General features: G+C 43.2%; 2 protein-coding genes across 2 annotated transcripts; both read right to left on the reverse strand.

The window, feature by feature from the left end:
* Nucleotides 1-14132: 14132 nt before the first annotated feature.
* LOC120065432 (serine/threonine-protein kinase 35-like) lies at nucleotides 14133-23391 on the reverse strand. Its single transcript, XM_039016436.1, has 3 exons — nucleotides 22730-23391; nucleotides 19901-20655; nucleotides 14133-16851 (listed from the first exon to the last, which is right to left on the reverse strand). The coding sequence occupies exons 1-2, from the start codon at nucleotides 23220-23222 to the stop codon at nucleotides 19940-19942; spliced, it is 1209 nt and encodes a 402-aa protein (XP_038872364.1). The 5' UTR covers nucleotides 23223-23391; the 3' UTR covers nucleotides 14133-16851; nucleotides 19901-19939.
* Nucleotides 23392-37870: 14479 nt separating this feature from the next.
* helz2a (helicase with zinc finger 2a) lies at nucleotides 37871-52670 on the reverse strand. The gene is made up of 13 exons (XM_039016438.1): nucleotides 52599-52670; nucleotides 48952-52495; nucleotides 48768-48850; nucleotides 45218-45358; nucleotides 44966-45127; nucleotides 44443-44587; nucleotides 44114-44230; nucleotides 43776-43965; nucleotides 43548-43682; nucleotides 43148-43360; nucleotides 42900-43056; nucleotides 42621-42788; nucleotides 37871-38447 (listed from the first exon to the last, which is right to left on the reverse strand). The coding sequence occupies exons 2-13, from the start codon at nucleotides 52380-52382 to the stop codon at nucleotides 38281-38283; spliced, it is 5109 nt and encodes a 1702-aa protein (XP_038872366.1). The 5' UTR covers nucleotides 52383-52495; nucleotides 52599-52670; the 3' UTR covers nucleotides 37871-38280.
* Between the last annotated feature and the right edge of the window lie 16614 nt (nucleotides 52671-69284).

Below are 69284 nucleotides of genomic sequence, written 5' to 3' on the forward strand. Positions count from 1 at the left end.
CGTGAGAAGTGCTCTTGTTTGTTAGGTCTAAAAGACAATTTAAGATAAAATATGTATGTTTAAATATGTATGTTTAGTTTCAAACACTTTTGAGTTTTTTAATTATTATTGCTGTCTTACAAATATCACGAGATTTGACAAATCAATTCCTATCAGTTCCATTCACACCTTTCCCTTGGGTGGGGAGAAGGCCACCTGGTTCAATGATCCAATTTTAACCATGACTCTCTGCTCAAGCAACGGAACTGCACTCTGCCGAGTGATAATCCTCATGAGGTCAAACTAACATTGCAGCAGTAGAGATTAACTTAAATTCAGATAATGACTTTACATGGCCTTACCTGGTTATACAATACGGGTGTAGGGTGAGGTTGCCCCTAGATGCTGATCTGGGATCAGTTTTGCATTTTCAGTTTTGCATGGCCTGACACATTGACGTAAACATTTAGCTTTAGACCCCTCAATTGGTTTGATATCAGTCACCACTTTGAATTTGCACAAACTGTGAATCATCACTATCATAACTAGTGTGATGTCTCAACACGTTCCATAACCTATGGTCTAAGGAACATACACCTCCATGCCTATTGGATCTGCTAAAGTATATCTGTCAGTATAGGACTTAATTTATTTAGTGGACTTGTGGTTAGAGTTTGGAAGGTTGGGAGTTTGATCCCTGGCTAAGTCATACAAAACGCTGTAAAATGGGGCCAGATGCATCTCTGTTTGGCACTTAGTATTAACTAAATAGATTAGGGGTAAGGCTCTGCGATAGACTAGCGTCCTGTCCAGGGGGTGTACATGTACATCAATATTTATGCCATTTAGAAGACATTTTTATCCAAAGCTGCCATTAAGATGCCTCACGCCATAGAAACAGGATATAGGCTTACACAAGCCAAGGCTACTTATAGGCCCAACATATGAAGATATTAATCACTGCTCCAGTCAGTGTCCCTATTCATCCAATGATCCTTACCCACCAATTTCACTACGAACTTGAATCCTAGCCCTGCCATGTTATAATAGGACCAATGAGATTAGGATTAACCTGGTTTGAGTGGCCAGAAGAAAATAAACTCTATTGTGCCTCTCTCTATGGCTCCAGGGTAAAGTTTCCCCTAGGTACAGATCTAGGATCAGCTTCCTCTCCCCCAATCCTAACCTTAACCATTAGTGTGGGAAATGCAAAACTGACCCAAGATCACCGTCTAGGAGCAACTTCACCCTGTCTGTGCGCTGAAACAGGAAACTCAACAGTGCCACAGACACTAGGAGAGGAAGTAAGGCCTAGTGTTCATATCCTGGTGTTACAACATCTGAGGGACACAGACATGCAGTACCAGTCAAAAGTTTGGACACACCTACTCATTCAAGGGGTTTTCTTTATTTTTACTATTTTCTACATTGTAGAATAATAGTGAAGACATCAAAACTATGAAATAACACATTTGGAATCATATAGTAACGAAAAAGTGTTAAACAAATCAAAATATATTTTATATTTGAGATTCTTCAAAGTAGCCACCCTTTGCCTTGATGACAGCTTTGCACACTCTTGCCATTCTCTCAACCAGCTTCATGAGGTAGTCACCTGGAATGCATTTTAATTAACAGGTGTGCCTTGTTAAAAGTTCATTTGTGGAATGTATTTTCTTAATGCGTTTGAGCCAATCAGTTGTGACAAGGTAGGGTGGTATACAGAAGATAGCCCTATTTGGTAAAATACCAAGTCCATATTATGTCAAGAACAGCTCAAATAAGCAAAGCAAAATGACAGTCCATCATTACTTTAAGACATGAAGTTCAGTCAATCCGGAAAATTTCAAGAACTTTGAAAGTTTCTTCAAGTGCAGTCGCAAAAACCTGGCACTCATGAGGACCGCCACAGGAAAGGAAGACCCAGAGTTACCTCTGCTGCAGAGGATAAGTTCATTAGCAGCAAAAATAAATGCTTCACAGAGTTCAAGTAACATACACAAATCAACATCAACTGTTCAGAGGAGACAGGCCTTCGTGAATCAGGCCTTCGTGATCGAATTGCTGCAAAGAAACCACTACTAAAGGACACCAACAAAAAGAAGAGACTTGCTTGGGCCAAGAAACATGAGCAATGGACATTAGACCGGGGGAAATCTGTCCTTTGGTCTGATGAGTCCAAATTTGCGATTTTTGGTTTCAACCGCTGTGTCTTTGTGAGACGCAGAGTAGGTGAATGGATGATCTCCGCATGAGTGGTTCCCACAGTGAAGCATGGAGGAGGAGGTGTGAGGGTGCTTTGCCGGTGACACTGTCTGTGATTTATTTAGAATTCAAGGCACAGTTAACCAGCATGGCTACCACAGCATTCTACAGTGATACGCCATCCCATCTGGTTTACGCTTAGTGGGACTATCATTTGTTTTTCAACAGGACAATGACCCAAAACACACCTTAAGGGTGTGTAAGGGCTATTTGACCAAGAAGGAGAGTGATTGAGTGCTGCATCAGATAACCTGGCCTCCACAATCACCCAACCTCAATCCAATTGAGATGGTTTGGGATGAGTTGGACCGCAGAGTGAAGGAAAAGCAGCCAACAAGTGGTCATCATATGTGGGAACTCCTTCAAGACTGTTGGAAAAGTATTCCTCATGAAGCTGGTTAAGAGAATGCCAAGAGTGTGCAAAGCTGTCATCAAGGCAAAGGGTGGCTATTTTGAAGAATCTAAAATCTAAAATATATTTGGATTTTTATCCACTTTTTTGGGTCCTACATGATTCCATCTGTTATTTCATAGTGTTGATGTCTTCACTATTATTCTACAATGTAGAAAATAGTAAAAACCCTTGAATGAGTAAGTGTGTCCAAACTTTTGACTGGTACTGTACTTTCAGTCAAGTGACACAACTATAAAGAGATTCCTCAAAATCAAAAGGGAAGTAAATGGTTGATAGTCGGAAAATCTGAGCATTTCAACAATGGAACCAGTGTTCTGATATCTATTCACGTGTTGGTAGATCGCACCTGCAGGTGGGTTGTGCCAGAAAATATATTAGCCATGATTGTAATTGTAATGACAGTGAATACTGTGGGTGACAGATTGTGTGAGCAATTACAAGGTTAAATCGTTTCCATAATTGAACTCACAAAATCCCACTGTCACATTCCAAGATTCCATCTTTCCGTCCTGTATAGATAGACTCCCAGGAAAATAAATCAAGTATTTTTTTATGTAATTACACAGAACGTCTCTCCTTTCCAATCACCGTCAGATATTCACCCCAGCAGTAAATGGTCCTGTCACGAACAGTCAAGGCAACCATCTTCTCACCTTAGCTTTGCTCTACACACCATGGCATAGACTGACCAGGTGAATCCAGGTGAAAGTTATGATGCCTTATTGATGTCACCTGTTAATTCCAATTCAATCAGTGTAGATGAAGGTGAGGAGAGGTTAAAGAAGGATTTTTAAGCCTTGAGTCAATTGAAACATGGATTGTGTTTATGTGCCATACAGAGGGTGAACGGGCAAGACAAAATATTGAAGTGCCTTTGAACGGGGTATGGTAGTAGGTGCCAGGCGCACCGGTTTGAGTGTGTCAAGAACAGCAACGCTACTGTGTTTTTCACTCTCAACAGTTTCCCATGTGTATCAAAAATGGTCCACCACCCAACGGACATCCAGCCAACTTGACACAACTGTGGGAAGCATTGGAGTCAACATGGGCCAGCATCCCTTTTGGAATGCTTTCAACACCTTGTAGAGTCCATGCCCTGACAAATTGAGGCTGTTCTAAGGGCAAAAGGGAGTGCAACTCAATATTAGGACAGTGTTCCTAATGTTTTGTACACTCAGTGTATACATGTGCATGTAATAAAGATGCACAAACTATGAATGGGTTTTAATGAAATAGTCTGTTAACTTTACTTCCCCCCCAACAAAATACAAATTATGTAATTTGCAAGGGCAAACATTAGTATAGACCTCTGCAGTATGTCACTTAAAGCCTCATGCCGTACTCTCAAACTGAATCAGTTACAGGACAGGACATATGAGGCTCCTCCTCACTTCCACTGACCAGGTTTCCATTGCATGTTGACTTCCTGAAATAGAAGAGAACTGTGCCTTCCAACCACCTGCTGCTGTTACAGCTGTAAGACTGCAGTGAGAGGAAATGGAAAAGCTAAACTAACCATGTATGAGATTATGAGGAAGGCCCCAGTCACGTGGTTTGGATTGACACCGTGGTGTTATGGCTCTAGGATTTACACTGAGGAAAGGAAGCCTGTTGTGGATTATACTAGAGGTCACAGGGTTCAAATTGAGCGTCTAGAGGGAAGTGAATGTAAAAGTGGTTTGTTTTGAGTGCCTGAGTTGTTTGGCACTGTCCAAAGACAACCCTTAGCCCCTGACTAGCCCTAACGTACTTTGCAGATCAGAAAGGGTTGAATTGGTATGAAGCAATATGGCAATATTTCCACATAGGGCAAGGTGGAGTTACCACCATTTCCCTTTTACCTATCCAAGTCTTTCAGATCTACATGAAAGGCCTAGGCCCTTGGGGGTAGGGGGTAGGGGACAAAGTGCACTTGTCTGAGTATGTCTATATGGTAGCACAGGAATCGAATGCATGATTCACACATTGGCCTGCCCCAAATCGTACCGTGCTGGCTCTGATATTTTTATTTTCATATTGTCCCTTCCAGTGCGGTTCCATCAGTAGGGATGGATGCATAGCCAGCCCAGGACAGCTCTGCCTTGTTTGGCTCAGTAGTGATGAATGTGTAGCTAGCCCAGGACAGCTCTGGTTGGCTTGGCTCAGTTGTGATGGATGCGTAGCCAGCCCTGGACAACTTGGCTTGGTTCAGTAGTGATGGATGCTTAGCCAGCTCAGGAATGCCACAGTAGGGATGGATGCGTAGCCAGCCCAGGACAGCTCGGCTAGGATTGGCTCAGCAGTGATGGATATGTAGCCAGCTCAAGATAGCTCGACTTGGCACAGTAGTGATGGATGCATAGTCAGCCCAGGAATGTCTCAGTAGCGATGGATGCATAGCCAGCCCAGAAATGGCTCACTAGCGATGGATGCGTAGCCAGCCCAGAAATGGCTGACTAGCGATGGATGCGTAGCCAGCCCAGAAATGGCTCACTAGCAATGGATGCATAGCCAGCCCAGGAATGTCTCAGTAGCGATGGATGCATAGCCAACCCAGAAATGGCTCACTAGTGATGGATGCGTAGCCAGCCCAGAAATGGCTCACTAGTGATGGATGCGTAGCCAGCCCAGAAATGGCTCACTAGCGATGGATGCATAGCCAGCCCAGGAATGTCTCAGTAGCGATGGATGCATAGCCAACCCAGAAATGGCTCACTAGTGATGGATGCGTAGCCAGCCCAGAAATGGCTCAGTAGCGATGGATGCAAAGCCAGCCCAGGAATGTCTCAGTAGCGATGGATGCATAGCCAGCCCAGAAATGTCTCAGTAGCGATGGATGCATAGCCAGCCCAGAAATGTCTCACTAGCGATGGATGCGTAGCCAGCCCAGAAATGGCTCACTAGCAATGGATGCATAGCCAGCCCAGGAATGTCTCAGTAGCGATGGATGCATAGACAACCCAGAAATGGCTCACTAGTGATGGATGCGTAGCCAGCCCAGAAATGGCTCAGTAGCGATGGATGCATAGCCAACCCAGAAATGGCTCACTAGTGATAGATGCGTAGCCAGCCCAGAAATGGCTCAGTAGCGATGGATGCATAGCCAGCCCAGAAATGGCTCACTAGCGATGGATGCGTAGCCAGCCCAGAAATGGCTCAGTAGCGATGGATGCATAGCCAGCCCAGAAATGGCTCACTAGCGATGGATGCGTAGCCAGCCCAGGAATAGCTCAGTAGTGATGGATGCGTAGCTAGCCCAGGAATAGCTCAGTAGTGATGGATGCGTAGCCAGCCCAGGAATAGTACAGTAGTGATGGATGCATAGCCAGCCCAGGAATAGCTCAGTAGTGATGGATGCATAGCCAGCCCAGGAATGTCTCAGTAGTGATGGATGCATAGCCAGCCCAGGAATGGCTCACTAGTGATGGATGCGTAGCCAGCCCAGAAATGGCTCACTAGCGATGGATGCGTAGCCAGCCCAGAAATGGCTCACTAGCGATGGATGCATAGCCAGCCCAGGAATGTCTCAGTAGCGATGGATGCATAGCCAACCCAGAAATGGCTCACTAGTGATAGATGCGTAGCCAGCCCAGAAATGGCTCAGTAGCGATGGATGCATAGCCAGCCCAGGAATGGCTCACTAGTGATGGATGCGTAGCCAGCCCAGAAATGGCTCACTAGCGATGGATGCGTAGCCAGCCCAGAAATGGCTCACTAGCGATGGATGCATAGCCAGCCCAGGAATGTCTCAGTAGCGATGGATGCATAGCCAACCCAGAAATGGCTCACTAGTGATAGATGCGTAGCCAGCCCAGAAATGGCTCAGTAGCGATGGATGCATAGCCAGCCCAGAAATGGCTCACTAGCGATGGATGCGTAGCCAGCCCAGGAATAGCTCAGTAGTGATGGATGCGTAGCTAGCCCAGGAATAGCTCAGTAGTGATGGATGCGTAGCCAGCCCAGGAATAGTACAGTAGTGATGGATGCATAGCCAGCCCAGGAATAGCTCAGTAGTGATGGATGCATAGCCAGCCCAGGAATGTCTCAGTAGTGATGGATGCATAGCCAGCCCAGGAATGGTTCACTAGCGATGGATGCGTAGCCAGCCCAGGAATAGCTCAGTAGTGATGGATGCGTAGCCAGCCCAGGAATAGCTCAGTAGTGATGGATGCATAGCCAGCCCAGGAATGGTTCACTAGCGATGGATGCGTAGCCAGCCCAGGAATAGCTCAGTAGTGATGGATGCGTAGCCAGCCCAGGAATAGCTCAGTAGTGATGGATGCGTAGCCAGCCCAGGAATAGCTCAGTAGTGATGGATGCATAGCCAGCCCAGGAATAGCTCAGTAGTGATGGATGCATAGCCAGCCCAGAAATAGCTCAGCAGTGATGGATGCGTAGCCAGCCCAGGAATAGCTCAGTAGTGATGGATGCATAGCCAGCCCAGGAATGTCTCAGTAGTGATGGATGCGTAACCAGCCCAGAAATGGTTCACTAGCGATGGATGCGTAGCCAGCCCAGGAATAGCTCAGTAGTGATGGATGCATAGCCAGCCCAGGAATAGCTCAGTAGTGATGGATGCATAGCCAGCCCAGGAATAGCTCAGTAGTGATGGATGCGTAGCCAGCCCAGGAATAGCTCAGTAGCGATGGATGCATAGCCAGCCCAAAAATCGTTCACTAGCGATGGATGCATAGCCAGCCCAGGAATAGCTCAGTAGTGATGGATGCGTAGCCAGCCCAGGAATAGCTCAGTAGCGATGGATGCGTAGCCAGCCCAGGAATAGCTCAGTAGTGATGGATGCGTAGCCAGCCCAGGAATAGCTCAGTAGTGATGGATGCATAGCCAGCCCAGGAATAGCTCAGTAGTGATGGATGCATAGCCAGCCCAGGAATAGCTCAGTAGTGATGGATGCGTAGCCAGCCCAGGAATAGCTCAGTAGTGATGGATGCGTAGCCAGCCCAGGAATAGCTCAGTAGTGATGGATGCGTAGCCAGCCCAGGAATAGCTCAGTAGTGATGGATGCGTAGCCAGCCCAGAAATAGCTCAGTAGTGATGGATGCGTAGCCAGCCCAGGAATAGCTCAGTAGTGATGGATGCGTAGCCAGCCCAGGAATAGCTCAGTAGTGATGGATGCGTAGCCAGCCCAGGAATAGCTCAGTAGTGATGGATGCGTAGCCAGCCCAGGAATAGCTCAGTAGTGATGGATGCGTAGCCAGCCCAGGAATAGCTCAGTAGTGATGGATGCGTAGCCAGCCCAGGAATAGCTCAGTAGTGATGGATGCGTAGCCAGCCCAGGAATAGCTCAGTAGTGATGGATGCGTAGCCAGCCCAGGAATAGCTCAGTAGTGATGGATGCGTAGCCAGCCCAGGAATAGCTCAGTAGTGATGGATGCGTAGCCAGCCCAGGAATAGCTCAGTAGTGATGGATGCGTAGCCAGCCCAGGAATAGCTCAGTAGTGATGGATGCGTAGCCAGCCCAGGAATAGCTCAGTAGTGATGGATGCGTAGCCAGCCCAGGAATAGCTCAGTAGTGATGGATGCGTAGCCAGCCCAGGAATAGCTCAGTAGTGTGAGAAAAAGTATAAGGTTAGAGGTTTGGGGTTGCGTGCTCCTGCTAAATGGGATTATACTGGTGCGCTCTGTCAGGCTGTTTTGTTTTGATCAATAGCCACAGAAATCTGTCATACTATATCAGCCTAAATCACCTGTTAAACACATCTGACAGCTTCAAAGGCCCAATCGGCTGTGCTCATGGATTAGTGGAAGTTTTGTTGTTTTTTCTATGAGCGTCGAGGCATGTAATGTGAGAGAAGTAGATATTTGATGGCCGCGTGCCTAGTGAGTTTACCTGACAGGTTATTGGCAGAGAAAAGATATTTGAATACCTGTACTTGGAAACGGTCTCTGGCTTTGTAATATGATAAAGCTTACATCAGTATGTGTTTGCGTATTACCACGCAACTGTACTGCGTGTTGGCCATTGTGGCGATTAAGACACATCCATACAATAGAATAATCTGTCAAACAAACAAACATGTCGTACGTTAGAAGATTAGCTACAGTGTTTGGTTTAATTCCCCATTACAGTAGTACGATTGCCCCTCTATTTTGCCTCTAGACCTATTAGTCTAGGTGTGGCGTAAACAATACAACACATTTACATTGAAAGTACTACTCAGTCACAATAAGCACTACTAAGCTCTAACACACTGGGCTATCAGTTACTGTCTTTCAGACTTGCCTTCCACACACCAGTGTTTATCAGTCAGCTGACATAACATCATCAGCAACTGACTCAGTTCACACACAAGGCTGCAAACCCACCCTGGTGATCCTGGCCATTCTCTAGGTGCCTCCCTCTGCCCGGTCATTGAGTGCAGACACACAGATGTATGTGCACGCACACACACACCCAGACATAGAAACGCACACGCGCGCGCACACGCTATTCCTCTTCCCCCTAGCAGCCTTTCTCCACTCACCCTCTCATTTTCATAGATGCTACCCCTCCCCCATGTTCAGTGAGCAAATACCTAACCTTGCCCACACTCTCCCCCTGTTAGCGAAACCCCCTTCCACCATACACTTGCTGTAGCTTCCTGTTTTTGTCTTTGTCTCCCATGTTTAGCTGTACTGTATGGTTGTTGGCTGGCTGTTGTGTAGGCCTTACTTACTACCACATGTCAGTCTGGTCCTCTTCAAGGAAAATTCCACTCAAAAACTATATTTTGGTATTTTTTTCATTAGTCCACTGTTGACACAGTCCCAAAATGTTTTGCATGTTAGCGGTCAAGTTTTCAAGATAGTGGACTTTCAAGAAGCGAAGTGTCACTTGCCACATCATCATGATGATGCATTTTGAATCATATGACGCGTTTTGCATCATATGATGACGCGTTTTACATCATATCATATTTACATCATAATGATGTGGCAAGTGACACTTCGCTTCTTGAAAGGCCAATATCGTGTCCAATATCGTGACATGCAAAACATTTTGGGACTGTATTGGGACTGTATTAAAGGTGCAATATGCAGAAGGCGCTCCGGCATTTCCTGGTTGCAAGTACAAATAGTTTGCCTAATTTCAGATTACGTGACAAAACAAGCCATGGATTGTGTAGAGCACCTTTACCCTACAAGGTCCGGTGCCTGCTGGTATTCTGTTCTACCTGATAATTAATTAAACACACCTGGTGTCCCAGTTCTAAGTCAGTCCCTGATTAGAGGGGAACAATGAAAAAATGCAGTGAAACTGAGTTTGAAAGGTGTAGAGAAACATTGTACCATTTAAACCGCTGTGAAATATATTTTCATTAAACCAAAATCTTGTAATTTCAGCTGTTTGAAACTGGTGTACAAAACTGAAAGTAAAAGATGCAAAAACTTAAGAATGGGAAGCATAGAAATAGAGCACATAGAACAGATGTACCACTTCTTACACTTGTGTTCAATGAGAATGGCAGATCTATAACTCACATTTCTATGTGAATTTGGTCAGGTCACCCAAAAAGTTACATATTGCAGCTTTAATAGTGGACTAATGAAGAAAAACATGAAAAACGTTTTTGAGTGGATTTTCCTTTAAGCTAGTAGATATGCATATGACACCAAAAAAACAACAAAAAACAACATGTATTGGTCACATACATGTGTTTAGCAGATGTTATTACGGGTGTAGCAAAATGCTTGTAAATGCACCACCAACTGAACACCTGGTTTGATTGCTCCTCACAAACAAGGGCCTCTATATCAGTAACCCCTGAGAAAAGTGGGTCTGTGGAATAGAACTTGTGTGAATTGTTATGTAATATTATGTACCTATTTATTAATTAATTAACAGCCATCTGGATGTGAAAACAACAATAAAATGGGGAAAATGTGTTAATTGAAGTATTTTTCGGTCCTTTGTTTTCAGTTGGAATGTTACCCTTCCTTATGCCAGTTTTCTAGACCAGGAAATTCTTCAGGGATTCCGCAAATGGGAAAGAAACATGCCCTCTCCTTTATCACCGTTGATCTTAAAACAACATCAATGTCAATAGCGCTTTGTCATAGAGCACATAACGTGTCTTATTACTCATCTTGAAGTCAACAGACCATTCCATCATGTATCTAATGAGATTTTTGTTGATAAAGTGAAAAATATATCCCCCCAGTAGTGACCACACATGACTATTGTGAACCCAGGCATGTTTGCAGTGTATAGGTTTTTACGAGAGGCCAGCAGCTCTTGGTGGGCTGTTGTGGGTTTTTTGACCCTGGCTTGTATGGCCATGTTAGTACACTGTTAGGGGACATGTTGTTGGAGCTCTTACTGAAGGGAGGGGGGTGGTTCTTAGACAACCCTCCCCACGGTGCCTTGCCTGTACTGGGAGGAGTGACACAATTAGAGGGGGACCGAATGTGGTGCTCTGGTGCCTGTGTGAGCAGTGAACACAACCCTCCATTTTCTCACACTGTCTTTGTTATCTAGGACAGAACTGTGTAGAGGCATGCATGGTTAGGACATTATGCTTATGTCATCTACACAGGTGACCATGTGTTGCACTACTAATGTTCCTCAATGACAATGGGCTGGGAAATGACTTGTAAGGACGTTTCACAAAGAACAACGGAAGAAATCCTTTGTTTTTGTCATTTTGCCACTGGTGTCACACCCCAGGGCACCCTGGGGGACTGGTGCTCTGCCAGACTCATATATGTAGTCAGTAAGGCAGAAACCTTTGTAGCCTTTCCTATAATTCATATCCTATCTCTAGAAATCAACAGAAATGGCCACTTGCAGAAACTATTACCAACTCGTAAACTAAGCTACGGTGGACAAAGTACCGATATAAAGTTGTCATTGTGTTTACCATGCGTCACAAGGCAAAATTGTGGTGTAGATATTGGGGGGCGAACAATAGACGGGGCGGGGCGTCTGGCAGGTCCTACCCGGAATGTTTTTTACATTTTAAAACACAGATCCTGCAATTATACACTGTTAGAGATGACGAATTATTCTTCTCTTGAGGGGTATATGGAGGAGTATCTGGGGGGTATATGGAGGGGGTATGGAGGGGTATCTGGGGGGTATATGGAGGGGGTATGGAGGGGTATCTGGAGGGGGGTATATGGAGGGGTATATGGAGGGGGTATGGAGGGGTATCTGGAGGGGGGTATCTGGAGGGGTATCTGGAGGGGGTATGGAGGGGTATCTGGAGGGGGGTATATGGAGGGGGTATGGAGGGGTATCTGGAGGGGTATTTTAAAAATGCAGTATAAGTGGAACTCACGCATATTGTAATTAACTATAGGACATATTTCTTCAATATCTGGAAACGCTGGACAGTTACTTTAAGCAAATTCCCTGCAATTCTTCACATTTTGACATGTTCATATGCTATCTATGGCCCTCCGCCCTCCAAGACCGTTGTTGGAGAGCTGTTTCCTCTTCCTGACACAAAACGTCAGTTATGTTATTCTGTCATGTTTTTCCTCCTTTTCATATGAAAACAGCATCACCCCTGAGGGGAATTCACCTGGTGTGACTTGACTTGGGATGTGTTCTGACATGTTACCCGTGTTCTTTACGAGATGATTTTCATGAGGTGATTCTAATTAAGCGTAATATGAGTGGGCTTGTTGACATCATTACTGGCAGTCTGGCACCTTCTAACATCTCTTTGAAATCCGCAGATCCATTGCGCCCTGCTTGCAATGATTAGATTCTATCATATCTTTTTAAAGTTACATTTTTTAGGATGTGAGATTCTGAGAAGACTCTCTGGGTTCGCTGCGTTTCAATTTGAATTGTGCAGTCAGCGGTGCCAATAGCACGTTTGAATAGCTACATACTGTACTTTTGTTGTGTGAATGCAGTGTTAGTGGAAGTCACACAAGACTCCCTCTGTTGAACTTGCTTAGAGGGAGACGGCCATTTGACATCGCCGCTATAAAAGGCCCATCTGTTGTGATGGGGGTTATTCTAGAATGCACAAAACCAGTATTTCATGAGATTCAACAGTTATGCTGATGACTCAACACTATACACACCAGCTATCACAGCAGGTGAAACCACTACAACACTTAAGAGCTGCATTCAGAATGGGTAAGTTAGGACTAACTTTACCCCTACTTACATGTACAAATTACCTTGACTAACCTGTACCCCTGCACATTGACTTGGTACCGGTACGCCCATGTATAGCCTAGTTATTATTTTATTGTGTTACTTTTCATTGTATTTTTTTCTGTTGTTTATTTAGTAAATATTTTCTTAACTGTCTTGTTGGTTAAGGACTTGTAAGTAAGCGTTTCACGGTAAGGTCTAAACCTGTTGTTTTCAGCGCATGTGACAATTAACATTTGATTTGAATATTTCCAAAACTAAAAGTATTGTATTTGGGACAAATCATTCACTCAACTAAATCTTGTAATGAATAATGTGGTAATTGAGCAAGTTGATGAGACTCAACAGCTTGGAGTAACCCTGGATTGTAAACTGTCATGGCCAAAACATATTGATACAACAGTAGCTAAGATGGGGAGATGTATGTCCATAATAAAGCACTGTCTAAACAGCACTAACAAGGCAGGTCCTACAGGCCCTAGTTTTGTCCCACCTGGACTACTGTTCAGTCGTGTGGTTAGGTGCCACAGAGGGACTTAGGAAAATTACAATTTGCCCAGAACAGGGCAGAATGGCTGGCCCTTAAATGTATACGAAGAGCTAACAATAATATGTATGTCAATCTCTCCTGGCTCAAAGTAGAGGAGAGATTGACTTCATCACTACTTGTATTTGTGAGAGGTACTGACATGTTGAATGCACTAAGCTGTTTGTTTAAACTAATAGCACACAGCTCGGACACCAATGCATACCCCACAAGACATGCAACCAGAGGTCTCTTCACAATCCCCAAGTCCAGAACAAACTATGGGAGATGCACAGTACTACATGGATCTCTATTCCACATCAAGTAACTCATGCAAGCAGTAAAAATAAAAACACTTTATGGAACAGCGAGGACTGTGGAGACACAGGCACAGACACATGCGTACACGATAACATACACACACGGATGTTTGTGGTAGAGTAGTGGCCTGAGGGGGCACAATGTGTTGTGAAATGTTTTTAAAATTGTATAACTGTCTTAATTTCACTGGATCCCAGGAAGATTAGCTGCCGCCTTGGCAGGAACCAATGGGGATCCATAATACAAATACAAAAAAGACAAGCCTCAAAGGAGACAGCTTCTCTTTGTAAAAGACTTGCCCCTTCCCAGCTAATTTTATATTTAATCTTTACTTAACTAGGTGATAATGATCATGTGAAAATATCCTTTGGGTATTGGGCTTAAGGCATGTTTAAACAAGCACAGGCATCATCTAACCGTTGTAAAAACCAATGCCAAAGTGCTTTGGTAGGAACTGTTTTACTGCAGTCTCACCAGGCAGACTACACACTTCCTAGAACTCTTACAGAAAGGACAAAAAAACAATGTTCTTTTTGTATATAGACTTTATTGAAAGAGAAACCAAAAAGATGTACAACAATACCAAAGAAGTCATCACTGAAGCTAACATCTCTAGTAAGCTCTAAGACCAGACCAAGGACAGTGAATTCCATTGAAACGATAGGAAGCATAATTCACATCACGACAATATGGAGATCCCTCCTCTAAACCCTCAGAGAACGATGACAAGCAAGTAAAATAGCAAAAATTTAAAACAGGTCAAACCTGCTTCGTTGCACAGTGTTTTAAGTGAGGGACGGTTGCATAGAAGCTTGTTGTGTGAATCACCAAATGGAACTATAAAATACTCAATCTCTGCATGATTGAGAAAGTAAAGAACATGAGACGAAAGTGTGTCTCTAAATCAGCAGCAAACCACACGTTACTAAACATTGACAGGTAGATCTGTAATTTACCAAACCCAGCAGCAAAAGAAGAGTTCGTTTTACTGTACATCTGAGACTATTGGGATATTTGGTGTCACCTCTTGTACAGCAAACCTGCCATGGACATTTCCATGGCACACTACAGGAATATTTTCAGTTGAGTAAAAAGATTGCATGAAGAGCTTGAAATAAACTGAATTAAAGTAGTATAAATAAGATTCTTAAAAATAAAAAAAAATACAGTCTCTTATACTTGTCTCCATGGTCCCTGTCATTAAATTAGGCATCTCAACAACAAAAAAAATCTGACCTTGAGCTTGCTTACAGGTCATACAATTGACCAACCCCAGGTAGAAAACAAGTAGTGGAACATGAGGTATATTTCTCAAGGGAAGGGTGATCAAAACATGGCAGAAACCATAAGAGAAAGATGACAATTGTATTAGAAAGACAATTGCCTGCCTTAAAAGTAAGCTTCAGCTAAATGCAAACCAAACTCAAAATGGGTACAGGATCATACAGAAAAAAAACCTAACTGACCAGTTCAACTTCTGTAAAATGACAGAAGTTGTGGAATTTGGATAACCCTTTAGATATTAAGGTTAAACAAGAAATTACCCATTTTAGACCCATCTTTGCTCAAATGAAAACTAAGCAACAAATATGAAAAATACTGTTGAATAGAACAGACAACTTACATAAACTTAGTTCTGATAGCGATGGGATTCACAACCCTGCACTTCCCAAAGAATCAGAAAAAATATACACACATACATGATGGCTCAGTTGAGGAAAGTCTCTGCAAACGTGCAGGCAAATGAGGTAGCATAATACACAAAGGAGGATTGGAAACAAGTCTATATGGCTGCTTAGTGACTAAACCACAAAAGAGGAAAACACTTAGATGCAGAACTAAAAGTGATCTCAATTAATGGCAACGCTTTACAAAGCAACAAAAATCTGAGATTGTAGTTTTGTTAGGTAGTTAAAATTAACTTTGTACCAAAACAATTGTGAATTTCAGTCGATATTTCCTGCGATCAAAAGGTTAGATTTTTCTAAATGTGATCAAGATCCTCAGTAATAGTCAACAATCACTGCCCTGAAAAAATAAAAAATAAAAATAACAAAAAGTCCCCCCCCATGTTTGTCACACATTTGCGATATGTAAGATCCTACCAGGTGCTTGGGAAGCTCAAAGATAATACCCTTCAACAATATGGCTCAAAAAGCAAAGAACATTTTTAAAATTTAGAAACAAACAATCTTAAAAACAGAATCAAATAGATCAATATGCTGCTCTTATGTAAAGTGTGAGATGGCAAAAACACTTCACAAAAACACATGACCAGTTAATATACTGAGTTGTGAGAGGAGAGGTGATATAGGGTGGCAGCCAGTCTCTTAGTTAAATCCAATATTTAAAAAACACGGTACACCTTAAAACAGATTTTTTACCTACTACTGGGCTGAGTCTAAATCAAAGAATATCCCTATGGGTGATATCACCATATCCACAGCATCGATCTCATCACATCTCAAATGGCACCCATGGGCTTTAAATGCACACTTTCCAAACCCCCCAAAAAAGGTCAAAATTCAAAGTGTCAAATTAAAGTAAACAATTAAAATGGTCATTTCAATCCCACTTTCAGATGATTATCAAGGCACGGTGGGGCATAATAAAAAAAGGGGTTACATTTTAGGCTACTTGGATTTAAATCATTTAAGCAAAGGTGCACAGACCATCTGTAAAAAATATATATTTTCAGTCCACTGGGTTTCAAATCAACAATTTGCTCACCATTTTATGTCATGCCTTCAAGTGATGGACAAGTTCAACTGAAACTGGATGAAAACATGTCTGTAGGATAATGTAGTTTGTCAATGGAAGATGGGGCAAGATGGTGGGGTGTCAGTGAAGCATGCACACAAAGTGGCCGAGGTGTTGAACATATATCAAACGTGTCTTGATACACAGTGCCACCGGTTCACAGGGTGAACCCAAAACAGACACATTCAGGACAAACAAACAACCAAACATGGCCATCCTACTACAAAGCAGCAGATATAACAGGTATATCAATACAAATGGAGTACATGTGTAATCATTAATCTACAATTAATGTCAGGCCAAGTAAAACATTCCCTGTAACAATATAGGTTGAGAACTGTACTGATAAAATACTAATTCCATTTGCGGTATCAATTAGCAGTTGGCTCGAATGCTTCCTTTTTCTTTTCTCACGATAGATATTTCACAGTCTTCCAAAGTAAAGTGTACTGTTCACTGATTCATTGGGTCCAGGAAGTTTGAAAGTGGTACCTGAGGAGACAAGGGGGAAAAAAAGGAAATAAATGCATAATTTAAGTCAGAGCTAACATGCAAAGAATGTTCAGTTAAAACAAAAAAGTGGATATATTCGATCCAAAAATTCTATTAAGCATGATTGTAAAAAAAAAGAAAAAGGTCACAGGGAAAAGAGATGTAGCTAGGCCTTCCAACCTCTCCATCACGAGGTTGTGTGGGTGGCAGGAGGAGGGGTTCAGGGCCAAGACAAAAGAACACAATCTAAAACCACAATTGAGAGCATTCACACCTAACCATAAACAATTGAATCTCATTAAAAAACCTACTGTTATGTCAAGACAGCTGACTTTTTCAGTTGCATAACCTAAATGTGTTGCATGACCTAAATGTGTGGCTTAAGCACAAATGGGTCAGCGGCAGCTAGCGTGAGACAGTAAAACACTAGAGGCTCTTAACACTGAAATCCTTCTCTGAATGCGTGCCAGGGTAAACAAACACCCGGGTCTTTCACACTGGCCATACGGAGGACATCTGAACTGGTCAAACCACCAGCTAGTCTGAGGGGCTATACACTCACCAGTGTGTTTACATAGTCTGAAAGACAGGCATGGAGTGTGTAAAAACAGATTGATTAACAGCCATATTCACTACGATAAATACATTCATCTTACTATAGCCTACAAAACCAGGATTGTGTGGCCTAGGTCAGAGTGTTTAGTATTGCTGAGTCAATGCAGCAGTGGTCCGTCCTGCTGCAGACCATTACGAGGCTACTACCTACATGTCCCACTCATCTGCAGCAGCCACTGCAGTGGGACCAATGTCTGGGTCTGAGCCACAAACCCCAGCTGACTGAAACTTGGCCCTAACATGACACGAAGACACAATCATCATATCATTACTCAGCAAAAACACAACCCGGTAATAGGGTCATATTTGGGTCGTATGTGACATCACCTTAAGTATGAAGAAGCTAGTTTGTGACCGTGTGATTTTGTTAGTTAGGCACTCTGCACTGGAATTTTTATTAACTTGATTACAGATGATACCATTTTCAAGACACGACAACCTTGCTTCTTCTAAAGCCTGGCTTCGTGATAGGATAAGGAAACGGTTAAAGGAGAATTTGCCTTTTTTTGAAGTAAATCTCTATTTTTGATGTAAATGGCTTGTTATAGAAGGGTCCAGAATTTTTTTTGTGTGATTTAGCTTGTTTTTTTTGGAAACTTTGCCCAGCTGCGATTCACTTCCTCAATGCTTGTTGTGCAGTATCAGGACACACAAAAGACATGAACAAAAAACACCCAAATACGTCCTTTTCGAAACGGACACACTCTCAGTATAGCGACGTAAGTCTTTAGATGTTGTAAACATGAAATTGTGTCATTACGAACTTTATCCGCAACGTTATAATCAATTTTGGTCGAGTCGCGCCGTTTCCCCCACGCAGTTGTGGAGGCCGAGTGTGTCTCTATTGTACAGACACAGCCCACGCAGCACAGCTGGTAGAGGAAACGGCTTGTCATGCACAAAATGGAATATAGTGTTGCGGATAAAGTTTGGAATGACAATTTCATGTATAATACATCTAAAGACCATCACTATACTGAGAGTGTCCGTTTCTAAAAAGGACATATTTGGGTGTTTTTTGTTCATGTCTTTTACGTGCCTTGATACTACACGAGTAAGTTAATAGTTTTTGAAAAACAAGCCCCCCCCCCCCACAAAAAAAATGTAAAAGTCTGAACCCTTCTATAAAACATGACATTTACATCAAAAAGAAATAGGAAAATCTACTTGAACTTTAGTGACAGTAGCTCCACCGGGTCACATTAGGCGGATGTACTGGGGGGGTTTATATACTGGGCGAATTCTACAGTTGGAGTACAGTCGCTTGTATGTGAATTATTAAGACTCATGAGAGATTTAAATCCACAGTAACATGGTCCTTTGCCTAAAAAGCACGTGGTTCTATAATATTTTATTAGGATCCTCATGAATTAATCCACAGAGTAATTTTAGTATTTCATATATTCTGCAGTTATTTGAAATCCATTGTGGTTACCACTGAGGACTGTATGCAGACTGTCATTGTTTGGCTTGTCTACTGATGCTGTCCTATTTCTCACCAACCTGTTATGTAACTGGTTTAAAGGGGGATTTAAAGCCTCAGCTCTCTGTCCATGGAGATTATTTTATTATTATAATTATATTATTTTTAATTTAACAAGGCAAGTCAGTTAAGAACAAAATCATATTTACAATGGTGGCCTACTGGGGAACTGCCTTGTTCAGGGGCAGAACGACAGATTTTTACCTTGTCAGCTCGGCATTCGATCCAGCAACCTTTCGGTTACTGGCCCAACACTCTAACCACTAGGCTACCTGCCGCCCCTACGCTCCATGCTCCTATGAACTTCACATGTTGGTGGTCATGGAAATGACACAAACACAGTCTATATCTACTGAGAACAGCGCTCTTCTCTACACATGGATACACCTATGGAGGACTTACAGTACACGCTGTTCAGTCAAGCCCTGACATAATGCTAGCCGTTTCCCATAGGGAGTATTGACTTAACAGCAGTTTATGTTTCCTGTTCTGATAACAGTTTTTCCTAAGTGGTGTTATGAACAAAACAAATCAAGGATGCTTCTGGCAGTTATATGCAAGACGTGCCTTGATATTAAAAAACGTATTACATTTTCCATTAATTAATCTCTTTGCTGGCTTGCATTTATGCAGCCCTTCAGCTGGGATGAGGAAGAAAGCCCTGTACTCCTCAACCAGTTTAAACTGCTGGGGCTAAAGGAATTCAGTTAAACATCTGGGGAGCAGGCAGCACAAACATTTGGAACTTATGAGCCGATGCCCTGACCAGAACCTTCTGTGACTAAGCATACCTCTCTACTGGGCCACGGAGACATCTTTCAAAGCCAATCTGTCAAACGAACAGTGCTTGTGAATAATAAAGTACATCTAGACAAAACAACCAGCGTGAAACAACCATTGCTTGTAGACAATGCAAAAACAAGACAAAAGATTAAATGTATGGATAAGTACCTTGGGAAGAGTTCTAGTTCCGATTCTCGGGGGGGGGGGTCACGCAGAACATGTGAGCTGGTCCATCCTGTTGTGTAGCTCAAGCGCATCGGGCCGGTCCTGAGGGTTGACCGCCAGCATGTCCTGCAAAAGTTTCTTCACCCCGTCTGACATGGAGGACTTGCGCTTCTGCGGGATGTTCAGTACCATCTTTGGGTTCTCTAGCAGTGCCTCGCCAACTGGCACGATGTCGGCTCCCTGCCTCACGTAAGTTCCCAGCAGCTCGCGCTTGGACTCAGCGTCGATAAAGGTGATCCGCTCCAGCATTGCCCAGATGATGATGCCAAGGGCGAAGATGTCCGCCTTGGCCGTGTAGTGGCCCTCCCACACCTCGGGTGCCATGTAGAAGTCTGAGCCACATGCCGACGACAACCAGAACTTGTTGACGTTGACAGCGTTTTTGTTCTTGTCCTCGTCGTCCTTCCCAGCGCCCCCTAGGCCGGCACACACCTTGCTGAGGCCGAAATCGGCGACTTTGAGAACTGGTGTCCCTGACTTTTCAGAGATGAGGATGTTGTCAGGCTTGAGGTCTCGGTGAACAATGTTGTTTTCATGCAGGAAGGCCACGGCTCTGGTGAGCTGGAGCATGAAACTGTTGTTGGTCAGTGGGTCAGGTCGTCGCGACAGGATGAACTGGTTCAGGTCTCCACCTTCACAGAACTCCATGACGAACCAAAGGTAGCAGGGCTCCTCTGGGTGGCTCAGCACTCGCTCACCTGCAATGGATGGACATGAATTTTAAAAAGTGCAGCAGTACTAAACAGTCAAATGAACCCCCACCTTACAGAACCATGGATACCAAATGAGCCAATACTGTGAAAAATAAAGGAAATTATAAACGGATGAATGATTAGCTTGACAAAAAGACAATCATGACGAGGTAATGAAGAGGTTTCCTTTTCTGATCACAGTTTAATACCCAAACTAGAAAATATTACAAAATTGACACATAAGATGCTTTAATTACAAAATCCATCGCTTTCAGCTGTAGTGTCGCCAAGGAAGCCATATAGGACATTTCAGTCTATAACCTCAGTTAATCCTACTCCCATTATCTAGTGTGTGTGTGTGTTCCAGGAAAAAAGGTTGTGACAAGCTGCAACTATAGGAATTACAAGTGGGCTAGGCTGTTAAAAAACAGGTTTGGAGTAGCTTGAATGTTCTCTTGTTTGTATACTGTCAAGACAATACCGTCTAACAGGAACAGATATGACTATGGTGCTACAGAAACTTCTTATAAGCCTAATATTACCTAGGCCTACATTAATACATATTAACCTAGGCTATATTATAAACAGTGATATCTGCAATTGCTTTGTTCACGATGCCTCTGTTACTTGAACAACAGTCTAACCTTGAGCAACTTTATCCAAAGCTTTGTGACAAAGCATGACCTCAAGAAATCAGTAGGAATGTTTATCAAATGGATACCCATTTAAAAAGACAAACTGGCTGGGTGAAAGGATTAAACACAACATTACTGAGGCAATCAAATCAGGCAAACTGTGATCCTATCATAGGTACTAATTTGAATAGAAACAAGAGAAACTACTTCAAATGACAAGGCAGTTGAACTTGTGGCTGGAAAGAGTGGTAGAGAACGCACTCATAGCAAACTGTCAAGACCTTGACCCACTATAAAATACAACAATTATGCCTACCAGAAACTAGGGCTGTGACAATAGCCTTTTTGCGATATTCTTTCCATGGCAAAAATGAAAACACGAAGCAGGCCTTATTCTTTGGTCCTTTAAATCCTGATACATGTTAAATATTGTGTGCCCTACCTGGGGACAATAAATAAATGTGACTGGATGACACCATAATTAATGTTTGTTTACAACATTAGGGCAGTTAAAACCTTTTCATGTTTTATTTCCTTGCCACAATACTAATGAGTATCGCGATTACTGGTATCGTCCCGGTCCTACCTGAAAACAGGATAAAAGTATCTACGTGCGAAGAATGAGAACCTCAATCATTAACAGTCCTCTGTGGATAAATTATCCCACTTGAATAAGTGTTTTGAATACTGATTCCATCACCAAATCAAGTGGTATAAAACTGTACGCAAGTAAACTTAAGGCTTCAAAATAAAAAGCAAATCGACATTCTATACTATATTGAAAACAAAAATTTCAGGGTGAACCCTATGGCTTACAGAGTATGGTATGACCTGGCTAGCAGCAGTTGCATAACAGAGGGCAACACAGCCATTAAAGAGGCTTCCAAGATGACGACACTCACAGAGACCCCCAATGAGAGCTGGTACGTGACACCAACTCACGTATCTCAAATGGCTTTGCTCAAAAGCATTCAGATTGAAGTATTCATGTAAACAAAAAACAGCTCCCAAGACCGGACAATAACTAATACAATGAAGCAGCAATTGCAACATCGTTTCCAAGCATTTCACTTCAACCTGACCTAGGCTATACCGTCTCGACTGATCTTGAAAATGACCGGTGAGCGTCAAAATGTAAGGTGTTCATACTACTAGAATATTAAAAAGGCCCAATCTAGTGGATATGATAATCAATGGCTTGACAAAGAGGCCACTATAATACATCTAAATTAGGTTACGTCATCACTGGAAAAAAAAAAATCGCTTCCACGCATTGGTTTCATTTGACACTTTCGTTGAACTGAATAGACAATGGAACGGACACAAAATGCCCACCATATACCATAGGACAGCTGCCGGCATAGAGAAATGACGTAACGTGAATTGATATATATATATAACTATATGGAAGTGTGATTTCCACACAATCATCATAGGTTGGATACCTTTTAATGAAGTCTCCACCAACCGCAAGTACTGCTTGGATCTCTTGTTCCCATGACTCATTTTCTGAGCCATACCGTTTCTTTGTAGCACACATTCTTCCAATTGCACCACATTCTCGTGTCGTTTCTCAAGGCTAGCCAGGGCCCAGAATTCTGCCAAGGCAAGCTCGACATTTTCTGGTGCATCGCATCGAAGTTTCTTTACTGCAACGCTTGCACCCGACCTCCGTGCAATCGCTTCATAGACCACGCCATAGCTGCCCCTTCCGACCTCACGGAGTAAACTGTACCGCGGAGCCATGACCTTTCGCTCCAAACTCCAATTTTTGATAAATCCAGCGTCATCCTCCATGGCATCATTGTCGTCTGTATTCCCAACACTCAAAGATCTTAGGACGTTTGCATTTTCCCTTTTCGCAGACGCATCTTGCGTACCAGTTCTTTTGGCTCTCACACTCCTCGCCCGTCTACGTCTGTTGTCACCTGTATCCATGGATGTCTTCACGTTAAAAGCGAATACACGAGGAAATTAGGTATACACTGCTTTCCTTTCATACCTTTCGACTAAAACGCAAACGAGCGCTTGTTATTTATACACCTTCCAATGTTTGTGAGGATGATTTGATCACACTGCTCAATGGCGTTATCTCACACAATCAACATTTGAGCCTAGCGGAGCAAAAATTCAAGGAGGGGAGGGCAAATCTAAAGACTATACCATTCTCTTAAAGTAGGGGTGTAGGAATGATGTAATGTGAAATTAACACAACAATGCTTTCTCTACTGTTGCTGGTTTAAACATTTGCAGTGAATGCATTTCCAGTATAAAACCTCCAATAAACTAGGCCTACATATCAAATTGCGCAACAGCAAACGTTATTTCTAATTGATAAGAATGATGATGGCATTGCTAACAGGAGGACCTTTCTTCAGTTCGGCTTCTTGAAATAGGTCCAATGTCTTTAAAACAGCCTACTTTTATCAACAATTAAATTACGCAATAGAACTCATACTTTGGATGAAAATTGCGTGCACATCCGGGACAATCATCTTACATTTTTTCCAAGTGTCCTGGACACATGTATGTACTTTTCTCTCCCCCTCTTATTTTCCCCATATGGTTTCTTCCTTCCAGCATGGTCTTCAACGTGGGTGCATCTCCTCGCACGAGAACACGTGAGGGAGCACACGCAGCCCTGCCCCAGGGTAGCTGGACAGGAAATCAAATCAAATTTGAGTCGTGACGTACAGTGCAGTTGATCAATATCAATAATAAGTAAAAGAGTAAAATACAAAATAACAAGTAGGCCTAATATAAGTAAATAGAAGAGGTAGTATACATATAATCATGTGATGTATTTACAAATATAAAGTGGGTTGTTTTTTAACCTTTATTTAACTAAGCAAGTCAGTTAAAAACAAATTCTTATTTACAATGACGGCCAAACCCTAACGACACTGGGCCAATTGTGCTCCACCCTATGGGACTCCCAATCACGGCTGGTTGTGATACAGCCTGGAATCGAACCAGGGTCTGTAGTGACACCTCTAGCGCTGAGAGGCAGTGCCTTAGGCCGCTGCATCACTCTGGAGCCTGGTAGTGACAAATGTTATTTGTTACATGCTTCTGTAACCGATGTGAAATGGCTAGCTAGTTAGCGGTGGAGCGCGCTAATAGCGTTTCAATCGGTGACTTCACTCGCTTTGAGACCTTGAAGTAGTGGTTCCCCTTGCTCTGCAAGGGCCGCGGCTTTTGTGGAGCGATGGGTAACGATGCTTCGTGGGTGACTGTTGTTGATGTGTGCAGAGGGTCCCTGGTTCGCGAGGGGACGGACTAAAGTTATACTGTTACATTGATGCTGTTGACCCGATCACTGGTTGCTGCGGAAAAGGAGGAGGTCGAAAGGGGGGTGAGTGTAACCGATGTGAAATGGCTTGCTAGTTAGCGGTGGTGCGCGCTAATAGCGTTTCAATCGGTGACGTCACTCGCTTTGAGACCTTGAAGTAGTGGTTCCCCTTGCTCTGCAAGGGCCGCGGCTTTTGTGGAGCGATGGGTAACGATGCTTCGTGGGTGACTGTTGCTGATGTGTGCAGAGGGTCCCTGGTTCGCGCCCGGGTCGGGGCGATGGGACGGACTAAAGTTATACTGTTACACTTCTTAGATTGTAGACTAACAGTGAAACGCTTACTTATGGGTCCCTTTTCAACAATGCAGAGTTAAAGATAAGATAAAAAGTTGCCCCCCAAAATTATCCAATAAAAAAAAAGAATAATCATTGAAATAGTGATACAAGGAATATATACTTAGTGAATAACGAATACAAATAATTAGCAAAAATAACATGGCTATATACTGTATAGGGAGTAGAAAACAACATGGCTATATACTGTATAGGGAGTAGAAAACAACATGGCTATATACTGTATAGGGAGTAGAAAACAACATGGTACAAGGCCTTCAGATAACTTTTTCCAAATGTTGTGGTGTTACAGACTGAATTTATAATGGATTAAATTTAGATTTTTCTTGTCACTGACCTACACACAATACCCCATAATGTTAAAACTGAAATGTCTTGAGTTAATAAGTATTTAACCGGCACTTTCACTGAAACGTTGATTAATGTGAACTGTCCCTGTAAAAATAAACTTTTGTTATGGCAAGCCTAAATAAGTTCAGGAGTAGAAATGTGCTTAACAAGTCACATGATAAGTTGCATGGACTCACTCTGTGTGCAATAATAGTGTTTAATATGATTTTTGAATGACTACCTCATCTCTGTACCCCTCACATACAATTATCTGTAAGCTCCCTCAGTCAAGCAGTACATTTCAAACACAGATTCAACCACAAAGACCTGGGAGGTTTTCCAATTCCTCACAAAGAAGGCCACCTATTGGTAGATGGGTAAAAAAACAGATATTTAATATCCCTTTGAGCATGGGAAAGTTATGAATTACACTTTGGATGGTGTATCAATACACACAGTCACTACAAAGATACAGACATCCTTCCTTACTCAGTTCCCGAAGAAGAAGGAAACTGCTCGTATCGTGGCGCCGAAGAAGATGGCTGAAGTTTTACGTGCTCCTAACCGAATGCGTTTTTTGTTTTGTTTTTTTGCATTGTTTGTAACTTATTTTTTTACTTATTCTGTACATAATGTTGCTGCTACCGTCTCTTATGACCGGAAATAACTTCTGGACATCAGAACAGCGATTACTTAACACGAACTGGCAGAAGCTTTTTTTTCCTTTAACGAGTTTGACGTGAAGGACATACTGCTTTCCCAGGAACAGGCCCAAATCCCTGTCATTTGCGTGAAGAGACGATGGAGAAAAAGATGACGGAGGTCTGGCTGGCTTCTGAGAATTCGTAGGCGATCAAATAAACCCCCCCACTGCCTTCCGTTCTACTAGCTAACATGCAATCACCTACGAGGAAGATTAAACTACCAAAGGGACATTAAAACTGTAATATCTTATGCTACACAGAGTCGTGGCTGAACAACGACATTATCAACATACAGCTGGCTGATTATACGCTGTATCGGCAGGATAGAACACCAGCGTCTGGTAAGACAAGGGGGGCGGACTATGTATATTTGTAAACAACAGCTGGTTCACGATACCTAAGGAAGTCTCAAGGTTTTGCTCGCCTGAGGTAGAGTATCTCATGATAAGCTGTAGACCACACTATCTACCTAGAGAGTTTTCATCTGTAATTTTCGTAGCTGTCTACATACCACCACAGACCGATGTTGGCACTAAGACCGCACTCAATGAGCTGTATTCCACCATAAGCAAACAGGAAAACGCTCATTCAGCGCTCCTAGTGGCTGGGGACTTTAATTCCGGGAACCTTAAATTCGTTTTTATCAAATTTCTATCAGCATGTTAAATGTGTAACCAGAGGGAAAATAACTCTGGACCACCTATACTCCACACACAGAGACGCATACAAAGCTCTCCCTCGCCCTCCATTTGTCAAATCTGACCATAATTCTATCCTCCTGATTCCTGCTTACAAGCAAAAATGAAAGCAGGAAGCATCAGTGACTCAGTCAACAAAAAAGTGGTCAGATGAAGCAGACGCTAAACTACAGGACTGTTTTGCTAGCACAAACTGGAATATGTTCCGGGATTCTTCCGATGGCATTGAGGAGTACATCACATCAGTCACTGGCTTCATCAATAAGTGCATTGATGACGTCGTCCCCACAGTGACCGTATGTACATACCCCAACCAGAAGCCATGGATTACAGGCAACATCCGCACTGAGCTACTTTCAAGGAGCGGGACTCTAACCCGGAAAATTATAAGAAATCCCACTATGCCCTCCGATGAACCACCAAACAGGCAAAGCGTCAATACAAGACTAAGATCGAATCGTACTACACCGGCTCCGACGCTCGTTGGATGTGGCAGGGCTTGCAAACCATTACATACTACAAAGGGAAGCACAGCCAAGAGCTGCCCAGTGACATGAGCCTACCAGACGAGCTAAACTACATATATGCTCGCTTCGAGACAAATAACACTAAAACATACATGAGAGCACCAGCTGTTCCGGACGACTGTGTGATCACGCTCTCTGCAGCCGATGTGAGTAAGACCTTTAAACAGGTCAACATGTATCAACATGTTGATAAAAAATACATCCATAGACCTAATGGACACATGCTCAAACTCACACACTTTTGATAGACTTAAAGGGGCAATCTGTAGTTGTAATAATTAGTTAATGTAAAGATATAATTTAATCGTATTATTAAATGTATTATAAAGTGATGGTTTAGATGAAGCCTACATAACCAACACATAAAGTAAAATTGAACATCCATGTATGGCTATGTAAACTTTAACATCGATTTATCCTGCAATATATATATTTATCATTTGGCAACATACATTTTTGTCTTCTTCTAATGCCTCTTAAGGGGAAAGTAATCTAAAAGTAACTGAATGTAATCAGATTACTTTGGTGAGTTTGGGTAATCCAAAAGTTACGTTACTGATTACAATTTTGGACATATAACGGATTACATTCAGAAAGTAACCTACCCAACCCTGTGGCTGTGATAGGAGAAAACTGTGGATTGATGAACAACATTGTAGTTACTCCACAATACTAACCTAACTGACAGAGTAAAAAGAAGGAAGCCTGTACAGAATAAAAATATTCCAAAACATGCATCCTGTTTGCAACAAGGCACTAAAGTAATACTGCAACAAAAAAATGTGGCAAAGAAATTCACCTTTTGTCTTGAATACAAAGTGCTATGTTTGGGGCAAATCCAATACATCACATTACTGTGTACCACTCTCCATATTTTCAAGCAAAGTGGTGGCTGTATCATGTTATGGGTATGCTTGTAATCATTAATGGCCGGAGGAGTTTTTCAGGATAAAAAATAAACAGAATGGAGCTAAGCACAGGCAAAGTCCTAGAGGAAAATCTGGTTCAGTCTGCTTTCCACCAGACACTGGGTGAATACCTTTCAGCAGGACAAAACCCAAAACACAAGGCCAAGTCTGCACTTACCAAGAAGACAGTGAATGTCCCTGAGTGGCCGAGTTAAAGTTTTGACTTAAATCTGTTTGAAAATCTATGGCAAGACTTGTAAATGGTTGTCTAGCAATGATCAACAACCAATTTGACAGAGCTTGAAGAATTTTGAAAAGAATAATAGGGAAATATTGTACATTCCAGGTGTGCAAAGCTCTTAGATTTACCCAGAAAGACTCACAGCTTTAATCGTTGCCAAAGGTGATTCTAACATGTATTGACTCAGGGGTGTGAATACTTATGTAAATTAGATATTTCTGTATTTCACTTTCAATAAGTTAGCAAAAATGTCTAAAAACAGATTTTTACCCTGTCATTATGGGGGGTTGTGTGTAGATAGGTGAATTTTTTATTTATTTCATCCATTTCATCCAATTCAGGCTGTAACACAACAAGATAAGGAATAATTCACGGGGTATGAATACTTTCTGAAAGCACTGTATATACAGGGAGTACCAGTATCGAGTCGATGTGCAGGGGTTACGAGGTAATTGATGCAGATATGTGCTGTACATATAGGTAGGAGTAAAGTGACTAGGCAACAGGATAGATAATAGACTGTAGGTAGGAGTAAAGTGACTAGGCAACAGGATAGATAATAGACTGTAGGTAGGAGTAAAGTGACTAGGCAACAGGGTAAATAATAGACTGTAGCAGCAGTATACTGTAGGTAGGGGTAAAGTGACTAGGCAACAGGATAGATAATAGACTGTAGGTAAGGTACAAGTAAAGTGACGAGGCAACAGGATAGATAATAGACTGTAGCAGCAGTATACTGTAGGTAGGAGTAAAGTGACTTGGCAACAGGATAGATAATAGACTGTAGCAACGTATGTGGAAGTGTGTTTGTGTCTGTGTCATGATACAGAAATAATAGGCTATTTTGGAAACACTGTTTTGAAAACCATAACAACTTTTTTTGTTTTTGTAATGTGCAATAAAATACAGTACAAATCAAATCAAAGTTTATTTGTCACGTGCCCCGAATACAACAGGTGTAGACCTTACAGTGAAATGCTTACTTACAGGCTCTAACCAATAGTGCAAAAAGGTATTAGGTGAACAATAGGTAAGTAAAGAAATAAAAGAACAGTAAAAAGACAGGCTATATACAGTAGCGAGGCAATAAAAGTAGCGAGGCTATATACAGACACCGGTTAGTCAGGCTGATTGAGGTAGTATGTACATGTAGATATGGTTAAAGTGACTATAAATATATGATGAACAGAGAGTAGCAGTAGCGTAAAAGAGGGGTTGGTGGGTGGTGGGTGGCGGCACACAATGCAAATAGTCCGGGTAGCCATTTGGTTACCTGTTTCGGGAGTCTTATGGCTTGGGGGTAAAAACTGTTGAGAAGCCTTCTTGTCCTAGACTTGGCACTCCGGTACCGCTTGCCATGCGGTAGTAGAGAGAACAGTTTATAACTGGGGTGGCTGGGGTCTTTGACAATTTTTAGGGCCTTCCTCTGACAGCGCCTGGTGTAGAGGTCCAGAATGGCAGGCAGCTTAGCCCCAGCGATGTACTGTGCCGTACGCACTACCCTCTGTAGTGCCTTGCGGTCAGAGGCCGAGCAATTGCCGTACCAGGCAGTGATGCAACCAGTCAGGATGCTCTCTATGTTGCAGCTGTAGAACCTTTTGAGGATCTCAGGACCCATGCCAAATCTTTTTAGTTTCCTGAGGGGGAATAGACTTTATTGTGCCCTCTTCACGACTGTCTTGGTGTGTTTGGACCATTCTAGTTTGTTGTTGATGTGGACACCAAGGAACTTGAAGCTCTCAACCTGCTCCACTACAGCCCCGTCGATGAGAATGGGGGTGTGCTCGTTCCTCCTTTTCCTGTAGTCCACAATCATCTCCTTAGTCTTGGTTACGTTGAGGGATAGGTTGTTATTCTGGCACCACCCGGCCAGGTCTCTGACCTCCTCCCTACAAGCTGTCTCATCATTGTCGGTGATCAGGCCTACCACTGTTGTGTCATCTGCAAACTTAATGATGGTGTTGGAGTCGTGCCTGACCATGTAGTCGTGGGTGAACAGGGAGTACAGGAGGGGGCTGAGCACGCACCCCTGGGAGCTCCAGTGTGTAGGATCAGCATGGCAGATGTGTTGCTACCTACCCTCACTACCTGGGGGCGGCCCATCAGGAAGTCCAGGATCCAGTTGCAGAGGGAGGTGTTTAGTCCCAGGTTCCTTAGCTTAGTGATGAGCTTTGAGGGTACTATGGTATTGAACGCTGAGCTGTAGTCAATGAATAGCATTCTCACATAAGTGTTCCTTTTGTCCAGGTGGGAAAGGGCAGTGTGGAGTGCAATAGAGATTGCATCATCTGTGGATCTGTTTTGGCGGTATGCAAATTGGAGTGGGTCTAGGGTTTCTGGAATAATTTTGCTGATGTGAGCCATTACCAACCTTTCAAAGCACTCCATGGCTACGGACGTGAGTGCTACAGGTCTGTAGTTATTTATGCAGGCTGCCTTTATGTTCTTGGGCACAGGGACTATGGTGGTCTGCTTGAAACATGTTGGTATAATAGACTCAATCAGGGACATGTTGAAAATGTCAGTGAAGACTCCTGCCAGTTGGTCAGCACATGCCCGGAGCAAATGTCCTGGTAATCCGTCTGGCCCCGCAGCCTTGTGTATGTTGACCTGTTTAATGGTCTTACAAACGTCGGCTACGGAGAGCGTGATCGCCCAGAACAGCTGATGTTCTCATGCATGCCTCAGTGTTGCTTGCCTCGAAGCGAGCATAGAAGTGATTTAGCTCGTCTGGTAGGCTCGTGTCACTGGGCAGCTTGTGGCTGTGCTTCCCTTTGTAGTCTGTAATAGTTTGCAAGCCCTGCCACATAAGACGAGCGTTGGAGCCGGTGTAGTATGTATTGACGCTTTGCCTGTTTGATGGTTCGTAGCAGGGCATAGTAGGATTTCTTGTAAGTTTCCGGGTTAGAGTCCCTCACCTTGAAAGCGGTAGCTCAACCCTTTAGCTCAGTGCGGATGTTGCCTGTAATCCATGGCTTCTGGTTGGGGTATGTACGTACAGTCACTGTGGGGACGACATCCTCGATGCACTTATTGGTAAAGCCAGTGACTGATGTGATGTACTCCTCAATGCCATCGGAAGAATCCCGGAACATGTTCCAGTCTGTGATAGCAAAACAGTCCTCTAGTTTAGCATCTGCTTCATCTGACCACTTTTTTATAGACTGAGTCACTGGCGCTTCCTGCTTTAATTTTTGCGTGTAAGGAGGAGTCAGGAGGATAGAGTTATGGTCGGATTTACCAAATGGAGGGCGAGGGAGAGCTTTGTACTCATCTCTGTGTGTGGAGTACAGGTGATTTAGAATTGTTTTCCCTCTGGTTGCACATTTAACATGTTGATAGAACAACATCTATTAGTATGCTTGCTCCAATCAAGTCATTCAGTCTTATTTGTGACCCGCCTGTTGCTGCAAATTTGGGTTCGCTGAAGCTTACAGTTAGGCCTACACTCTTGGAAAAAAGGGTCTAATCTAGAACCTTAAAGGGTTCTTTGGCTGGCCCCATAGGATAACTTTTTGAAGAACCCTTTTTGGTTCCAGGTAGAACTATTTTTGTATCCATGTAGAACCCTTTCCACATAGGGTTCTACGTGGAACCCAAAAGGGTTCTACCTGAAACCAAAAAGGGTTCTTCCTGGAACTAAAAAGGGTTCTCCTATGGGGACAGCCGAAGAACCCTTTTGGAACCCTTTTTCTAAGAGTGTACCTGTGTATAGTGACAAACTGGCCAAAGTACAGTTGCGCTGTCAGATACACATTCAACTTCCAGAAACCAAGGTTGAGTTATATCACAGCTATATGACAGCATGTTGGGGAAACTTTTAACTGGGAACGCTTCTTCCATATGGACCAATGAAGCCATTAGGTACTATCCCGCTAAAATCAAACCTGCACTGACTTTTAAAATAAGGCAACAGTACATTTTAGGGAAATGGTTAAAAATGGTTAACCGACATTTCGATAATGTTTTGGGTTAGAACTATTCATTCATAATAATACAGCCAACCTGTAGGTTGAAGGTAGAACTGTGCTTAGTCAACCCATCCCATTTCCCATGTGCCTCTTCATGTCTGCAATAACTCCATGTGGGTTGCTGAAGTAATTCATTAGAAAACAGCCTTGCCTTATACACTGCTGACATCAGCCTCTATAAAACACATATAAGATGGCCACAGATGACCACAACCCTCCACCCTGATGAGTCTCTGGTGAGAGAATGTCTCGGGGAGGGGGGGACGACAATAATCAAACCCAAAACACATAAAATAGGAACAAACTACCCATTGTTCCCAGAATAAGGAGGCATTTACTTGAACTGGCCCAATTTTTGGTTAAATTTCAATTCTCATAACATTGTTCCTGCCATCACTAGTTATTAGTAGTTATTAGGAAATATGCTAAATCGTGTTGACATGGTGATACAAAGCAACGTAACCTACATTTGACTGCACTAAACATAGCAAATTATTTTGATTGTAGACAGGCCCTGGAGTTCATTCTTGTCCACTACACTAATTTGTGTTCTTGCTCGCAATTGGACAGATATCATTAGTCTTCAAATATATCCTCATTAAACATGACTCATTCATTTATTGTACATAATACAGATCTCCTCTTCGACTTTGGTATTGAAACAATAAGATTTTGCTTTGTTGTTCCACTCACCAACTGAGATGGTAGCCTACTTATTGGGTCTTGATGCCCCCCTGTGTACTTCAAAAGAACTGCATCCACTGCATCCAGAGTAACCCCAGTCGCCATAGTCATCCCAGTCACCCCAATTACCCCAGTCACCCCAGTCAGTTCATTGTAAATTGAAAGGCCTAATACTACTGTAGCTGGTCTTTCTGAACAAAAAATAAATAGCAGCAGCTAGCTTTTAATGACATTCTCAAATTAAGATAAGAGGTCAACAATGAGAAGAGATCTACTAAAGCATGTATACAGGTATAACACTTACAAAGGTGACATACATGTTTTCTCAGCCCAAGCAGCCGAACTGTCATCCATGGAGGCCAGAGGGACAGTTTTATTAGTGGTTTTCATTAAGTCTTATTAGTGGTATGTATGGGATACATTGCCCAACGAAATGCCTTCTTGCAGGTTCCTTCTCGACAATGCAACAATAATGAGAAATAATAAAAGATAAGAATACGAACATAAAGTAAATGCCTTAGTAGAATAGATTAAACATTGTAGCATAAGCATAATACAGGAAGGCACAATTTATTGTCCAATATTTACATGGGTTTTGGGGATGGGGGGTAAGTGTATAAATTGAGCCGTATAATAAGAGTCTGGTAGCAGCAGTTGTGATGTGTGTGTGTAGCATGAATGTATATGTGTGTGTGTGTGTCTGTGTGAATGAGTGCATGAGTGAGTGCATGTATGCTAAGGTGTGGAGAATCAGAGCAGGTGATCAGTCCAGTTCAAGAGTGTTCAACAATCTGATGGCTTATAGATAGAAACTGTTGGTGTCAGACCTCATGCTCCGATACCATCTGCCTGACGTTAAGGGAGAGAACAACCCGTGGCTGGGGTGTTTAGGATCCTTGATGATGCTCCGTGCCTTCCTCAGGCACCGTTTAGAGTAGTTGTCCTGGATGGGTGGGAGCATGGTTCCCAGTGAATTACTGGGCCGTCTTCACTGCCCGCTGGAGGGCCTTGCAGTCATGGATGGAGCAATTCCGGTACCAGGCTGTGATGCAACCGGTCAGGATGCTATCGATGGTACAGCGGTAATATTTGGAGAGGACTCGGGGCAGCATGCCACATTTCTTCAGCCGCCTTAGGAAGTGGAGACTCTGTTGCGCCCTGTTGACAAAAGTGGAGGTGGTCCATGACAAGTCTCTGTGATGTGGATGCTGAGGAACTTAAAACTCATGACTCTCTCTACTGCAGTCCCATTGATGTGGATCGGGCGTGTTCCCTCCTCTTCTTCCTGAAGTCAACAATCAACTCCTTTGTTTTGCTGACGTTGAGTGAGAGGTTGTTGTCATGTCACCACAATGCCAGTTCACTCAGCTCCTCCCTATAGGCTGACTCGTTGTTGTTGGTTATCAGGCCTACAACTGTGGTTTTGTTCAGCAAACTTGATGATGGAGTTGGTGTCGTGCAAAGCCACGCAGTCATGGGTGAACATGGAGTACAGCAGAGGATAGTCATTTGGGCACGTCACGAGAGCCAGTGAGAGCCAGGCGGAAGAGCTGAAGAGAGAGAATGCAGGTATGGCATGGATATGAAAGTATAAAATTAGGGTTTTATTGATCATTTGGTCAGGCAGAGTGCTCTAGACATTTTTTCTTATATGTATTTTTCGGGCTGAATTAGCAGAACTGTCAGCCATGGGGGTCAGAGTGACAGCCAGTGAAGGGAGGTGGAGGAGCTGATGAGAGAGAATACAGGTAAGAAAACAGACATTCTAAGCCTTGTAATCCATTTACTATTTTTTTTTTACGTCTTAAATATATATTAATTACATAATATATTGTTATTATAATAGTCGAGTTTCTTACTATGTAACGTGTTGTCAAACATTTGTATATAGAGAAATTGAATAATTTTATGATTTTATTTCCTCCAATGTAGCATATTAGACAATGATCAATATACACTACATTACTAAAAGTATGTGGACACCTGCTCGTCAAACATCTCATTCCAGGGCCTCCCGAGTGGTGCAGTGGTCTAAGGCACTAGAGCCACTAGAGATTCTGGGTTCAAGTCCAGGCTCTGTTGCAGCCGGCCGCAACCGGGAGACACATGGGGCGGCGCACAATTGGACCAGCGTCGTCCGGGTTAGGGCAGGGTTTGGCCGGCCGGGATGTCCTTGTCTCATCATGCACTAGCGACTCCTGTGGTGGGCCGTGCGTAGTACACGCTGACACGGTCGCCAGGTGTACGGTGTTTCCTCCGACACATTGTTGCGGCTGGCTTCCGGGTTAAGTGGGCATTGTATCAAGAAGCAGTGCGGCTTGGTTGGGTTGTGTTTCGTAGGACCCACGGCTCTCGACCTTCGCCTCTCCTGAGTCCGTACAGGAGTGGCAGCGATGAGACAAGACTAACTACCAATAAAAATATAAATAAATGAATGCTGAAAGAAGAAAGGGCCTTCCCCAAACTGTTGCCACAAAGTTGGAAGCACAGACTTGTCTAGAATGTCATTGTATGCTGTAGTGTTAAGATTTCCCTTCACTGGAACTAAGGGGCCTAGCCTGAACCATGAAAAACAGCCCCAGACCATTATTCCTCCTCCACCAAACTTTACAGTTAGCACCATGCATTGGGGCAAGTACTGTTTTCCTGGCTTCCACCAAACCCAGATTCATCCGTCGGACTGGCAGATGGTGAAGAGTGATTCATCACTCCAGAGAACGTGTTTCCACTGCTCCAGAGTCCAATGGCGGCGAGCTTTACACCATTACAGCCGACGCTTGGCATTGCGCATGGTGATCTTAGTCTTGGGTCCGGCTGCTCGGCAATGGAAACCCATTTCACGAAGCTCCCTGCGAACAGTTCTTGTGCTGACGTTGCTTCCAGAGGCAGTTTGGAACTCGGGAGTGAGTGTTGCAACTTAGGACAGACAATTGTTACGCGCTTCTGCACTCGGCGGTCCCGTTCTGTGAGCTTGTGTAATAATAACAGCACTTACAGATGACTGGGGCAGCTCTAGCAGGGCAGAAATGTGATGAACTGACTTGTTGGAAAGGGGGAATCCTATGACAGTGCCATGTTGAAAGTCACTGAGCTCTTCAGTAAGGCCATTCTACTGCCAATGTTTGTCTATAGAGATTGCTGAAATAGCCACATCCACTAATTTGAAGGGGTGTCCACATACTTTTGTATATATAGCGTAGTTCTGAAATGTTTAGCCCTAGGGGATGGCATGCATACAGTACAGTGTGTTCGATAACAAAAATATATGAGAGGCCAAAGGTGGAATTCTCTGCTGGTTTAGGTATTAATGTTGGACCCTTCAATACTGACACCGCTCTGTTTGACCCTAAAGTCCTCACCAACATAAGCCAAGCCTACAGTCCAATTACAGGTACTGATCACACACCAATCGATATAATATAACACAAGTGTCCACAGGGAGAGAGTCCACCATCACTATAAGAGGCTGCTTCAGTGTCTATGAGAGATGAACAGTGTTGATCTCACCCTGCCTTTCCTCTGATGCAGGTGTCTTCAAAGCACCAGTTAGAGGAGTCTACTACTTCAGGGTCAGTGCCATGGACAAGCGCTAATCGCAATACCTGAGAGTATACTTGTTCAAGATTGACCAGAGTATAATGTGGCCTCATCATTGGAACAGTCACAGAAATGTTGTGAGTGTATCCAATGGAGTGATTCTAGAGATAGAGGGAGACTTGGTCTACATGCACCTCCCCTCAAGCTTCAGTCTCTATGGTGATAGCGATAACGGCTGTTTATTCAGTGGTTTCCTGTTCTTCCCTATGTGAGGGGAACACCATAAACAGTGTTGAGCCAAAATGATATCTAGTCATCGGTTACTCTGAGCTCCATTGTTTCTGTTTTAAATATACATTTAAAAAAATGTCAACAGTCGTCATGACTATTCTTTTGTATAATTTGTTGATTCTTATTCAGTAACATTATTCTTTCTGTGAATTGTGTCTGTATCTTGTAAAAAGGCCTGTATTATTCTCCTCAACTAAATGCTATATACTGTCCTATGTTCTTAGAAAAGCTAGTGTAGTAGCACTCTTAGAAAAAAGGGTTCAAAAAGGGTTATTCGGCTATACCCATAGAATAACCCTTTTTGGTTACAGGTAGAACCTTTTTGGACTCCATGTAGAACCCTCTGTAGAAAGGGTTGTACCTGCAACCAAAAAGGCTTCTTCAAAGGGTTCTCCTAATGGGGACAGCCGGAGAACTTTTTAAAGTTCTCGATAACACCTTTTTTTCTAAGAGTGTAGAGGGGGGAACAGCCAGAGTGGGGCTGGGAACAGCCAGAGTGGGGCTGGAAACAGCCAAGGGGAGTGCACTACCACCTGTGCCATAAAGCTTCAGACCTCTTAACAGAACACTTATACCTTCACATACAAGTAGGCTACAGTCTTAAAGGGATAGTTAACAGATAAATGGTACATGATTTTCTACTTGCCTTGGTTGGTTGACCCAGACAGTATATGGTGTTGGTCATTAGTATTGCAATAAAAGGTATTACTTTCTGTGTATTATTAAATTAATCATGGCTTGACTTTAACTACTACAAATCAAATGTGTGATAGAGGAATGTATTATATATATATATAATATACATATATATATAATATACATCTCCAACTATCCCTACAAGATCTACATCACTGTAGTTGAATCATGGCCTCTATCAAATTGAGCGTCAGTGAGGTTACAGTTTAACTCCCATCCACACATGCAGTATACTTATGAATAATGGGTCAGGGTAATGGTGGAAATATAGTGTGCTGATGGTCAAAACACAAATTGAGGTCTTAGCTCCCTCTAGTAGTAAATAATGAAGTGACATATACAGTAAATACATAGTATGGCTAGTTTAATATACAATGATTAAAACATTTCACAATCATTATAAACCTTAAAAAAAAAACATCTGAGTATAAAGCACGTCTGACACTTAAAAAGCATGTGTAAAATGTCAAGGTTAGCAAAAAACATGTAGAAATATATATTAAATGTCTTGTATTACCAGTGCAATGATTGTTGCGTTTCTTTTATACATAGTTCTGAAATATCTTTACAATAACATTGTATTGTGTAGCAATCCATATTATGTTCATTTGTAAAAAAATTCATTAGCTCTCGTCAGTAGTGCAAAAGTCTTCACTTTCTCAGAAGCGTTAAAGGTCAAGATTTCAAGCCATAGCAATGCATATCTCAATTTCTAAATTATCCCCAGCAGTCAATTATGGGTACTGCAGAATCTCCAGCATTTTCATTTTCTGTTTTGAAACTTTGAGGCTCTTTTGTTCTTTGATTTGGTTTTGACGTGTGGGTTTTGAACTTGAATGTCCTTAGCAGGATCCACCACACAGCCACATTGCTGGTAATGAACCAACAGCTTCTTCCACAGTGAACTGCACCTCAGCAACTCTTGGTTTCCTAAAAGGAAACAGAGAGCAAATTTAAACCGCCAATTTGTATGTTAACGCCACTGCCAGTAAGGAATGAGGAATTAGAAAATAAAACACGTTTGTCCCGTTCTACAGTCTTCTCAATTCAAGTGTACAAAACAATGTAACAGAATGAGAATCTAACAATAGACATGTGAGGATTGTTAATTCACTTCAAATCTAATTTTATTGTCACATGTGCCGAATACAACAGGTGTAGACCTTACAGTGAAATGCTTACTTACAAGCCCTTAACCAACAATGCAGTTTTAAGAAAATACCCCTCAAAAAGAGATAAAAGTAACAAATAATTAAAGAGCAGCAATAAAATAACAATAGCGAGTCAATGTGCGGGAGCACCGGTGTCGAGGTAATTGAGGTAATATGTACATGTAGGTAGAGTTATTAAAGTGACAATGCAAAGACAATAACAGAATGGGGGGGGGGGGGGGGGTCAATGCAAATAGTCTGGGTAAACCTTTTTACTAGATGTTCAGGAGTATTATGGCTTGGGGGTAGAAGCTGTTCAGACGCCTCTTGGACCTAGACTTGGCACTCCGGTACCGCTTGCCGTGCGGTAGCAGAGAGAACAGTCTATGACTAGGGTGGCTGGAGTCTTTGACCATTTTTAGGGCCTTCCTCTGACGCCGCCTGGTATAGAGGTCCTGGATGGCAGAGAGCTTGGCCCCGGTGATGTACTGGGCTGTTCGCACTACCCTCTGTATTGCCTTGCGGTCGAGCAGTTGCCATACCAGGCAGTGATGCAACCAGTCAGGATGCTCTTGATGGTGCAGCTGTAGAAACTTTTAAGGATCTGAGGACCCATTACAAATCTTTTCAGTGTCCTGAGCAGGAATAGGCTTTGTCGTGCCCACTTCCCGACTGTCTTGGTGTGCTTGGACAATGTAGTTTGTTGGTGATGTGGACACCAAGGAACTTGAAGCTCTCAACCTGCTCCACTACAGCCCCGTCGATGAGAATGGGGGTGTGCTCGGTCCTCTTTTTCCTGTAGTCCACAATCATCTCCTTTGTCTTGATCACGTTGAGGGAGAGGTTGTGGTCCTGGCACCACACGGCCAGGTCTCTGACCACCTCCCTATAGGCTGTCTCATTGTTGTCGGTGATCAGGCCTACCACTGTTGTGTCATCGGCAAATTTAATGATGGAGTTAGAGTCGTGCAGTCATGAGTGAACAGGGAGTACAAGAGGGGACTGAGCACGCACCCCTGAGGGGCCCCTGTGTTGAGGATCAGCGTGGCGGATGTGTTGTTACCTACCCTTACCAACTGGGGGCGGCCCGTCAGGAAGTCCAGGATCCAGTTGCAGAGGGAGGTGTTTAGTCCCAGGGACCTTAGCGTATTGATGAGCTTTAAGGGGACTATGGTGTTGAACGCTGAGCTGTAGTCAATGAATAGCATTCTTACATAGGTGTTCCTTTTGTCCAGGTGGGAAAGAGCAGTGTGGAGTGCAATAGAGACTGCATCATCTGTGGATTTGTTGGGGCAGTATGCAAATTGGAGTGGGTCTAGGGTTTCTGGGATGATGGTGTTGATGTGAGCAATGACCAGCCTTTCAAAGCACTTCATGGCTACAGACGTGAGTGCTACGGGTCGGTTGTCATTTAGGCAGGTTACCTTAGTGTTCTTGGGCACAGTCACTATGGTGGTCTACTTAAAACATGTTGATATTACAGACTCAGAAAATGTCAGTGAAGACACTTGCTAGTTGGTCAGTGCATGCTCGCAGCACACGTCCTGGTAATCCGTCTAGCCCTGCGGCTTTTTGAATGTTGACCTGTCTATAGGTCTTACTCACATCGGTTGCGGAGAGCGTGATCACACAGTCTTCCGGTACAGCTGGTGTTCTCATGCATGTTTCAGTGTTATTTGCCTCGAATCGAGCATAGAAGTAGTTTAACTTGTCTGGTAGGCTCATGTCACTGGGCAGCTCTCGGCTGTGCTTCCCTTTGTAGTCTAATGGTTTGCAAGCCCTGCCACATCCGACGAGCGTCAGAGCCAGTGTAGTACGACTCGATCTTAGTCCTGTATTGACGCTTTGCCTGTTTGATGGCTCATCGGAGGGCATATCGAGATTTCTTATAAGCTTCTGGGTTAGAGTCCCGCTCCTTGAAAGCTGCAGTTCTACCCTTTAGCTCAGTGCGGATGCTGCCAGTAATCCATGGCTTCTGGTTGGGGTATGCACGTACGGTCACTGTGGGGACGACGTCGTCGATGCACTTATTGATGAAGCCAATGACAGATGTGGTGTACTCCTCAATGCCATTGGAGGAATCCCAGAACATATTCTAGTCTGTGCTAGCAGAACATTTTGGTAGCTTAGCATCTGCTTCATCTGACCACTTTTTTATTGATCTAGTCACTGGTGCGTCCTGCTTAGATTTTTGCTTTTAAGCAGGAATCAGGAGGATGGAATTATGGTCAGATTTGCCAAATGGAGGGCGAGGGAGAGATTTATATGCATCTCTGTGTGTGTAGTATAGGTGGTCCAGAGTTGTTTTCCCTCTGGTTGCACATTTAACATGCTGATAGAAATTTGGTTAAACAGATTTAAGTTTCCCTGCATTAAAGTCCCCGGCTAGTAGGAGCGCAGCCTCTGGGTGAGCGTTTTCTTGTTTGCTTATGGCGGAATACAGCTTATTCAATGCTATCTTAGTGCCAGCCTCTGACTGTGGTGGTACGTAAAACAGCTACAAAGAATACTGATGAAAACTCTCGGTAGATAGTGTGGTCTACAGCTTATCACGAGAAACTCTACCTCAGACGAGCAATAGTTTGAGACTTCCTTAGATATCGTGCACCAGCTGTTTACAAAAATACATAGACTGCCGCCCCTTGTCTTACCAGACGCCGCTGGTATATCCTGCCGGTACTTCGTATAACCAGCCAGCTGTATGTTGATGTTGTCGTCGTTCAGCCACGACTCCGTGAAGCATAAGATGTTCCAGTTTTTAATGTCCTGTTGGTAGTTTAATCTTCCGTGTAACTCTGCAATTTTATTGTCCAAAGATTTCACATTTGTTAGCAGAATTGAGGGAAGTGGGGGTTTATACGATCGCCTTCGAATTCTCAGCAGGCAGCCCGCTCTCCGGTCTATCTTTCTCCACCTCCTCTTCACGCAGATCCCGGGGCTCGGAGCCGTATATCCTCCGCCTCTGGCTCGTCAGAGTTGTGAAAGAAGAAAAAGGATTCTGCTGGTCCGTGGTTAGTAATCGCAGTCCTGTTGTCTAGAAGTTATTTTAGGTCATAAGAGACGGTAGAAGCAACATTATGTACAAAATGAGTAAAAAAATAAGTTACAAACAACGCAGATAAACAAACAAAAAACACAATCTGTTGGGGGCACGTAAAACGCCTGCCTTCTGCTCCGGCGTCTTAGTCCTGTATTGACCCTTTGCCTGTTTGATGGTTTGTCGGAGGGCATAGCAGGACTTCTTATAAGCTTCCGGGTTAGAGTCCCGCTCCTTGAAAGCGGCAGCTCTACCCTTTAGCTCAGTGCGAATGTTGCCTGTAATCCATGGCTTCCGGTTGGGGTATGTACGTACAGTCACTGTAGGGACAACGTCATCGATGCACTTATTGATGAAGCCAGTGACTGATGTGGTGTACGCCTCAATGCCGTCGGAAGAATCCCGGAACATATTCCAGTCTGTGCTAGCAAAACAGTCCTGTTGTTTAGCATCTGCTTCATCTGACCACTTTTTTATAGACCGAGTCACTGGTGCTTCCTGCTTAAATTTTTCCTTGGAAGCAGGAATCAGGAGCATCGAATTATGGTCAGATTTGCCAAATGGAGGGCGAGGGAGAGCTTTGTACGCATCTGTGTGTGGAGTAAAGGTGGTCTAGAGTTTTTTTCCCTCTGGTTGCACATTTAACATGCTTTGTTTGCACATTTAACATTTTCAGTGCACACTATTCCCTTAATTTAGACTCTAAGGGCCGGTTTCCTGGCAACAGATCAAAGCTAGTCATGGACCGAATACATGTTCAATAGAGTTTATTCATTAAAATGCTTTTCAGTACACGACTAGGCTAAATCTGTCTGGGATATTGTGTCTTTGTGTGCTACAGAGGTGCCTGATATGAGTCAACAAGGTGAGCAGAGAGACATTGGCCATATAATACCACCTGGAACAGTTTCTTACCAATAATGCATAGTCCCTCCTGAGCCCGAGTGATGCCCACATTGACTTGGTTTGGGTCCATGACAAAACCAAGCTTCTTGGTGAGCCATGCTTTGGTTGGCTCTGTGTCAATTTCCGACTTGGGACAAGAACGCACAGTAGACAAGATGACATAACGCCATTCACTTCCTGTAGAAAAAAAGTATAAACACTCAGCTGGAGTTCAGTTTTCCTTCCCTTTCTATATATTGTATTTTTTTTATACTGTAATTTTGTGCCTCATGGACAAAATAACTGTACCTTGACTCTTTGTGATGGTATTCACGTTGACGTTCTGGATATCGTTCATTCTCAAGGTTTCGTTCACCTTGGCTACCTGGGCATTGTATGGCGTCAGAATAGCTATGTCGCTAGCCGCCACCCCAGCATGCTTGATCAACAGAGAGGCGATGCGAACCTGACAAAAAACAAAATGTTTATGTTTCACTGTTACCACGGAATTATGCATTGACAGTGTTTCCAAACATTGCTTGGTGGTGGTTGCTCACCGATTCCTCAGCCTCTGCCGAGTTGGCCTTTGAGTTTTCATTCCCCCGTTCGGTGGAGACCACAAGACTGATCTCTTTTCCGTAAACGTGTCCAAAAAGGATGGGCGTCAGATGATGAGACTGAGCGAGCAGGACACTGTCTTTCCGAGTTGCTCCAGTCTTGAGAATACCGTTGTAGAACTCCTTTGAAGGAAACTCACAAATGCCCTCTTGCTGAAATGACAAAATTGCAGTGAGTGCTTCCCTAGTTCTATACGAACAAAATGCAAATGATAACAAAGACAATAGAGAATGTTCGTGCAAGTTTCTAATCAGATGTGGAATGTTAGAGAAGAATCAAACCACACAACTTCTACAATAGAACATGGAAATATTTCCCAAACCAATCCATGCTTCATACCATTCTGTACTGCGTATCAAGCATCAACGCCTTTTCCATGTAACGCTCAAACAGAGATTTCCTCATGCCCAACCTTGCTGAAAGATCACTGTGCGTGATGGGCTGCAATTGCTTGTGATCACCGAGTAAAACAATCTGAAAGGAGAATACAAAATCATAAAATAGGTTATATATAACCTTTCCCTGCTTGCAAATTGAGAAACGAATTAGCAATTGATTATCAATTACCTGTTCAGGTTTATGGGTCACAAGGGGGATGAAGGCTTCAGGCTCAGTTGCCATGGCACACTCATCAATGATAATCTGTTTCAAGTCCAGCTTGTAGAAGTTGGGATTTGACGCCGCAGTACACGTGCAGAGAATGACATCATGCCTCATCAACTCATGATTCCGAGCGTGACTTAGGAGGACTTTGTAGCTTAAAGTTAAAATGTATATGGGAAAATAAGACACCAAATTGATAGAAAAATCATAAAATGTATTTCATAATTATACATGAATTAGGTAAACGTTTTCTCTTCAAATAGAATCCTATGTGGTTATTTATTTACATGAAAGTAAGTTACCTCTCAATCTCCTTGTCTGTGAGATCCTCTCCCCTACGAATTCTTGCATCAAAAGAAATAATTTCATTGGAGAATGGGTTCTCAGGCATCCGAATAAGATGATGCAATGTGATGGAACTGAAAACAATAAAAAAGAAAACCATACTTTACACATGCATATGCAGACATCATGTCATAACTGTTTATTCTAAGTAACGATCAGTGATAAAACAAATAGTTGTGCGATGCAAATATAAAGCCTGAAATGTCATTATAGTCCCGATTTCCTTGGCACAACCAAAATAAACACTGACAGTTCTTTCTCTGCACTTAGATAAAAGTTAGCTGACCTGAGCTCTCTCTTGGGTTTCTCCTCCCTGATTGACCTGCGTGACAGCTTCAGGTTGCTGCCAGGGTAGGGAAACTCCAACATCTCCATCTGCTCACTGTAAACACGAAGTGGCTTCAACACCTTCCGGAGTTTCAGAAGTTGACCTTTGACAAATATGATGAGACAAGTTTTAGTGCTATGCAGTGCTTGACTTATACTGAAATAGATGCCGTTAGTCATTTTGGGTGTCGGTACTGTTTATATTTAGGTGCAGGAACTCCTCAATACTTCTGAGCTAATATTCTATAGGAGGTGCAGGAACTCAAAAATATTTGAGGTGCCGGTAGTCAGTTCCGGTAAGCACCTGCCAAATTTAAGTACTGGTGCTGTGACGGTGGTATGGTAATCTGACTGCAGATGTATCTGACTCAATGAGACCTCACAAAAAGAGACAGCGACACAGGCCCACTTTTAAATAGCAGATGCAGGCATACCTAACATCATCTAAGGATAAGGAGAAGGGGGGGGGGCTAAATTCTTACCAGCTACAACGTCCACTGATTTATTAGAGGGTCCGCAATATAGAATGCACCTCCTCTTTGAAGACCCCCCAGCAGCTTTAGGCCTTAGGTGGTTTGGAACTTTTTGGTTTTGCAGAAAGAACCAATAAACAAGGTGGACTCCAACCACCGTCTTCCCAGTGCCTAAGAAAAGGATTAGAATGTATTAAGATTCTAACTGAACTGCATGAGGAGAAAGGTAATATAGGCTTTGTAAAACATCAAAGTGCTTACCTGGTGGCCCCTGAATGAGAGTGAATCGGTTGTCGAGGGCCTCTTTAATAGCTTTGGTTTGACTGATATTCAGATCAGGAAACTTGGAGGAATGAAGTTTGATCTCAAACCTGGCAGGTCTCAGCTCTTTAGTTACAGGTTCTGTGTAAAACATTACCACATAACGTCCTCACAACCTCACTTATTACCAACAGACATGAGACATGAATTTACCATGAATTTATTTGTCAAAGTTAAAACTAAAATGTGTAAAAATTCAACGGAGAGTGAATTTGCGCTTAAAACTAATTTGCTGGTATACTGTAGATGGTGGCTTGTCTAGTGTTGTGTTCTGAAATAAAATGTGTTACAGTGGCTTGCGAAAGTATTCACCCCCCTTGGCATTTTTCCTATTTTGTTGCCTTTCAACCTGGAATTAAAAATAGATTTTTGGGGGGTTTGTATCATTTGATTTACACAACATATACCACTTTGAAGATGCTAAATATTTTTTCTTGAGAAACAAACAAGAAATAAGACAAAAAAAATGAAATCTTGAGCGTACATAACTATTCACCCCCCCAAAGGCAATACTTTGTAGAGCCATCTTTTGCAGCAATTACAGCTGCAAGTCTCTTGGGGTATGTCTCTATAAGCTTGGCACATCTAGCCACTGGGATTTTTGCCTATTCTTCAAGGCAAAACTGCTCCAGCTCTATCAAGTTGGATGGGTTCCGCTGGTGTACAGCAATCTTTAAGTCATACCACAGATTCATAAATTGGATTGAGGTCTGTGCTTTGACTAGGCCATTCCAAGACATTTAAATATTTCCCCTTGAACCACTCAAGTGTTGCTTTAGCAGTATGCTTAGGGTCATTGTTCTGTTGGAAGGTTAACCTCCGTCCCAGTCTCAAATCTCTGGAAGACTGAAACAGGTTTCCCTCAAGAATTTCCCTGTATTTAGCACCATACATCATTCCTTCAATTCTGACCAGTTTCCCAGTCCCTGCCGATGAAAAACATCCCCACAGCATGATGCTGCCACCACCATGCTTCACTGTGGGGATGATGTTCTCGGGGTGATGAGAGGTGTTGGGTTTGCACCCGACATAGCGTTTCCCTTGTTGGCCAAAAAGCTACATTTTAGTCTCAACTGACCAGAGTACCTTCTTCCATATGTTTGGGGAGTCTCCCACATGCCTTTTGGCGAACACCAAACGTGTTTGCTTATTTTTTTCTTTAAGCATTGGCTTTTTTTCTGGCCACTCTTCCATAAAGCCCAGCTCTGTAGAGTGTACGGCTTAAAGTGGTCCTATGGACAGATACTCCAATCTCCACGGTGGAGCTTTGCAGCTCCTTCAGGGTTATCTTTGGTCTCTTTGTTGCCTCTCTGATTAATGCCCTCCTTGCCTGGTCCGTGAGTTTTGGTGGGCGGCCCTCTCTTGGCAGGTTTGTTGCGGTGTCATATTCTTTCCTTTTTTAAATAATGGATTTACTGGTGCTCCGTGGGATGTTCAAAGTTTCGGATATTTTTTTATAACTCAACCCTGATCTGTACTTCTCCACAACTTTGTCCCTGACCTGTTTGGAGAGCTCCTTGGTCTTCATGGTGCCGATTTCTTGGTGGTGCCCCTTGCTTAGTGGTGTTGCAGACTCTGGGGCCTTTCAGAACATATGTATAGTGGGGAGAACAAGTATTGGATGCACTGACGATTTTGCAGGTTTTCCTACTTACAAAGTATCTAGAGGTCTGTAATTTTTTAATTTTTATCAAAAATCCAGAAAATCACATTGTATGATTTTTAAGTAATTAATTTGCATTTTATTGCATGACATAAGTATTTGATACATCAGAAAGCAGAACTTGATATTTGGTACAGAAACCTTTGTTTGCAATTACAGAGATCATACGTTTCCTGTAGTTCTTGACCAGGTTTGCACACACTGCAGCAGGGATTTTGGCCCACTCCTCCGTACAGACCTTCTCCAGACCAAAAAGCTCTATTTTTGTCTCATCAGACCACATGACCTTCTCCCATTCCTCCTCTGGGTCATCCAGATGGTCATTGGCAAACTTCAGACGGGCCTGGACATGCGCTGGTTTGAGCAGGGGGACCTTGCGTGCGCTGCGGGATTTTAATCCATGACGGCGTAGTGTGTTACTAATGGTTTTCTTTGAGACTGTGGTCCCAGCACTCTTCAGGTCATTGACCAGGTCCTGCCGTGTAGTTCTGGGCTGATCCCTCACCTTCCTCATGATCATTGATGCCCCACGAGGTGAGATCTTGCATGGAGCCCCAGACCGAGGGTGATTGACCGTCAACTTGAACTTCTTCCATTTTCTAATAATTGCGGCAACAGTTGTTGCCTTCTCACCAAGCTGCTTGCCTATTGTCCTGTAGCCCATCCCAGCCTTGTGCAGGTCTACAATTTTATCCCTGATGTCCTTACACAGCTCTCTGGTCTTGGCCATTGTGGAGAGGTTGGAGTCTGTTTGACTGAGTGTGTGGACAGGTGTCTTTTATACAGGTAAAAAGTTCAAACAGGTGCAGTTAATACAGGTAATGAGTGGAGAACAGGAGAGCTTCTTAAAGAAAAACTAACAGGTCTGTGAGAGCCGGAATTCTTACTGGTTGGTAGGTGATCAAATACTTATGTCATGCAATAAAATGCAAATTAATTACTTAAAGATCATACAATGTGACCTCTACATCCTTTGTAAGTAGGAAAACCTGCAAAATCGGCAGTGTATCAAATACTTGTTCTCCCCACTGTATATATACTGAGATCATGTGACAGATCATGTGACACTTAGATTGCACACAGGTGGCCTTTATTGAACTAATTATGTGACTTCTGAAGGTAATTGGTTGCACCAAATCTTATTTAGGGGCTTCATAGCAAAAGGGGTGACTACATATGCACACACCACTTTTCTGTTTTTCATTTTTTAGATTTTTTTAAACGAGTTATATTTTTCATTTCACTTCACCAATTTGGACTATTTTGTGTATGTCCATTACATGAAATCCAAATAAAAATCCATTTAAATTACAGGTTGTAATACAACAAAATTGGAAAAACGCCAAGGGGGATGAATACTTTGCAAGGCACTGTAGGTGCCTGTCAGAGCAGCTCACAGATTACTGCACCTGTACATAACCCATCTATAATTTAGCCCAAACAACTACCTCTTTCCCTACTGTATTTATTTATTTTGCTCATTTGCACCCCATTATTTCTATCTATACTTTGCACATTCTTCCACTGCAAATCAACCATTCCAGTGTTTTACTTGCTATATTGTATTTACTTCGCCACCATGGCCTTTTTTTTGCCTTCACCTCCCTTATCTCACCTCACTTGCTCACATTGTATATAGACTTATTTTTCTACTGTATTATTGACTGTATGTTTGTTTTACTCCATGTGTAACTCTGTGTTGTTGTATGTGTCGAACTGCTTTGCTTTATCTTGGCCAGGTCGCAGTTGTAAATGAGAACTTGTTCTCAACTAGCCTACCTGGTTAAATAAAGGTGAAATAAAAATAAAATAAAAAGGTGTATCTACCAGAGTTTGTCCTCTTGCCAAGAGCAATGTTCTTCACAAGTTCATTAGCCTGAGTGAGGTTGTCAACGGCAGCCTCTTTACGCCTGAAAATAACACAGAATCATTCATTTAATTTCACATTTTATCTTCTTTCGACACTAAAAAACACATTTGTATTTTAATATTAAATAGTCCAAATACTTACACATCAGGTAACAGCTTTGGAATTAATTCTACTGTGAATCTTGTATCTTTCCCGAAGACCCTCTCTGGAATCTTGGCCATGGACATGTGATTAATCCGGAAGTCTATCTGGACATAGGAGAGGTTTTTAGCCTCATCCTCATCAGTGACCCCAGTGGTTATTCCATGAGCAACCCAAATGAGAGATGGGATATTGCTGAGGTCCACATGCTGATCATCATCAGCGCCATTGTTAGGCAAATCCACTCGATTTTGGTACCTCATGCGGATACACAGAAAGCTGTGTTTGAGACCATACTCAATGGCCCACTGTTTCATCTTCTCAAGTGACAACTGGAAGAATCCACCGAGTTGACTCTCCTTCTGTATCTGTTTCCATGTCAGAGGCACATCTTCAAGGACAATGCTGTCATTTTCTGTTACAGCGTTGGAGGCTGACTCCATCTCACACAATGGTTTCCATATCTTCTGATACTCCTGGTAAGTGGAGTATGTTTTCTTCGATGAATGGAGTGCATACTTGGAGAAACACAGAGTTGGGTCTTTTGAGTGCTCCAAGCAAATCTCAAACTTGTTACGTACAACTAGCATCTGTACCACAGGTACTAATAATCCCCGCTGTGTGTCAGTGCCCAGTTGCACCTCCAGTGTTTCACCAGACTTTACCCTCAATGGCAATTCAATGTAATGACCTGGATTTGGATTGGTTCTGGCCGTTGGTGTATATTGGAGCAGACCTGAGCAGACCTGTTGGTCATCATTGACACTTGAGCTGATGGTCTGTAAGGATTGGAACACGATGTCCATGTTCTCCTCCTTCAGAGCTGACAGCATCCCTTTCCACAAGTCTGTTGGCACTGATGTCACAAATGGATGAGGTGACTGTTGTTGCAGTTCAGCGTGGATGTTCTCATTTGTGAAGGAGTATACTCTTCTCTTCCATTTCAGAACCACATGGTTGTCATGCTCATTGAACTCTGGTTGGTCTGTCAACTGCAGATCCCTATACATGATAGTGATATCTTCTGGCATTGAGGATCGATTAAACGGAAAATACACCCTTAAACTGTTTCCAGCTGGGGAGGCATCAATGACAAAGGCTACCTTCTGTGCACTTTGATTGTTCAGCTGCGATGCAAAACTCAAGCAACGAGCTTTCCTCTCATACATTTTTTGCTTTTCAGATGTTCTCGAAAAACTCAGACAGGACTGGTCAATTTCCAAAGAAGTGTACCTGACTGCTTTGTTTTCAAGAACTGAGTGCAGGAGCCTCTGGACAATAACGTCCACGTACCGACGAATGGGCGAGGAAGCCCAAGTGTAGCTTTCAAGCTGAAGGTCATAGTGGCCAACTCTAGATAGGTATGTTGAGTTAGAGCGTAGAACATATGCTCTATGGATTGTCTTCCTGAGTTCAATGATCAAAGGCAGTAGCTGGGGATGAATGTCATCAGTTGCTATCAGGTCCACAATTCTAGGGATATCCTTGTCTTGAAATGCTGACTCAAGACTCCTCACAATGGATGTTAATAGAGAGAACGTTTCAGATGGCTGGACAACTTGACCATGATGGGCTTTATTCTCTGTTCTCGTTGCAAGCATCTGATTGGACCCACCTGGGTAAGGTTTAGATACCGCATCCCTCTGGTTATCATCAACGTTACCAATCTGATCAATGCAGTGACAGAAATGAATGGACAGGGGAATCAGAGAACTGTATTTATCTTTTAGTTGACAAAGCTTCTCTGTGTTTGGCTTGTCTTGGCATCTGACTGGGGTGCAGCTGAATGTCTTTGCATCTTTGAGCAACAGTTCAGTGACAGCGTGGTTAAACATAACCATGAGCTCTTCCACCATCTTATGAGACCGTCTTCTACCAACGATTACATCATCATCAGGGGACTTATAGTGCCAGTCTTCCTGTTTCCTGTCCTTTCTGTGAACCTCAGAAAAGTGACATGCTTTGGCGAGGCAGCCCTCTAGAGTGTCATATCGTTGGCCATTATCATCAGAGTTTTGGATAATGTTTTCAGCTTCCTCATATGACAACTTTCTATCTGACTTTATTACAGATAGGCTAAACTTACTTGTCTTGATGCGGTCTGTTTTCTTGTCAATTTGCACCATCAATGATATGGCATTTCGTTTACATCCAGGGAGTAGACTGAAATACTTGGTGCTCAGACAAAGTGGGAACATATAAACAGGCTCCTTTCCAGGGGGATAAAAAGCAGTTCCATTCTGTTGTGCATTTTTGTCCAATAGGCTGTCCTTGGTCACAAGGCTTGCAACATCAGCAATGTGAACTCCAATCTCGTAGTGTTGATCTAAATCTCTTACACTGATGGCATCATCAAGATCCTTGGAATGTGCTGGGTCAATTGTAAATGTTATGAATTTTTGATAATCCCTTCGATTTTGCATATCTGTGTTCAGTTCCTTGAGAATTTCATGGTCTTTCTCAACAGAAGTGGCCCTTGTCAGTTGATACTCCATGTCCAATACTTCTAGTCCACTATCTAAAGATACCACTTTGGGAAGGACTTTTACGACAACTCCTAAAGGGTATCGAAATTGCTCTCGCCACTTCAAGACTTTGACAACAAAGAGATTGTTTCTTTTGGATTCCTCATTTATCTTCACAAACTTTTCAACTTTCAGATCCTCCAGTTTTCGCACGGCAATGTAGTTTGGCTTGTCCCTCCAAAATGGGGTGTAAATTTTGGAGATGCAGTTGTTGATGGGTGTCATCACCTGGTTGTCATAGTTATCAATGGTACAGACAAACACCATGGAGGCATTTTCAACCTTCACCACATCTAGCACTTTCCCATTTGGGGGATGACACTCATTGTCCAAGATCTCCACAACAACCTGATCTCCAGGAAAAGAACGACCAATATTCTTTCTACCTTTGATAGAAATGCGGAGGGAGGGCTCTTCAAGAGGTATGGCGTAGCCGGAGTCAAACCTCTCCAAACACAAGTGACAGTGTTTGTAGATACTCGGGTCTCTCTTTATCAATGCCTGAAGGTACAAAGGGGAGCTGTCTTGGCTTGTGTTCATCTCAAGTCCATTTAATGGGTTGACAATTGGCTCCCCGTGGGTGATACCCAACAGGCCGTCAGCTGTTACAGTGACTCGTACATCTTTACCCTCGTCAAGAAGCTCCCTCAGTATTGGGTCATCTATGTCGGGTATCTCAGATATGGATGACTCACTATCACTGTTGTCCTCCTGATCCCCTTTGACAAATCTTGAAATCTCTCTTACTTCCTGTTTCAAGTAGTCTTCTGTAAGGGTTTGTGGATCTGCACTGTTTTTGCTGATGCAGTGGTCTATGTAGGCTTTCCATATCCTTGAGCTTTTCCCAAAGTAGCAGAGAGCAGCAGCATCTCCAACTACAACAACCTGGGATTGAGCCCTAGTCATGACCGTGTTCAGTACGCGAGCATCGTTGAAAAACTCGTGACAAAGTGAGTCAGAGGAAAGGAGGCTGTCACGGGTTTGAACAGCTGTCAATACTATTGCCCTGAACTGTTTGCCTGTTAAGAAATGAAAATATGTCAATGTTTTTAAAGTATACAGCCCACTATTATGTTCAAGAAAAGGGTTATATGAAAGTCAAAATTACAGTCAAAAATATACCTTGAACATTGGCTATATTTTCCACAGTCACTTGGCCATGTCTTTTTTTCCGAAGCTCTTTCCTGATCAGTGAAACCTATCAACCAATAAAATTACGACATGTAAGGCTTCAAATACAATATTGTCGATTGTTTATCATTTGCTCAAGAAATACATGATAAAAATGGTGGTATGTTCAAAGGACAATTTACCTGGCATCCTTCAGAGAGAACACAAATGGAGCTTTGATCCTGATTTCCCCATGCGGGTGGCCAATCTCTGAGCAGATTTTGCACTACTTCAACCACGGATGCAACCTCTTCACGATTAAACCACGACATGGATGTGTTGTCCAAGTGAGATTCTCCTCTGACATGGTGGAACCTCAGGGGGTGGCAGTTTGGATGAGCTGGAACATTACCTACAGCCTTGATGGCATCAGACTTGCCAACGTAGAAGTTAGTGGACACGAATTCTACTATCTCTTTGGTGGAGCGATAGTTCTCGTTGAAAATGATTCTGCTTTTCAAAGCTGCACTACTCTCCTGGGCTTGATAGTAGTGGAACAGACGGTTCAGCAAGGTGTGATTGGAGCGTTGGTCATCGTCCACTGAAAAGAGCTTTGGTCCCATCTGCATGTGATCTCCAGCTAGAACCACTCGAGTTACTGGCCCAGCCAGACCAAGGGCCATCAGAGCTTCACATTCAAGCATCTGGGACGCTTCGTCAATCAGGATGTGGGTGAAGTAGCCACCAGGGAGCTTCAGGTCATGTAAGTGCCTTGCCATTGCAGTGGTTGTTATGACCACCCTACAGGAGTCGACTGTATCTTTGTCAGGTAGGGAGAAGAATTGTCCGTTTTTGGAACGATGACAGTACTGTAAGGTGATCACATCAGTAGATTGTACAGATGATTCCTCTGCCTTTATTCTAAGAGGTTTGATTTCAAGATCTCCAGAGTTGACAGACTCATGGAAATGACCCTTCACATACAAATCTGCAGAACTGAAGAAAAGAATGAGTGTAATCTCTTTTATGTACTTTTGTACCAACAATAATAATTCACCAGGTTTTAATAAGGATAGCATGTTCCAACTATACAAAAGACTATTACTTTTCATAACTTCTACTGTACTATTATAGGCTCTAGTTACATACACTTGTTATGATTATAAACGTATTGAACATTTGGAGGCCACATAGTGTATATTCAACCCATTGAATAACCAATATTATAATTACATTACATTTATATTTGAGTAATTTAGCACACGGTCTTATCCAGAGCGACTTACATCAAATCATCTGTCTCCTACCTGTTTGTAAGGGTGCAGATCAGTACTCTGGTGTGAGGCTGCCGTACCAGCTCTTTAGCTGCCGTAGCGAGAGTAAGGGTTTTCCCAGTTCCAAACGGTCCATAAATGAGGAGTGGGGCCACACTTCCTCCTCCATCAGTGTCTCCAACGATAAATTCCATAGCTCCTTGCTGCTTTGCATTGAGGTTGTAATTTTGCTGTGTTTTGCTCACAGGGACAATGCAGTTCCTGAAGTCTGGTAACACTCTCTCTGTGTCTGGAAGGAGATCTATGGCTTTGTGCATCTCACAAAACTTCAGACGATTCAGCTGGAACTGGACTTCCATTTCACATGTTTCATTTTTTTGGAGCTTCAAGTCAGAGCAGCATCTTTCAGACAGCTTCAAGTGCATTTTATTCTTACTTGTGGCGTCTTTGAGGATGATGGCTTCGTAGACCTTGTGACTTTGATTATCTGGAGATACTGGTGCTATGAGAGCTGATTGGATGCTTCGTCTCAGCATCAAACCCTCTGGGGTGTCTGGGGTGAGATTATAAGGAACTGATACAGCACAGAATAGTTCCCCCAGAGGAGCTATCTTCATCCCAAACTGAGGGTCGTCTACAGTGGCCTCTAGGGTGACTGACAAAGTGATGGTTGTTTGAACGTTGAGTCTAAAAATGTAATAGAATGTGGAGAGATTTACTGTAGGTAGGTTGATTGCCATTTTAACTCATGTATATTTACCATTGTAGATGTTTCACTATATAGTACTCAATAAATAATATAATTGCTCTCATTACCTTGAAACCACATGATCTTCTGCCTGCTCCTCTGTGTACAGGAAGCTATGCATTCTCTCTTTGTAGTTCTGGTGATTTATGGGCATGTTGCGGTCATCACGTGGTTTATATGGCATACAAATCTGAGGTTCGTATTCCTTAAGCAGCTTTTCCTGTGCCTCTGTCTTCTCCATGTATGGGATGATGTCCCTGTTCCCCTGATGCCAGCGTTCTTGATTTAAAGATGGATGGATGTTGTCCTCTGGTGGCGCCACTAGCTGAATGGAAGGCTCTTTTCCAACATTAACGTTGAGTTTCTGCAAGAGCACTGGCCTTGTGTCAAAGTCGAACACCAACCACTGTTCGTAAAGACCCGGGTTGTTGGACTTGAAGGACACGGTGATGTCATAGGTCATGTCTGAGTTACGGAAGGTTTCACCCATGGAGTAAGTGCAGGGCTCAGGACTGTTTTCATTCAGGGAGAAAGAGGCTCCAGGTTCCTGTTTCAGTAGTGATACATGTGCAAGTAGTCTCTGTAAAAAAACATTGGACACAATTCATTAGGTGCCACTACTACAATATTGTGAGTTAAGCAATTTGGACACAATTTCTGTTGCAGATGGAAGTTGCAAGTGACATCATCTCAAGCAACTTTGCTGCTACACGAAGCAATTCAAACACAATGGAAATTGCATGCAACATCCAATCCTGTCATACATCACATCATGGTATCATAAATTATTTGTTTATCCAAACATTTGATAATTGTAACAGCATCAATATAGACAAAATGCTGGCTGTACAATTTAGTTAGATAGCCAAAATGTTGCATATTTGCCAATCATGTTTTATCAAGCTAGCGATGAGCTAAGCTTGCTAGCTAGTGCAGTTGATGTTGGACAATGTCAGTTAAAAGTGGGCAGAGAAAGGTCTGGGTTCACTTTTCAAATTAAATGTATTGACTGCCAGACTATGTACATGAACCATGACTAGCCATGGTGTCTATAATTTTTTTGCCATGTATCTTTTGTCATGGTTTACAGCAGCACTGACAGTTGTGTTGACATGACAACTGGGTCAGAGTTCCGAACAGAACGATATGACGAGTCATGTAAACCTTTTTCTGCTGACTGGACATTGCATACAGTCATTTCTGTGAAATAGGATGGATTTCTATCTCTTGCGATGCAATGCAACTACGACAACACTGAGCAACCCAGATGCAGTAAAAGTGCAGTAAATGCAGTCGACTGTGGTATTTTGGACGCACTAATTGCAGAATAACTGCAGTGTACTGTAGTTGTACTGTAGCACTGAGTGGCGACTTTGCATGGAGTACTCTTTGAAGTACAACAAGTTAATAATGGTATATTAGCCTTACCTCCGACTGTATTCTGAACTTCCATGTCAGCGGCACATTTTCTCTTTGACCTGAAATCGTCAGGTCCTTGTCGCAGCGGATATTCACACCAGACACTGCCTCAGACATCTGAAAATGGAAGGTATAATCACAATGACACAGAATGTTTCAGTTTGTGTTAAAAAGCTTGTAATATTTTATACAGTGTTGATGTAATTATTGTATCAAGGTAATTTGCTTAAAAATCAACTTCTGTTGGACCAAATCCCTTCCATGCTTCAAATCAGTTGACCTGGAATGACTCCGGGGTATTGGGTTACATATCCACAGCCATTAGAGGCTCAGTTGTTCCACTTTAACACAAATTCTCTGATAGGACATCAATTTGTATTTTACAGGCACACAAGATGCATGTCTTATAGCGTGTCAATTGAAAAGTTGATTGTGCGTATATGTAGAACATTATTTTGTTGCTGTTGCGTAAAACCTTCCCATAACGTTTCCTCATGGTTCTATTAAAAGTCATGTTCTCAAATTGTTCAGAGAATGTTAAGAAACAACGTTCTTCTGTGGGAATTTCAGTACTTCAGCACAACATTTTCTACAGGTTTCCTCATTGTTCTATTTAGTCATGTTCTCAGAACATTAAGACAACTTTCCATAAAAAAGACTGTGTCATAGCTGGCCATGACCGCACAGCTAACGGCTATTTCATAACCTGTTTAATGTTAATTTTAAGTGGTTGGCCATATAAAACACATCACACAACACATCACATCTATCATCTATCTAGCCTTATACTCCTACAAAGCTTGGATTTTTAAATATTTTTTATATATTATTTATCTATGATTTCTATGGACTTCCAGCTAGCACATTTGGTTCCTTGGAAGTTCTGTGAACGTATATTTTTGGTTTCCCATTGGTTCTGGGAAGAAAGCCATACGTTTCCTGACCGTGAAAGCTATTTTTTTTTTTTTTACCCCATTTTCTCCCAAATATCATGATATTCAATTGCTAGTTACGATCTTGTCTCATCACTGCAACGGGCATGGGAGAGACATGCGTCCTCAGAAACATGACCCGTCAAGCCACACTGCTTCTTAACACAGTTGTGCACCGGGGCCTCCCACTCCTCATTCTATTCTGGTTAGAGGCAGTTTGCGCTGTTCTGTGAAGGGAGTAGTACATAGCGTTGTACGAGATCTTCAATTTCTTGGCAATATATCGCATGGAATAGTCATCATTTCTCAGAACGAGAACAGACTAACGAGTTTCAGAAGAAAGTTATTTGTTTCTGGCCATTTTGAGCCTGTAATCTAACTTACAAATGCTGATTCTCCAGATACTCAACTAGTCTAAAGAAGGCCAGTTTTATTGCTTCTTTAATCAGCACAAAAGTTTTCAGCTGTGCTAACATAATTGCAAAAGGGTTTTCTAAAGATTAATTCGACTTTTAAAATTATAAACTTGGATTAGCTAACACAACGTGCCATTGGAACACAGGAGTGATGGTTGCTGATAATGGGCCTCTGTATGCCTATGTAGATATTCCATTCAAAATCTGCCATTTCCAGCTACAATAGTCATTTACAACATTAACAATGTCTACACTGTATTTCTCATCAATTTGATGTTATTTTAATTGACTTTTTTTTGTTGATTTTCTTTGAAAAACAAGGACATTTCTAAGTGACCCAAACTTTTGAACGGTAGTGTAAATATATATAATTATTTAATAGAAATGGCCTTACAATAACAGCCTTGTTAATTATATCCCTGTACTCTCTCAGTAGATTGTCCTGGTATGAAAGTAAACCCTGCTCTTCAGCAGCAATAACTGTCTTCCGATCAGTCTTGTCTCTTGTGCGCCACTCCTGTAGTTCTTCCGCTGAGTGAGCATCAACACAGTTGCTCCCAAGCTCACATGTAGAGGCCCTCCTATGGATAAATTACATTACATTTAATGTTTTAGAAATATGAATCACATTAGATATCCAACTATAAGTGTCTGAAGAATAGGATCAGAATTATTTTATCACTGGCACAGTTATGCTGGGCTGTGATCTAGTCAGAGGAGACTTACTGTATATTGTGTTGAAAAACGGCATTGTCTGATTTTCAGTGTGCTATCTATTTACTAATTTGTTTGCTATATAGGCCTACTGTGGAATATACCCTGAGCATACAAAACATTAGGAATACCTGCTCTTTCCATGACATGGACTGACCAGGTGAATCCAGGTCAAAGTTATGATCCCTTATTGATGTCCCTTGTTAAATCAGCTTCAAACAGTGTAGATGAAGGGGAGGAAACAGGTTAAAGAAGGATGTTTAAGCCTTGAGACAATTGAGAGATAAATTGTGTATGTGTGCCATTCAGACGGTGAATGGGCAAGATAAATATTTAAGTGTCTTTGAACGGGGTATGGTAGTAGGTGCCAGGTGCACCGGTTTGTGTCAAGAACTGCAACCATGCTGGGTTTTTCACGCTTAACAGTTTCATGTCTGTATCAAGAATGGTCCACCACCCAAAGGACATCCAGCCATGTTGACATAACTCCAGCCTTACTTTTGTCATGACTTTTATTTTGCCTAAATGTATTGAGGCACTGTTATTTTGTACCCTGGAGACTTTTATTTTGAAAGCAATAGTATTGATAGGAGCACCTGAGAGTGTCCAGAGAGGGGGAAGGAGACTGCTTGGCTGTATCTCTTGGTCCAGGAGAAATTAAACCACAAGCAATACTTTTCCGTTATAACCCATGTTAAATAAAGTTTTGCTGAACCCACGAGTCCTCCGGTGGAGATAGGGTTAAATACCTACAACAAGAAATAAGGGTGACAAAACTGTGGAAAGCACTGGAGTCAACATGGGCCAGCATCCCTGTGGAACGCTTTTGACACCTTGTAGAGTCCATGACCTGACGAATTGAGGCTGTTCTGAGGGCAAAGGGGGCTGGTGGGGAGGTGTTCCTAATGTTTGGTATACTCAGTGTATGTGTTGTGTGATACTGACTGGGTGTAATGTACTGTACCTTTCACACAATTTGTAGGCTTGGTTGGTTTGAGGTGGGTCTCGATACTTCCACTCAGTCGTTGTCTCATTGTTATACTCGTTGAACCTTTTCATGTGATTGGACGTGTTGAGGTGGTCCTGGAAACCTCCCCGTGATGGAAACCATATATTGCAGGCTTTGCAATAGTGCTGGGTCAGAGACCGATCCGCTGCTGCCACCACCGGCTGATGTTTCTGTACAGCCGAAAGCAGCTCAGCCCGAACAAACCTCTCCTGGCTCTCAGCTGTCCACACGGTCATCTCTAGCTCACTGTGTGCAAACCAGCATCGATGGGCGCCATGGCAGCATTGCTCACCTTTCACAACATACTTACAGCGCTGCCATGAGCGGATGTGGGGCAAGTGGAGCAAGTGGGGCAGCGGCCTGACTTCCTCATACAACAGTGTATTTTTCTTGTCACAAAGAACTAGAGTTGCCTTCCAAACGTGCTTGTGTATGGAAGTGCACTTCAAGTCGATGCCCTTAAAGGAGATCTGTCGTGGACTGTGATGGAAGCAAGTTTCGCAGAGCTCCATGAACTTGCCAGGGAACTGGTGCTGAATTTTCTCTCTAGTATTCATAGCGTGATCCCAGGTTTTCTCTGAAATTAAAAGACAAAGCATGACAGGTTTTTGCCCATATATCAATATTAATTTAGTCCATTATTGAATTATTGATAGAGGCAAACACCTTCGCGTCCGGTCGCATTCCGCTTCGCTCCACAGGTAGTATCACATTTCATTTCATTACATTACAGTACAACGGTTTGATTTGTTTGATCTTAGCTAGCTACATAGCCGTCTTTGTATCAAAGATAATTTGTGTAGCTTAGAGTAAGTATCTAGGTTAGCTAGCCAGCTATTTTCGTTCTTGTAACGTAACGTAGTCAACACTGCTAGCTAGCCAGCTAGCCACCGAATAGCAGCACTGTAGAAACTATTACATTCAACGGAACAACGGAACGACTTGATTAGTGTAGTGTTAGCTAGCTACATAGTTGTCTTTGCCGTCTTTGTATCTAAGATAATTGTGTAGTTTATACTAATTTCGGTTAGCTAGCCAGCTATTTTCGTCCTTTTAACGTAACGTAACGTAACGTAGTCAACACTGCTAGCTAGCCAGCTAGCCACCGAATAGCAACACTGTAGAAACTATTACATTCAACGGAACAACGGAACGACTTGATTAGTGTAGTGTTAGCTAGCTACATAGTTGTCTTTGCTGTCTTTGTATCTAAGACAATTGTGTAGTTTAGACTTATCTAGCCAGTTACCGAGGTTACCTAGCTAGCTATCGAGGTTACCTAGCCAGCTACACTTTCAAACAAAGTCAACAACGCAGCCACTGCTAGCTAGCCTACTTCAGCAGTACTGTATCTTTTTAATCATTTTGGTCAATAAGATTCCTGCAACGTAAGCTTAACTTTCTGAACATTCGAGACGTGTAGTCCACTTGTCATTCCAATCTCCTTTGCATTAGCGTAGCCTCTTCTGTAGCCTGTCAACTATGTGTCTGTCTATCCCTGTTCTCTCCTCTCTGCACAGACCATACAAACGCTTCACACCGCGTGGCCGCGGCCACCCTAACCTGGTGGTCCCAGCGCGCACGACCCACGTGGAGTTCCAGGTCTCCGGCAGCCTCTGGAACTGCCGATCTGCGGCCAACAAGGCAGAGTTCATCTCAGCCTATGCTTCCCTCCAGTCCCTCGACTTCTTGGCACTGACGGAAACATGGATCACCACAGATAACACTGCTACTCCTACTGCTCTCTCCTCGTCTGCCCACGTGTTCTCGCACACCCCGAGAGCTTCTGGTCAGCGGGGTGGTGGCACCGGGATCCTCATCTCTCCCAAGTGGTCATTCTCCCTTTCTCCCCTTACCCATCTGTCTATCGCCTCCTTTGAATTCCATGCTGTCACAGTTACCAGCCCTTTCAAGCTTAACATCCTTATCATTTATCGCCCTCCAGGTTCCCTCGGAGAGTTCATCAATGAGCTTGATGCCTTGATAAGCTCCTTTCCTGAGGACGGCTCACCTCTCACAGTTCTGGGTGACTTTAACCTCCCCACGTCTACCTTTGACTCATTCCTCTCTGCCTCCTTCTTTCCACTCCTCTCCTCTTTTGACCTCACCCTCTCACCTTCCCCCCCTACTCACAAGGCAGGCAATACGCTTGACCTCATCTTTACTAGATGCTGTTCTTCCACTAACCTCATTGCAACTCCCCTCCAAGTCTCCGACCACTACCTTGTATCCTTTTCCCTCTCGCTCTCATCCAACACTTCCCACACTGCCCCTACTCGGATGGTATCGCGCCGTCCCAACCTTCGCTCTCTCTCCCCCGCTACTCTCTCCTCTTCCATCCTATCATCTCTTCCCTCTGCTCAAACCTTCTCCAACCTATCTCCTGATTCTGCCTCCTCAACCCTCCTCTCCTCCCTTTCTGCATCCTTTGACTCTCTATGTCCCCTATCCTCCAGGCCGGCTCGGTCCTCCCCTCCTGCTCCGTGGCTCGACGACTCATTGCGAGCTCACAGAACAGGGCTCCGGGCAGCCGAGCGGAAATGGAGGAAAACTCGCCTCCCTGCGGACCTGGCATCCTTTCACTCCCTCCTCTCTACATTTTCCTCTTCTGTCTCTGCTGCTAAAGCCACTTTCTACCACTCTAAATTCCAAGCATCTGCCTCTAACCCTAGGAAGCTCTTTGCCACCTTCTCCTCCCTCCTGAATCCTCCTCCCCCTCACCCCCCCCCCCCCTCCTCCCTCTCTGCAGATGACTTCGTCAACCATTTTGAAAAGAAGGTCGACGACATCCGATCCTCGTTTGCTAAGTCAAACGACACCGCTGGTTCTGCTCACACTGCCCTACCCTGTGCTCTGACCTCTTTCTCCCCTCTCTCTCCAGATGAAATCTCGCGTCTTGTGACGGCCGGCCGCCCAACAACCTGCCCGCTTGACCCTATCCCCTCCTCTCTTCTCCAGACCATTTCCGGAGACCTTCTCCCTTACCTCACCTCGCTCATCAACTCATCCTTGACCGCTGGCTACGTCCCTTCCGTCTTCAAGAGAGCGAGAGTTGCACCCCTTCTGAAAAAACCTACACTCGATCCCTCCGATGTCAACAACTACAGACCAGTATCCCTTCTTTCTTTTCTCTCCAAAACTCTCGAACGTGCCGTCCTTGGCCAGCTCTCCTGCTATCTCTCTCAGAATGACCTTCTTGATCCAAATCAGTCAGGTTTCAAGACTAGTCATTCAACTGAGACTGCTCTTCTCTGTATCACGGAGGCGCTCCGCACTGCTAAAGCTAACTCTCTCTCCTCTGCTCTCATCCTCCTAGACCTATCGGCTGCCTTCGATACTATGAACCATCAGATCCTCCTCTCCACCCTCTCCGAGTTGGGCATCTCCGGCGCGGCCCACGCTTGGATTGCGTCCTACCTGACAGGTCGCTCCTACCAGGTGGCGTGGCGAGAATCTGTCTCCTCACCACGTGCTCTCACCACTGGTGTCCCCCAGGGCTCTGTTCTAGGCCCTCTCCTATTCTCGCTATACACCAAGTCACTTGGCTCTGTCATAACCTCACATGGTCTCTCCTATCATTGCTATGCAGACGACACACAATTAATCTTCTCCTTTCCCCCTTCTGATGACCAGGTGGCGAATCGCATCTCTGCATGTCTGGCAGACATATCAGTGTGGATGACGGATCACCACCTCAAGCTGAACCTCGGCAAGACGGAGCTGCTCTTCCTCCCGGGGAAGGACTGCCCGTTCCATGATCTCACCATCACGGTTGACAACTCCATTGTGTCCTCCTCCCAGAGCGCGAAGAACCTTGGCGTGATCCTGGACAACACCCTGTCGTTCTCAACTAACATCAAGGCGGTGGCCCGTTTCTGTAGGTTCATGCTCTACAACATCCGCAGAGTACGACCCTGCCTCACACAGGAAGCGGCGCAGGTCCTAATCCAGGCACTTGTCATCTCCCGTCTGGATTACTGCAACTCGCTGTTGGCTGGGCTTCCTGCCTGTGCCATTAAACCTACAACTCATCCAGAACGCCGCAGCCGTCTGGTGTCAACCTTCCCAAGTTCTTCACGTCCACCCGCTCCTCCGCTCTCTCCACTGGCTTCCAGTTGAAGCTCGCATCCGCTACAGACCATGGTGCTTGCCTACGGAGCTGTGAGGGGAACGGCACCTCAGTACCTTCAGGCTCTGATCAGGCCTACACACCCAAACAAGGGCACTGCGTTCATCCACCTCTGGCCTGCTCGCCTCCTACCCCTGAGGAAGTACAGTTCCCGTCAGCCCAGTCAAAACTGTTCGCTGCTCTGGCACCCCAATGGTGGAAAAAACTCCCTCACGACAGCCAGGACAGCGGAGTCAATCACCACCTTCCGGAGACACCTGAAACCCCACCTCTTTAAGAATACCTAGGATAGGATAAAGTTATCCTTCTGACCCCCCCCCCCCCCCCCCCCCTTAAAAGATCTAGATGCACTATTGTAAAGTGGCTGTTCCACTGGATGTCATAAGGTGAATGCACCAATTTGTAAGTCGCTCTGGATAAGAGCGTCTGCTAAATGACTTAAATGTAAATGTAATGTAAATGTTGTGTGACACTTCAGTCCTTGATATCATGCATATCTAAGCGTTTACTAAAGAGATAGTTTAGTTATGTCTTAACCTTTCTTGTAATAAGTACATTAATAATTAATCACAGCAATTTGAGTATTGTGATACAAAAAATAGTGAAAATGCTTAGAAAATTGCTTTGAAGCGTGAACCAGCAACATTCCTTCTACTGGTCCAGGTAACTCGACTAACACTCGCTGCACATTTAATTATCATGCAAACAGAAGGTAATAGTGCCTATAGCTTTATATTACTTTCATAGAGGCACATTATAGCAAATAAAGTTGGAGTTTCCATAGCTGTTTCCCAACAGATAAAAGGGGAAACTCAAACGTGTCACAAGGGGTAAAGATCTGAAGCATACGGTGGGGGCTTCCACTCACCACCAGTGGCCGGAAGTAGGATAAGATGGAGCAAGCTGAAACTCGGCCGACATTCTGCAAATTTTCTCATAGATTAAACTTTTGATGTTAGTTTTCTGTTTCCAAAACAAAAATCTGTTATGGACAGTGTGTACTATGTTTTGTAGCCTTGAACCTTTGCCAAAGTGCAAGTCTAAGAAGCGGTGTGCCATGTTTATGTTAGAACGTCTATGTTCTATGTTCGCTATTTATAGATCAGTCATTCTCATTGAAAGGAAGTCTAAGAAGTGGTAGATCTGTTCTATTGTGCACTATTTCTATGCTTCCCTTTCTTTAGTTTAGTTTTGTATCTTTTACTTTCGGTTTTGTACACCAGATTCAAACAGCTGAAAATACAATATTTTTGGTTTTGAAAATACTTTTCACAGCGGTTTAGATGGTAGAATGATTCTCTACGCTATACATTGCTTGTTTTGTCACATAAACTGAAATTAGGCGAACTATTAAAATTTTAGCAACCAGGAATTGGCGGTGCGATTTCTGCATATTGCACCTTTAATTGTTATAGTATCTGTAAAATAGGACTGGCTGTAACCAGCAATATATGTAAGTATACTCTGCTTGACTTGGACCTTGCTTTGCACCTGTCACCAAAATGATCAAATGATCTCAATAAAAGTTTCTTCAAAACAATATCCTCTAAATAGCAAAATATAGGATTAATACATTTTATATGAATTAATATACCTACAAAGCAATTCTCAATTCAACAGACCAACTGGTCTCAATTAACCAATTGCATGGTACTGACAACATTAACATTAAGCAAAACAGATATAGCTATGAACTGCAGGTGTGTGGTTAGTGCCTTGGGCGGTTGCTGGATCGAATCCCCGAGCTGACAAGGTAAAAATCTGTCATTCTGGCACTGTGGATGTTGATTAAGGCAGCCATCCGCACCTCTCTGATTCAGAGGGGTTGGGTTAAATGCAGAAGACACATTTCAGTTGAATGCATTCAGTTGTTCAACTGACTAGGTATCCCCCTATCTCATTAAAAAACATTGTGTGACTCCTGAGGTATCCAATTCAAATCTCTGTAGGTATACTGTAAGTCGCACTAAGAGAGCAAGAAAATAGTAACATTAACTGCCAATTGATTAATTTGTATACTGTCTGACAACATCTACAGCTGGATGTGGTATGACACAAGAATGTGGCGCAATCTCAATGAAGTATTAAAAAACATGTTATAGACATCATTAGGCCATCTGTCTATATTACTTCATGCGTATGAACCATTTACCTTTCCACTATCAACATAATGAACAACAACAGGAATATAGAAATATACTTGCCTCTTAGGAAAATGTGAAATGTACCATGGCTATGATGTGTTGTCCTCTTGAAATAAAGTCTGTGAAGTTATTCAGAAACTCATGTTACGCTACAGTTCCGACACACTTCTAGGCTGAATATCATATTGTCTTGTATTGGATTAGAAACACTTCAGGAAGTGCTGCAGTATTTATGTTGTATGTCAACAACCACTAGATCCCTCCCTAGTAACAGCAACAACATTACAACATTACTCTGTCAGTTTCGTTTTTATGCTGAAATGAAACCTAAAACATACTGTAGGTTTCACTATGAGGTGGGCGTAGAACCTAGAACATAGATGAACTGTTGAGATAACTGACCACCACAGCTGGAGGATGGCTTTGCAGGGAAATCAGGTTTCATTTATCAGGAAGGAATGCACACACCAAGGTCTAACAGTGACGCATTGTGAGGTCATACTTTGCTGACATGCAAAATAGGCACAGTTATTAAACCATAAAGTCAGCATGATAACATTGTGGTATCAGGTGCCTTCAGAAAGAATTCACACCCCTTGACTTTTTCCATATTTGTGACCGACAGCCTTGATTCGGTCTTATGTAGCAACATTTGAAATTGTGTTTTTTACATTGGATAAAAGCAGTGACACAGAGCTACAAAATGGTATATCATACACTGCATTTGAGGAACAATGGGGAAGTAATTCTGCTTTGGAAGCTGATAAACTTGTTAACGTCACTTTTGAGAAAACGGCCTTGACTGATTTTGTTAGGGCAGAATGCTCGGATCTACCCTTAAAGAGATGGGTGGGGCTAAAGCTTAAGAGGGTGTGAACAATACTGAATGGTTGTAGACAAAGAAGAGCTCTCCAGTAGGTACCAAAACATTCAAGCACCCAAGCTAACTGGCTTAAGTTGGCTAGCTTGCTAGCTACTTCCAGACACAAATGTGAGAACAGCTCACTGACCACTTTACTCGCCCTAGCAGAGCTGGTTAGGCTGTTTTTATGTTATCCAGAGCGTTGGTGACTGCAACTGTGCTGCTGGCAACAATTTACGTTTACTGACACCGGCCATATTCGTGAGCGTTCATAATTTCGTCAGTTTTTCTGCGCTCTGGCAAAACCAGTGAGAGTACTCTGAAATCAGAGTAGATAGCCAGAGCGAATTTACCAGCTAAGTCTATCAACAGTTGTCGCAGTGACATTCTATTGAAATGGTTACTTGCATATTGGAGTCTTTTGTTAAGACATGTAGCTAGCTAGCTAGCTAAACAATGAACCATAATCCCAACTCATGACCTTACTACCCTGCATGTATCTGTAGGTCGCTAACCATCCAGGTTCAATGTTAGCTAACTGACATTAGGCTATAACTAGCAGAGCAAATGGCTCTGAGATGTGAATAATAAGATCATATACGTAACGTTAGCTAGCGAGCCAGCCAGCTAACGTTAGCTAGCTAGCTAACAGTACACTTTAACTTGAAATGAAAACGACATTCTGTCAAAATTAGAAACGTGTAATATCTGAAAATGTAGCGAGCTGGATGCTTCTCCCTGTCACGGATTCCATGGTTGCCCTTAGTTTGAAGATATAATCTGGAGACAGGTGTTTTTTCTCTCCATCTCCTTAGCTATCATACTCTAATTTCACTGATTTCAAAACTCGGTCCTCCGGAAAGTTGAAAGCAACACTTATCAATATATATTGATAAGTGTTGCTTTCAACTTTCCGGAGGACCGAGTTTATATATATATATATAAAGCTGTGTTAGACAGGATTACCAGCCCAAATAGACAGAAGCGTGCTATATGGCAGAGCAATCCAAACTCATCTCTCCAAAAAACGCAGTTGGATCACTAGCCTAAACACAATACCCCATAATGCCAAAGTGGATTTTTTTCCCCCCACAATTTCGTGGTATCCAATTGATAGTTAGTCTTGTCTCATCGCTGCAACTCCCCTACGGACTCGGGAGAGGGGAAGGTCTAGAGCCTTGTGTCCTCCGAAACATGACTATGCCAAGCCGCCCTGCTTCTTGACACACTGCTCGCTTAACCCGGAAGCCAGCTACACCAATGTGTTGGAGTAAACACCGTCCAGCTGGCGACCAAAGTCAGCTTGCAGGTGCCCGGCCCGGCACAAGGAGTCGCTAGAGCGCGATGGGACAAGGAAATCCTGGCCAGCCAAACTCTCCCCTAACCCAGACGACACTGGCCCATTGTACGCCGCCTCATGGGTCTCCCGGTCACGGCTTGGGATCGAACCCGGGTCTCTAGTGATGCAGTGCCTTAGACCGCAGCGCCACTCGGGAGGCCAAAGTGGAATTATGTTTTTCGAGAATTTTACAAATGAATAAAAAATGTCAATATTAAATGTCTTGAGTCAATAAGAATTCAACCACTTTGTTATGGCAGGCTTAACTAAGTTCAGGAGTAAAATGGGCTTAACAAGTCACATAAATTGTATTTATCAGGTATGAAGGTAAGACCCAGATGCAAAACACATCGAATAAACAATAGTTTAATATACCAGCAGGGGCAGGCAATAGACAGGTCAAGGCAGGCAGGGTTCCGTAAACAGTGGTGGGGCAACGGTACCGGGCGGCAGGCAGGGTCAGGGTAAGGCAGAGGTCGGTAATCCAGAGGGGGGCAAAGGTACAGGTCAGCAGGCAGGCTCAGGCTCAGGGGCAGGCAGAGTGGTCAGGCAGGCGGGCTCGGAGTCAGGAAAGGCAAGGGTCACAACCAGGAGGGCGAGAAAAGAGAAACTGGAAAAAGCAGGAGCTGGAAATGGCACAATGGTGACCCAGTTTTCCACCATAATCTCATCCCCAGACTACAGTCTGGCCACATGCTGTACACAAGCTGCAGGAAGGGAGGAACAACAGAAGAAACTGGCAAGTGCCCAGCTGATGTTTTATGAGGAAGGGAACATAGGGAACTCGGAAGACAAAGGAAGAGGAAGGGGGGCTGGAAGAGCAAGAAAAGGAAGGGGCCGTGGAGGAGGAAGAGGTGAAGGAGGAAGAGGGCCATGGAGGTGTTATAACTGTCAACAGCCTGGCCACATTTCAAGAAATTGCCCCCAGAACAGGGGTGCTATGGGTGGTTACGATGAAGCTGAGGACAATGATACCTGCTATCCATCACCACCACATGTGACAGCGTCTAACCCGCAGGGTAGAGGGGGAAACTCGAGGTAGGATGAGGAGGAAGTAGAAGGAAAAGACAGCCAACAATGCCACTTTGGGGAGTATCCCATTTTATCTTCTAACTGTGCAGATTCACCTAATATGAATGTGTGTGTGGGCGGTGTGAATATTTCCTTCCTGGTCGATTCAGGGCCAACCATTTCTATTTTATCTAAATGTAACAATTTAAAAGTTCTGTTGTCAAAATATGTAATAAAGACCATTGGGGGATCTGGCAATCCAATGGTAGAGAACCTTATTAAACCTTGGTCAAACTTGGTGATAAAACTTTTGTTTATTGTCCTACCTGTCCTGTAAATGTAATGGGTACCAGGCCACGATTGGTATTATTCATGGGACTTTTCTGACCCTTTTGACCCACTGAATGCATTTGCTCGACCAGGCCAAACTAAGTCTGACCACTTACACTGCACTGCCAAATTTAGTCATGGTCGAAGAGCCATTTGTTTCAATCACTGTGGCATTATGAGAAAGAGCAGGAAGAGTTGAAAATATGTTATTTGTATGAAGGAACTTTGGGTGTGGTAGCTGATGTCACCATTGAACAGCAACAGTGTTTCTCTGTGCCCCAATCAGTTCCCCATATCTCTATCTCCAAGATAAAGGATACCAAATGGGAAGAATTTGGTACATGGGTGAGGGGCTTGAGGTTGGCAATGGA

The sequence above is a fragment of the Salvelinus namaycush genome, chromosome 20 (genome assembly GCF_016432855.1).
Source record: "Salvelinus namaycush isolate Seneca chromosome 20, SaNama_1.0, whole genome shotgun sequence".
Classification (NCBI taxonomy): Eukaryota; Metazoa; Chordata; class Actinopteri; order Salmoniformes; family Salmonidae; genus Salvelinus; species Salvelinus namaycush.

Coding starts and splice junctions, on each gene's coding strand:
- LOC120065432 (XM_039016436.1), bottom strand. CDS start 23,222: ATGGATACAGGTGACAACAGACGTAGACGGGCGAGGAGTGTGAGAGCC. Junction 20,656..22,729: donor GGTGGAGACTTCATTAAAAG/GTATCCAACCTA, acceptor CATCCATTGCAG/GTGAGCGAGTGCTGAGCCAC.
- helz2a (XM_039016438.1), bottom strand. CDS start 52,382: ATGACTAGGGCTCAATCCCAGGTTGTTGTAGTTGGAGATGCTGCTGCT. Junction 48,851..48,951: donor CCAAAGCTGTTACCTGATGT/GTAAGTATTTGG, acceptor TGTTATTTTCAG/GCGTAAAGAGGCTGCCGTTG. Junction 44,588..44,965: donor ATCAGTGGACGTTGTAGCTG/GTAAGAATTTAG, acceptor TATTTGTCAAAG/GTCAACTTCTGAAACTCCGG.